The sequence below is a fragment of the Ooceraea biroi genome, chromosome 13 (assembly GCF_003672135.1).
Source record: "Ooceraea biroi isolate clonal line C1 chromosome 13, Obir_v5.4, whole genome shotgun sequence".
Lineage (NCBI taxonomy): Eukaryota > Metazoa > Arthropoda > Insecta > Hymenoptera > Formicidae > Ooceraea > Ooceraea biroi.
The window spans coordinates 4,984,353-5,049,293 of NC_039518.1; the positions used below are offsets into that span (position 1 = coordinate 4,984,353).

The 64,941-nt window shown below is 41.8% G+C and overlaps 1 protein-coding gene across 2 annotated transcripts; it reads left to right on the top strand.

The window, feature by feature from the left end:
• Window positions 1–16,066: 16,066 nt before the first annotated feature.
• Window positions 16,067–51,562, top strand: LOC105280892 (transcriptional regulator ERG homolog). Of its 2 annotated transcripts, none has more exons than XM_026974486.1 (5): window positions 16,067–16,523; window positions 24,205–24,264; window positions 46,236–46,295; window positions 49,149–49,386; window positions 51,159–51,562. In XM_026974486.1, exons 1-5 carry the CDS (start codon window positions 16,439–16,441, stop codon window positions 51,493–51,495), a joined length of 780 nt encoding a protein of 259 aa, XP_026830287.1. In that variant the 5' UTR covers window positions 16,067–16,438; the 3' UTR covers window positions 51,496–51,562. The 2 variants fall into 2 exon arrangements, with proteins under 2 accessions (XP_026830287.1, XP_026830288.1); XM_026974487.1 differs by having other exon boundaries at window positions 16,378–16,523; window positions 46,236–46,306.
• Window positions 51,563–64,941: the final 13,379 nt, after the last annotated feature.

Below are 64,941 nucleotides of genomic sequence, written 5' to 3' on the forward strand. Positions count from 1 at the left end.
TTGTAATAAAGCATTTCTAAGCAAACTCGATAAAAGAATTTTTTCTTATTTCCACTAGTAGAATATGCTCCCGCAGTTTGTCGGTTAAAACCCGGGACACCCTGTATATCAAAATATAATACTAGGGGTGTGATTTAGTTTTGAGGGTTGTTTTTGCTCAAAAACGCATGTATTTAAATATGATAATGAATGAATACCTTAATCAAAATATTTTCCTTCGTTTTCTATAACTTTTTCCCATCTTTCTGGCAAGAGATGGATTCCACCACGATAAAATGACTCTTCTTTCGAATTAATCCATTCGTCGACGAATTTTCGCACTTCTTCGAAATTATGAAAGTGTGTATCCTCTAAAGCGTGTTGCATCTCAGTAACTGAATTAGTAATTCGTTGCTTTAAATCTTCAAGCGAGATTACTTCTGTACTGTGAACTTTATTTTTTAAAGTTCCCCATAAATAAAAATCAAGAGGCGTTAAATCGGGCGATCTTGGAGGCCAGAAAACCGGTCCTCCTCGACCAATCCACCTATGAGCGTAATGTTCATCTAACCAGCTTCTAACTTGTCTAGCATAGTGCGATGGACAACCGTCTAACTGTGTCCAGCTGTTTTGGCGAAGATTTAAGATTCTTTCCGAGCGTCGTCGGTGTCTTAGAGCTGAACGAACATCATCATATTCATTCATAGGTCGAAATGAACCCAAATTACGTAATTGCAAATGGGTATTACTAAACACAGAACTATCTGGTACTCTCCTGTTAGGAAATCTACGTTGACACTCTCGTACGGCAGCTCGTGCATTTCCGTCACAGAATCCGTACACGAAATGAATATCAGTGTATTCCTCATTTGAAAACACTTTTGGCATTCTGATAGTAATTGCTAGTTGACACGACGATTGAAATCTAACGGCTACTGTTGGGAAAGTAACAATCATACTGAATCGTTTCGACATAGTGAACATGAATACATGTGAACATCTTCGACCTTCCAAATTCTACACTATGTTCCGTTGTTACTTATCTCACATTTCTTTTCAATTTGGTTTATAACTTTGCAATAAAGCATTTCTAAGCAAACTCGATAAAAGAATTTTTTCTTATTTCCACTAGTAGAATATGCTCCCGCAGTTTGTCGGTTAAAACCCGGGACACCCTGTATATTTTCAACGCCAACATCATTCTGTTCAGAAAGTTAGGATTCACTTGTTCAACAATCAAACCAATAAGCCAACTTGACTACCTCGATATTGACAATATTCTCACCCCGAGCGAGTCGCAGCTTTCCGCTCGATTATCAGCCACGTAACGCTTCGTTCAGGAGGAAGGTACGCTCGAGGAGCAACGTCGGACACGATGGATAGAGGGTGGCCGATGCAGAAAAGTGAAGGGGCCCAACGCGGGGAGGGTGCGCTTTCACCCCCGGCGTGCCGCACGCTCGCGGGCACTCGAGAGTGATCGCGCGTTAAATGCGCCGCCGGGCGTACGAGGTCGCGTGTCGTGCGCGTGCCCTTTTATCGGGGGGAGGGGTACCTACCCTCGAAAGGACCTACGGGGTGGACACCTACGAAAGCGAGACGGAGCACGCGGCCCCACGTGCGTGTGTGTGCGTGCCGTGGAACGAACTTACACGTTACGACTGATTGCTGCACCTCCTCCGGGCCTCCTCCGCACTCCCGGCCGGGATATCGCCACAGCGTGAATCACGGTTATAAACCAGTAAATGACTCCTGTCGATGTGTGCCCGCACACTCACGCTGGCCACTTTCAGTCATCGACAATCGCCGGCCCTCTCTGCATCGACCATGTCTAGTGCTCCTCTCGTAGGCCGAACGATCTTCGGAACGTGTTACACGTTGACGACATCGTGTCGACGTGACCAGCGTCAGAATAGCTGACAGATTTCATTTAATATAGAGAACACCTACAGATTTGTTTAGTATAAGTTCGAAGTAGTAGTAGTTATTTTCGATTTATAAATAACGTACGTTTTCGATGACATTTTTTATGTGAATTATTTTAATTTTTATACGTAGAATGAAAGAGTATCGTTTTGACAAACTTTGTTTAAACGTGTGCAAATTAAACAAGATTAACGCCGGATGCAAGCAACAGAAAACAGAATGTTCTGCATGCAGTTGTAAAGTATGTGGCGCTGTAAAATTCCTTCGTCATTAGAGTAATAACAATGACAAATAGTTAATTAATTAAGAGACCTTCATATTTTCCCGAGGACGAAGCAGATTTTATGCAAATGCCATCCAATGCCGCCGCATCCCAGTGGCAAGAGGTATAATTATAACGAAATGCAAATCTCGTTAATAACGAGGTCGCCGTGTAATTCCGCAACTCGCAATGGCCGCCACGTAATTATTATAATTCGGCAATGAAAATCGTGCGCCACTGAATTGCTCCCATTGACAAGCAGCAGCTGCGGCCATCGATTAGTCGGAGGACATTGCGTACTAAAATATCATTCTCATACAAAATTAATAAACAGAATATTCCAGACACGATTCGCGAAAACGACCATTTGCATCCCCGAGATCGCGATCTTCGCTTATCTTCCATTTCTCTACCTTGCCGGGAAATGCAGATATTTAAAGCGAAATTATTCAAGCGGAAAGCCTTATCGGGGTAAGTCCGGAGTTTCCAAAAACTTGGAAGATACGGCAGGAAATCGATGGGTTCCTGAGCGGTCACCCGGAAAGCTGATGTCGGTTCTACTTTAAAGAAGATAACGTTAATCCGTGGAAGGCCGCGAATACGTTACGTCATATTATACTTTAAACAAATTTCGTTCACCAGCTTAAGGGGGGAGCCTGCTTTAGAACGTTGAAAATAAGGTATAATTTTACGAATTGTTTTGGAGAAACTATACAGCGGATCATTATAAAACTTTGATGCATTTATTAGTACATGTTTAAAGATAAAAAAATTATTTTTTATTTGAATATATCGCCTGTAGAGGTCGTCCTGGAGGCATCTTAGTTCAGCCGGCATTGTAAATTGGTGAGCATTCTCCTGCCTCCAAATTTCATCCAAACTGAAAAGTTGAAATATTTTCTCGTTATTTATGAACTCCCATCGTCGATGAACCTTTAATATTCATAAAAACATTAAGTTAAACAATTATTTTTGCATGAAAAAGTTCAACAACTTTGCCTAAAAATCGTATTTTTGTGTTCTAAGCTCCACCATTTTGGCACTTTTCAACTTTTTTCTTCTCTCTTTGGTTCATCGACGATGGGAATTCATAAATACGAGAACATATTTCAATTTTTCAGTTTAGTCGAAATTCGGAGGCAGGAGAATGCTCACCAATTTGCAATGCCGGCGACGCGGCTGCACTAAGATTTCTCCAGGACGACCTCTACAAGCGATATATTCAAATCGAAAAATAATTTTTTTTATCTTTAAACATGTACTAATAAATGCATTGTAAATTGATGAGCATTCTCCTGCCTCCAAATTTCATCCAAACTGAAAAGTTGAAATATTTTCTCGTTATTTATGAATTCCCATCGTCGATGAACCTTTAATATTCATAAAAACATTAAGTTAAACAATTATTTTTGCATGAAAAAGTTCAAACACTTTGCCTAAAAATCGTACTTTTGTGTTCTAAGCTCCAACATTTTGGCACTTTTCAACATTTTTCTTCTCTCTTTGGTTCATCGACGATGGGAATTCATAAATAACGAGAACACATTTCAATTTTTCAGTTTAGGCGAAATTCGGAGGCAGGAGAATGCTCACCAATTTGCAATGCCGGCGACGCGGCTGCACTAAGATTTCTCCAGGACGACCTCTACAAGCGATATATTCAAATCGAAAAATAATTTTTTTTATCTTTAAACATGTACTAATAAATGCATTGTAAATTGGTGAGCATTCTCCTGCCTCCAAATTTCATCCAAACTGAAAAGTTGAAATATTTTCTCGTTATTTATGAACTCCCATCGTCGATAAACCTTTAATATTCATAAAAACATTAAGTTAAACAATTATTTTTGCATGAAAAAGTTCAAACAGTGCCTAAAAATCGTACTTTTGTGTTCTAAGCTCCACCATTTTGGCACTTTTCAACTTTTTTCTTCTCTCTTTGGTTCATCGACGATGGGAATTCATAAATACGAGAACATATTTCAATTTTTCAGTTTAGTCGAAATTCGGAGGCAGGAGAATGCTCACCAATTTGCAATGCCGGCGACGCGGCTGCACTAAGATTTCTCCAGGACGACCTCTACAAGCGATATATTCAAATCGAAAAATAATTTTTTTTATCTTTAAACATGTACTAATAAATGCATTGTAAATTGGTGAGCATTCTCCTGCCTCCAAATTTCATCCAAACTGAAAAGTTGAAATATTTTCTCGTTATTTATGAATTCCCATCGTCGATGAACCTTTAATATTCATAAAAACATTAAGTTAAACAATTATTTTTGCATGAAAAAGTTCAAACACTTTGCCTAAAAATCGTACTTTTGTGTTCTAAGCTCCACCATTTTGGCACTTTTCAACTTTTTTCTTCTCTCTTTGGTTCATCGACGATGGGAATTCATAAATACGAGAACATATTTCAATTTTTCAGTTTAGTCGAAATTCGGAGGCAGGAGAATGCTCACCAATTTGCAATGCCGGCGACGCGGCTGCACTAAGATTTCTCCAGGACGACCTCTACAGGCGATATATTCAAATAAAAAATAATTTTTTTTCCTTAAACATGTACTAATAAATGCATTGTAAATTGGTGAGCATTCTCCTGCCTCCAAATTTCATCCAAACTGAAAAATTGAAATATTTTCTCGTTATTTATGAATTCCCATCGTCGATGAACCTTTAATATTCATAAAAACATTAAGTTAAACAATTATTTTTGCATGAAAAAGTTCAAACAGTGCCTAAAAATCGTACTTTTGTGTTCTAAGCTCCACCATTTTGGCACTTTTCAACTTTTTTCTTCTCTCTTTGGTTCATCGACGATGGGAATTCATAAATACGAGAACATATTTCAATTTTTCAGTTTAGTCGAAATTCGGAGGCAGGAGAATGCTCACCAATTTGCAATGCCGGCGATGCAGCTGCACTAAGATTTCTCCAGGACGACCTCTACAAGCGATATATTCAAATCGAAAAATAATTTTTTTTATCTTTAAACATGTACTAATAAATGCATTGTAAATTGGTGAGCATTCTCCTGCCTCCAAATTTCATCCAAACTGAAAAGTTGAAATATTTTCTCGTTATTTATGAACTCCCATCGTCGATGAACCTTTAATATTCATAAAAACATTAAGTTAAACAATTATTTTTGCATGAAAAAGTTCAAAAACTTTGCCTAAAAATCGTATTTTTGTGTTCTAAGCTCCACCATTTTAGCACTTTTCAACTTTTTTCTTCTCTCTTTGGTTCATCGACGATGGGAATTCATAAATACGAGAACATATTTCAATTTTTCAGTTTAGTCGAAATTCGGAGGCAGGAGAATGCTCACCAATTTGCAATGCCGGCGACGCGGCTGCACTAAGATTTCTCCAGGACGACCTCTACAAGCGATATATTCAAATCGAAAAATACTTTTTTTTATCTTTAAACATGTACTAATAAATGCATTGTAAATTGGTGAGCATTCTCCTGCCTCCAAATTTCATCCAAACTGAAAAATTGAAATATTTTCTCGTTATTTATGAATTCCCATCGTCGATGAACCTTTAATATTCATAAAAACATTAAGTTAAACAATTATTTTTGCTTGAAAAAGTTCAAACAGTGCCTAAAAATCGTACTTTTGTGTTCTAAGCTCCACCATTTTGGCACTTTTCAACTTTTTTCTTCTCTCTTTGGTTCATCGACCATGGGAATTCATAAATAACGAGAACGCATTTCAATTTTTCAGTTTAGACGAAATTCGGAGGCAGGAGAATGCTCACCAATTTGCAATGCCGGCGATGCGGCTGCACTAAGATTTCTCCAGGACGACCTCTACAAGCGATATATTCAAATCAAAAAATAATTTTTTTATCTTTAAACATGTACTAATAAATGCATCAAAGTTTTATAATGATCCGCTGTATAGTTTCTCCAAAAACAATTCGTAAAATATACCTTATTTTCAGCGTTCTAAAGCAGGCTCCCCTCTTAATCAATGGGACCACATAATCATAAATTATTTCCGAGAAGAAAAGAAACAGTTTAGTCGTCGACGGATTAATTCTTCGCGTCACCAAAGTGACAGAGCCCCGTTAAAAGCGGAGCAGATCGAACGGGCTGCGAATCCCGGGTGTCCCGATGCCGTCGTCGTCAGCCGGGACGGCTCTCGGCCGACGCGCCGAGAGGCGCGGTTGGTTCTCGCGAGGTGCGGGACGCGTTACCGCAGAGGGTTTGTCCCGGAAGGGGACCGGTGGCACGTCGTTACCGGGGCAAACTACGTCGTCGACAAGCGCCGGTCGGTAAGTGCAGGAGGTCCGGTGCACGTCGGCCGCGTGCCTCCCGTTCGCCCTTCGTCGTCGTCGCCACCACCGCCGGATGCCGCGATGCGGGGTACCGCGGCGGCTGGTGGCCGCTCCCGCCATGCTCGCGGCACGCAGGCGCGCTTCCGCCCTTTCGCACGCGGGGGTGTCGATCTCCCCCAGCAAGCCCGGCCCTCGCACCTCGGCGCGGAGCCAACCCTCGCGCGACCTCGGTGCCCTTCGGGGGCGGGGACCTCGCCCGATGGCCCTCGATCGCACCGAGCGACGTCCATCTACCCCCCCGGGCGACGTCGTCGTCGTCCGCATCGCGCGAGCCGGCAGTGTCGCTTGGAGCGGGTCGGCAAGATGATCGACACCCTCACCGGCGCGCATCCCACGTACAGTACGCTCGTGCAGACGACGGACATCGGCGCGAGACGTTAATAAGAGTACGCGTTAAGAGTACGTTCGCGGCGCGCCGTCCTCCGAGGCGTCGTCGCGTCGTTGCTGATATGACCACGTTTCCCGTCAACACGTTGTCATCGTCGTCGCGCCTCGTGCCGCAGCAACCAATCCGGAAGTCGGCGACGACGGTGCCACGATAAAAGCGGGCGGCCGGCCGCGTGAACGGACACCGTCGCAGCTGGAGGCAGCCAGAACGGGGGTTGCGGCGCGGACACCGCATCGCGCGATGCTGGACCTCAAGAGCAGCGGGACCACCGCGGCGGAGCTACCACGCACCACGGCGTTCACCAATCTATCCATGCTGTTCGCCGGTACGTTCGACGTCTCCGATGTTTCTTTGTGCCCGCCGTCGTTTTCCGGTTCGCCGCTTACCGATTTACCGCTCTCGGTTTCACCTTATCTGTGCGTGCAATTCTCTAACAAGGGAAGGCTTTTAGGTGTTACACTCGGATTTCAAAAATTTTTTGCATGCAGGTAGGGAGGTCCCCAAATAGAAAAAAAAAAGGAGCGGCCCAAATGCATATTTGCGCGCTACGTGCGCAATTTTCGATGTTAGGTTAATTACTCAAAAATGCTATTTCCAATCGAATTCTTTACATTTTTTATTTCACCTAATGCACATTTATATTGCTTTGAATAATTTTGTGTGTGTTTAGAAAATACGAGCGTCTAATGTAATCTCGTGCCGCGCGAGCGCAGTGCGTATAAAAGGCCCGTTGCTCAAAAATGGTATTTGCATCGTAACTTTTTTAATTTTTTACTGCGACTGCCAATGCACACAATTTGGAATAATTGTGCATTGCGCAAATCGTAGTTTGCGCTTTCTGCGTGATTTATTGTATGCGACTTTAAATAGATTTGATCAGAATCCATAACGAGGACATAAAAGATCTGGTCAAGGGAGGTTTTTAATTCTTTCAGTTTTAATTTCTTTTTCAAGCGTTGCGCATTAGGTGAAATAAAAAATGTAAAGAATTCGATTGGAAATGGCATTTTTGAGTAATTAACCTAACATCGAAATTGCGCACGTAGCGCGCAAATATGCATTTGGGCCGCTACTTTTCTAATTTTTCTTCTATTTGGGGACCTCCCTACCTGCATGAAAAAATTTTTGCAATCCGAGTGTAACACCTAAAAACCTTTCCTTGTAAGTCGTATCGTACATTCGGGAGTGCGGTGATAAATCACGGTTCCACGCTCTCTCGAGGCTATCCGCAGCCTCCGGTGATGCAGATCTGGTATCGTCTGCAAATTTCGTGCCCTGAACGTGCGTCCCGTCGCGAGCTATGTAGCAAACTTCTAGCATCTATCGATACACATGTTCTTCTGAAAATCTTTCTTTATTGAAATACAGGACGATTATGATCATGTATTTTTCTCACGTGATATAAATTGTAATAATTTGGAGTATACATATACCTTATTTATACAAATAAACTCTTTCAGAAGAAGCTGTGGATCTAAAGGAGAGACAAGCGAAGGATTAAAGACCTTTATAGCGTATAACATTCCTCACGTGTTTTGTGATCGCGATAAACGCAATCCTGCGTGCTGATTCTATGTAAAACGAAGTAATTTGAATTCTAATTTTATTTTAAACATAAATGTTTGCCATTCAAACCTTAATGAGAAATTGCATAGTTTAACTTTTCTGAATCTTTTACTTAACATATTGTTTAATATGTTAAGTAAAAAATATTACATCTTCAACTCTCTCTCTACTACTTATCAAGGTAAACAAATCTTTTTCTTCATTCTTCTAGATATAGTAGCCAATTATACAACTGCAGTTCAAGAGATTAAATCATTAAACGTAATATGCGAAAAGTGATATGCAATATAATGTCACGATAGCGCAATGTCGTAAAAGTGATCGTCAAGCGAACACGTGACTTGTAGGAGTGTTAGGGAAAAGCAAAGATTTATTAGTTATACCGAAAGATGTACGTAATTTGAAATTTTTATTTTTATGTCACATTTGCTTCCTTCAAATCTGCTCTATCTTCGAATTATGGATCACGACTCCGTGATAAATCGTAAACGAGAGGGAAACATTTGTTTGTACATAATATCATGACTGAATATCGCGCCAACATTATATTATGATATGATACTACATATCTCGATTATGCAGACGTGACATCATGTACGAGCACATGAAACATACAATGAGACGATTAAAAATTACTGACATTCATTTTGCGTTCGTTAATACGATCAATCTAGAACTGTCCCAGGAAGCACTTCGATGTAACTTCGATTTTGATGTAACAAAACGAGGATTACTAGTAGTGTGTTTCTTGTTTTTTCAAACTAGTATTTTCCAGATAGCATTTTCGGAGAGCACGAGAAGATCGGAAATAAGCGAGGCTTTCTTGATGCAGTACAAGTCTCTTGACTTTTCCGTTTCACGAAAAGCCCGAGAAAAATCGGGGCGCGTTACGGAGCGATCGGCGCACCCTTCGGCACTCGAGGAACGTGAAATCCGAGGCCCCATTAATGGACTCCGGGGTCTCCAGATCAATGAAGGGGGCAGTAAAGACGAAAGATCGAGCCGTGGTGAGCGCGGGTGTAGGTCGTTGTTTGCCCGGAAAGTCGGGAGTTTCTGCCGCGCAGTCTGACGTACCTACGTATGTACACACCAGGGCCAACCCTCGTGCCAATAACTGCCAAATGAAAATATATCTGTTCGCAACACGCCACCGACAGCGTGCGTACGTCCGCTCGCTCGCCGACGCCGGGAGTTCTTGAGAGAACTCTCGCGCGAAATATAACGTCACCAACGTCACTAACGTTGGTGCCGCGAGCGAAATTTTCACGTGCACGTGTTACAAATAATGTCTACCGAGACTGACCGAGTCTATCCTGCCAGGATATTATCCGCGGCGGACCAAGTCGATCAAACAAATTCAGAAACTAGGAGATTCCAAAGTTTTTATAATGATCCGCCTGTATAGTTTCTCCAAAACAATCGTAAAATATACTATATTTCAGCGTTCTAAAGCAGGCTCCCCTCTTAATCAATGGGACACATAATCATAAATTATTTCCGAGAAGAAAGAAAACAGTTTAGTCGTCGACGGATTAATTCTTCGCGTCACCAAAGTGACAGAGCCCGTTAAAAGCGGGAGCAGATCGAACGGGCTGGAATCCCGGTGTCCCGATGCCGTCGTCGTCAGCCGGGACGGCTCTCGGCCGACGCGCCGAGAGGCGCGGTTGGTTCTGCGAGGTGCGGGACGCGTTACGCAGAGGGTTTGTCCGGAAGGGACCGGTGGCACGTCGTTACCGGGGCAAACTACGTCGTCGACAAGCGCCGGTCGGTAAGTGCAGAGCCGCCGTGCACGTCGGCCGCGTGCCTCCCGTTCGCCCTTCGTCGTCGTCGCCACCACCGCCGGATGCCGCGATGCGGGTACCGCGGCGGCTGGTGGCCGCTCCCGCATGCTCGCGGCACGCAGGCGCGCTCCGCCCTTTCGCACGCGGGGGTGTCGATCTCCCCAGCAAGCCCGGCCCTCGCACCTCGGCGGGAGCCACCCTCGCGCGACTCGGTGCCCTTCGGGGCGGGACTCGCCCGATGGCCTCGATCGCACCGAGCGACGTCCATCTACCCCCCGGCGACGTGTCGTCGTCCGCATCGCGCGAGCCGGCAGTGTCGCTTGGAGCGGGTCGCAAGATGATCGACACCCTCACCGGCGCGCATCCCACGTACAGTACGCTCGTGCAGACGACGGACATCGGCGCGAGACGTTAATAAGAGTACGCGTTAAGAGTACGTTCGCGGCGCGCCGTCTCCGAGGCGTCGTCGCGTCGTTTGCTGATATGACCACGTTTCCCGTCAACACGTTGTCATCGTCGTCGCGCCTCGTGCCGCAGCAACCAATCCGGAAGTCGGCGACGACGTGCACGATAAAAGCGGGCGCCGGCCGCGTGAACGGACACGTCGCAGCTGGAGGCAGCCAGAACGGGGGTTGCGGCGCGGACACCGCATCGCGCGATGCTGGACCTCAAGAGCAGCGGGACCACCGCGGCGGAGCTACACGCACACGGCGTTCACCAATCTATCCATGCTGTTCGCCGGTACGTTCGACGTCTCCGATGTTTCTTTGTGCCCGCCGTCGTTTCCGTTCGCCCGCTTACCGCATTACCGCTCTCGCGTTTCACCTTATCTGTGCGGTGCAATTCTCTAACAAAAACATTAAGTTAAACAATTATTTTTGCATGAAAAAGTTCAACAACTTTGCCTAAAAATCGTATTTTGTGTTCTAAGCTCCACCATTTTGGCACTTTTCAACTTTTTTCTTCTCTCTTTGGTTCATCGACGATGGGAATTCATAAATACGAGAACATATTTCAATTTTCAGTTTAGTCGAAATTCGGAGGCAGGAGAATGCTCACCAATTTGCAATGCCGGCGACGCGGCTGCACTAAGATTTCTCCAGGACGACCTCTACAAGCGATATATTCAAATCAAAAAATATTTTTTTTATCTTTAAACATGTACTAATAAATGCATTGTAAATTGATGAGCATTCTCCTGCCTCCAAATTTCATCCAAACTGAAAAGTTGAAATATTTCTCGTTATTTATGAATTCCCATCGTCGATGAACCTTTAATATTCATAAAAACATTAAGTTAAACAATTATTTTTGCATGAAAAAGTTCAAACACTTTGCCTAAAAATCGTACTTTTGTGTTCTAAGCTCCAACATTTTGGCACTTTTCAACTTTTTTCTTCTCTCTTTGGTTCATCGACGATGGGAATTCATAAATAACGAGAACACATTTCAATTTTTCAGTTTAGGCGAAATTCGGAGGCAGGAGAATGCTCACCAATTTGCAATGCCGGCGACGCGGCTGCACTAAGATTTCTCCAGGACGACCTCTACAAGCGATATATTCAAATCGAAAAATAATTTTTTTATCTTTAAACATGTACTAATAAATGCATTGTAAATTGGTGAGCATTCTCCTGCCTCCAAATTTCATCCAAACTGAAAAGTTGAAATATTTTCTCGTTATTTATGAACTCCCATCGTCGATAAACCTTTAATATTCATAAAAACATTAAGTTAAACAATTATTTTTGCATGAAAAAGTTCAAACATGCCTAAAATCGTACTTTTGTTTCTAAGCTCCACCATTTTGGCACTTTTCAACTTTTTTCTTCTCTCTTTGGTTCATCGACGATGGGAATTCATAAATACGAGAACATATTTCAATTTTTCAGTTTAGTCGAAATTCGGAGGCAGGAGAATGCTCACCAATTTGCAATGCCGGCGACGCGGCTGCACTAAGATTTCTCCAGGACGACCTCTACAAGCGATATATTCAAATCGAAAAAATAATTTTTTTTATCTTTAAACATGTACTAATAAATGCATTGTAAATTGGTGAGCATTCTCCTGCCTCCAAATTTCATCCAAACTGAAAAGTTGAAATATTTTCTCGTTATTTATGAATTCCCATCGTCGATGAACCTTTAATATTCATAAAAACATTAAGTTAAACAATTATTTTTGCATGAAAAAGTTCAAACAGTGCCTAAAAATCGTACTTTTGTGTTCTAAGCTCCACCATTTTGGCACTTTTCAACTTTTTTCTTCTCTCTTTGGTTCATCGACGATGGGAATTCATAAATACGAGAACATATTTCAATTTTTCAGTTTAGTCGAAATTCGGAGGCAGGAGAATGCTCACCAATTTGCAATGCCGGCGACGCGGCTGCACTAAGATTTCTCCAGGACGACCTCTACAAGCGATATATTCAAATCGAAAATAATTTTTTTTATCTTTAAACATGTACTAATAAATGCATTGTAAATTGGTGAGCATTCTCCTGCCTCCAAATTTCATCCAAACTGAAAAGTTGAAATATTTTCTCGTTATTTATGAACTCCCATCGTCGATGAACCTTTAATATTCATAAAAACATTAAGTTAAACAATTATTTTTGCATGAAAAAGTTCAACAACTTTGCCTAAAAATCGTATTTTTGTGTTCTAAGCTCCACCATTTTGGCACTTTTCAACTTTTTTCTTCTCTCTTTGGTTCATCGACGATGGGAATTCATAAATACGAGAACATATTTCAATTTTTCAGTTTAGTCGAAATTCGGAGGCAGGAGAATGCTCACCAATTTGCAATGCCGGCGACGCGGCTGCACTAAGATTTCTCCAGGACGACCTCTACAAGCGATATATTCAAATCGAAAAATAATTTTTTTATCTTTAAACATGTACTAATAAATGCATTGTAAATTGATGAGCATTCTCCTGCCTCCAAATTTCATCCAAACTGAAAAGTTGAAATATTTTCTCGTTATTTATGAATTCCCATCGTCGATGAACCTTTAATATTCATAAAAACATTAAGTTAAACAATTATTTTTGCATGAAAAAGTTCAAACACTTTGCCTAAAAATCGTACTTTTGTGTTCTAAGCTCCAACATTTTGGCACTTTTCAACTTTTTTCTTCTCTCTTTGGTTCATCGACGATGGGAATTCATAAATAACGAGAACACATTTCAATTTTTCAGTTTAGGCGAAATTCGGAGGCAGGAGAATGCTCACCAATTTGCAATGCCGGCGACGCGGCTGCACTAAGATTTCTCCAGGACGACCTCTACAAGCGATATATTCAAATCGAAAAATAATTTTTTTATCTTTAAACATGTACTAATAAATGCATTGTAAATTGGTGAGCATTCTCCTGCCTCCAAATTTCATCCAAACTGAAAAGTTGAAATATTTTCTCGTTATTTATGAACTCCCATCGTCGATAAACCTTTAATATTCATAAAAACATTAAGTTAAACAATTATTTTTGCATGAAAAAGTTCAAACAGTGCCTAAAAATCGTACTTTTGTGTTCTAAGCTCCACCATTTTGGCACTTTTCAACTTTTTTCTTCTCTCTTTGGTTCATCGACGATGGGAATTCATAAATACGAGAACATATTTCAATTTTTCAGTTTAGTCGAAATTCGGAGGCAGGAGAATGCTCACCAATTTGCAATGCCGGCGACGCGGCTGCACTAAGATTTCTCCAGGACGACCTCTACAAGCGATATATTCAAATCGAAAAATAATTTTTTTTATCTTTAAACATGTACTAATAAATGCATTGTAAATTGGTGAGCATTCTCCTGCCTCCAAATTTCATCCAAACTGAAAAGTTGAAATATTTTCTCGTTATTTATGAACTCCCATCGTCGATGAACCTTTAATATTCATAAAAACATTAAGTTAAACAATTATTTTTGCATGAAAAAGTTCAAACAGTGCCTAAAAATCGTACTTTTGTGTTCTAAGCTCCACCATTTTGGCACTTTTCAACTTTTTTCTTCTCTCTTTGGTTCATCGACGATGGGAATTCATAAATAACGAGAACGCATTTCAATTTTTCAGTTTAGACGAAATTCGGAGGCAGGAGAATGCTCACCAATTTGCAATGCCGGCGACGCGGCTGCACTAAGATTTCTCCAGGACGACCTCTACAAGCGATATATTCAAATCGAAAAATAATTTTTTTTATCTTTAAACATGTACTAATAAATGCATTGTAAATTGGTGAGCATTCTCCTGCCTCCAAATTTCATCCAAACTGAAAAGTTGAAATATTTTCTCGTTATTTATGAACTCCCATCGTCGATGAACCTTTAATATTCATAAAAACATTAAGTTAAACAATTATTTTTGCATGAAAAAGTTCAAAAACTTTGCCTAAAAATCGTATTTTTGTGTTCTAAGCTCCACCATTTTAGCACTTTTCAACTTTTTTCTTCTCTCTTTGGTTCATCGACGATGGGAATTCATAAATACGAGAACATATTTCAATTTTTCAGTTTAGTCGAAATTCGGAGGCAGGAGAATGCTCACCAATTTGCAATGCCGGCGATGCAGCTGCACTAAGATTTCTCCAGGACGACCTCTACAAGCGATATATTCAAATCGAAAAATAATTTTTTTTATCTTTAAACATGTACTAATAAATGCATTGTAAATTGATGAGCATTCTCCTGCCTCCAAATTTCATTCAAACTGAAAAGTTGAAATATTTTCTCGTTATTTATGAATTCCCATCGTCGATGAACCTTTAATATTCATAAAAACATTAAGTTAAACAATTATTTTTGCATGAAAAAGTTCAAACAGTGCCTAAAAATCGTACTTTTGTGTTCTAAGCTCCACCATTTTGGCACTTTTCAACTTTTTTCTTCTCTCTTTGGTTCATCGACGATGGGAATTCATAAATAACGAGAACGCATTTCAATTTTTCAGTTTAGACGAAATTCGGAGGCAGGAGAATGCTCACCAATTTGCAATGCCGGCGATGCGGCTGCACTAAGATTTCTCCAGGACGACCTCTACAAGCGATATATTCAAATCAAAAAATAATTTTTTTATCTTTAAACATGTACTAATAAATGCATCAAAGTTTTATAATGATCCGCTGTATAGTTTCTCCAAAAACAATTCGTAAAATATACCTTATTTTCAGCGTTCTAAAGCAGGCTCCCCTCTTAATCAATGGGACCACATAATCATAAATTATTTCCGAGAAGAAAAGAAACAGTTTAGTCGTCGACGGATTAATTCTTCGCGTCACCAAAGTGACAGAGCCCCGTTAAAAGCGGAGCAGATCGAACGGGCTGCGAATCCCGGGTGTCCCGATGCCGTCGTCGTCAGCCGGGACGGCTCTCGGCCGACGCGCCGAGAGGCGCGGTTGGTTCTCGCGAGGTGCGGGACGCGTTACCGCAGAGGGTTTGTCCCGGAAGGGGACCGGTGGCACGTCGTTACCGGGGCAAACTACGTCGTCGACAAGCGCCGGTCGGTAAGTGCAGGAGGTCCGGTGCACGTCGGCCGCGTGCCTCCCGTTCGCCCTTCGTCGTCGTCGCCACCACCGCCGGATGCCGCGATGCGGGGTACCGCGGCGGCTGGTGGCCGCTCCCGCCATGCTCGCGGCACGCAGGCGCGCTTCCGCCCTTTCGCACGCGGGGGTGTCGATCTCCCCCAGCAAGCCCGGCCCTCGCACCTCGGCGCGGAGCCAACCCTCGCGCGACCTCGGTGCCCTTCGGGGGCGGGACCTCGCCCGATGGCCCTCGATCGCACCGAGCGACGTCCATCTACCCCCCCGGGCGACGTCGTCGTCGTCCGCATCGCGCGAGCCGGCAGTGTCGCTTGGAGCGGGTCGGCAAGATGATCGACACCCTCACCGGCGCGCATCCCACGTACAGTACGCTCGTGCAGACGACGGACATCGGCGCGAGACGTTAATAAGAGTACGCGTTAAGAGTACGTTCGCGGCGCGCCGTCCTCCGAGGCGTCGTCGCGTCGTTGCTGATATGACCACGTTTCCCGTCAACACGTTGTCATCGTCGTCGCGCCTCGTGCCGCAGCAACCAATCCGGAAGTCGGCGACGACGGTGCCACGATAAAAGCGGGCGGCCGGCCGCGTGAACGGACACCGTCGCAGCTGGAGGCAGCCAGAACGGGGGTTGCGGCGCGGACACCGCATCGCGCGATGCTGGACCTCAAGAGCAGCGGGACCACCGCGGCGGAGCTACCACGCACCACGGCGTTCACCAATCTATCCATGCTGTTCGCCGGTACGTTCGACGTCTCCGATGTTTCTTTGTGCCCGCCGTCGTTTCCGGTTCGCCGCTTACCGATTTACCGCTCTCGGTTTCACCTTATCTGTGCGTGCAATTCTCTAACAAGGGAAGGCTTTTAGGTGTTACACTCGGATTTCAAAAATTTTTTGCATGCAGGTAGGGAGGTCCCCAAATAGAAAAAAAAAAGGAGCGGCCCAAATGCATATTTGCGCGCTACGTGCGCAATTTTCGATGTTAGGTTAATTACTCAAAAATGCTATTTCCAATCGAATTCTTTACATTTTTTATTTCACCTAATGCACATTTATATTGCTTTGAATAATTTTGTGTGTGTTTAGAAAATACGAGCGTCTAATGTAATCTCGTGCCGCGCGAGCGCAGTGCGTATAAAAGGCCCGTTGCTCAAAAATGGTATTTGCATCGTAACTTTTTTAATTTTTTACTGCGACTGCCAATGCACACAATTTGGAATAATTGTGCATTGCGCAAATCGTAGTTTGCGCTTTCTGCGTGATTTATTGTATGCGACTTTAAATAGATTTGATCAGAATCCATAACGAGGACATAAAAGATCTGGTCAAGGGAGGTTTTTAATTCTTTCAGTTTTAATTTCTTTTTCAAGCGTTGCGCATTAGGTGAAATAAAAAATGTAAAGAATTCGATTGGAAATGGCATTTTTGAGTAATTAACCTAACATCGAAAATTGCGCACGTAGCGCGCAAATATGCATTTGGGCCGCTACTTTTCTAATTTTTCTTCTATTTGGGGACCTCCCTACCTGCATGAAAAAATTTTTGCAATCCGAGTGTAACACCTAAAAACCTTTCCTTGTAAGTCGTATCGTACATTCGGGAGTGCGGTGATAAATCACGGTTCCACGCTCTCTCGACGGCTATCCGCAGCCTCCGGTGATGCAGATCTGGTATCGTCTGCAAATTTCGTGCCCTGAACGTGCGTCCGTCGCGAGCTATGTAGCAAACTTCTAGCATCTATCGATACACATGTTCTTCTGAAAATCTTTCTTTATTGAAATACAGGACGATTATGATCATGTATTTTTCTCACGTGATATAAATTGTAATAATTTGGAGTATACATATACCTTATTTATACAAATAAACTCTTTCAGAAGAAGCTGTGGATCTAAAGGAGAGACAAGCGAAGGATTAAAGACCTTTATAGCGTATAACATTCCTCACGTGTTTTGTGATCGCGATAAACGCAATCCTGCGTGCTGATTCTATGTAAAACGAAGTAATTTGAATTCTAATTTTATTTTAAACATAAATGTTTGCCATTCAAACCTTAATGAGAAATTGCATAGTTTAACTTTTCTGAATCTTTTACTTAACATATTGTTTAATATGTTAAGTAAAAAATATTACATCTTCAACTCTCTCTCTACTACTTATCAAGGTAAACAAATCTTTTTCTTCATTCTTCTAGATATAGTAGCCAATTATACAACTGCAGTTCAAGAGATTAAATCATTAAACGTAATATGCGAAAAGTGATATGCAATATAAATGTCACGATAGCGCAATGTCGTAAAAGTGATCGTCAAGCGAACACGTGACTTGTAGGAGTGTTAGGGAAAAGCAAAAGATTTATTAGTTATACCGAAAGATGTACGTAATTTGAAATTTTTATTTTTATGTCACATTTGCTTCCTTCAAATCTGCTCTATCTTCGAATTATGGATCACGACTCCGTGATAAATCGTAAACGAGAGGGAAACATTTGTTTGTACATAATATCATGACTGAATATCGCGCCAACATTATATTATGATATGATACTACATATCTCGATTATGCAGACGTGACATCATGTACGAGCACATGAAACATACAATGAGACGATTAAAAATTACTGACATTCATTTTGCGTTCGTTAATACGATCAATCTAGAACTGTCCCAGGAAGCACTTCGATGTAACTTCGATTTTGATGTAACAAAACGAGGGATTACTAGTAGTGTGTTTCTTGTTTTTCAAACTAGTATTTTCCAGATAGCATTTTTCGGAGAGCACGAGAAGATCGGAAATAAGCGAGGCTTTCTTGATGCAGTACAAGTCTCTTGACTTTTCCGTTTCACGAAAAGCCCGAGAAAAATCGGGGCGCGTTACGGAGCGATCGGCGCACCCTTCGGCACTCGAGGAACGTGAAATCCGAGGCCCCATTAATGGACTCCGGGGTCTCCAGATCAAATGAAGGGGGCAGTAAAGACGAAAGATCGAGCCGTGGTGAGCGCGGGTGTAGGTCGTTGTTTGCCCGGAAAGTCGGGAGTTTCTGCCGCGCAGTCTGACGTACCTACGTATGTACACACCAGGGCCAACCCTCGTGCCAATAACTGCCAAATGAAAATATATCTGTTCGCAAACACGCCACCGACAGCGTGCGTACGTCCGCTCGCTCGCCCGACGCCGGGAGTTCTTGAGAGAACTCTCGCGCGAAATATAACGTCACCAACGTCACTAACGTTGGTGCCGCGAGCGAAATTTTCACGTGCACGTGTTACAAATAATGTCTACCGAGACTGACCGAGTCTATCCTGCCAGGATATTATCCGCGGCGGACCAAGTCGATCAAACAAATTCAGAAACTAGGAGATTCTGACAGAAATTTTATCAGGACCAAGGAAAAAATCGAGGCAATATTATATTGGGTTGGCCAAAAAGTAATTGCGTTTTTTTAATATAAATAAAAGGCGAATTTTTCATGGGAAACAAAAACTTTATTAAACAATGTATTGTCCATTTTGTTTGATTATCTTTTGCCATTTTTCAGGCAACTTCATGATTCCGCGCTCAAAAAAGTTCTCATCTTTTTCAGCAAAAAACGATTCCAAGAACGATTTGATATCCTCATCAGCAGTCAAGGTTTTACCATTCAAGGCGTTTTGCAAAGAACGAAACGAATGGTAATCTGATGGTGCCAGGTCTGGCGAATATGGTGGATGTGGTAACACCTCCCATCCAAGCTGCAACAATTTTTCACGAGTGACCAAACTTGTACGTGGTCTAGCGTTATCATGGTGAAACACAACACCTTTGCGATTCACCAATTCTCGACGTTTCTGTTTGATGGCATCGTTTAATTTATCCAGTTGACGACAGTATACGTCTGAATTAATGGTTTGATTCCTTGCAAGCAGCTCAAAATACACAGTCCCACCAGACTGACAGCATAATCTTTCTTTGGTGAATATCTGCTTTTCAAGTGCTTTCAGCAGGTTCATCACGCTTGCTCCACGATCTTTTTCGTCTGACGTTGTTGTAGACGATCCATTTTTCGTCGCCTGATATCATACGTTTCAAAAATCGATCATTTTCCTCACGTTTCAAAAGAGAATCGCAGATGTCAATACGCTCAGTGAGATGAATTTCTTTGAGCTCATGTGGTACCCAAATATCGAGCTTACTAATGTATCCAAGTCGTTTTAAATGGTTTTCAACACTCGATTTCGATACGTTAAGATTCTCAGCAATCTCTCGTGTCGTTAAACGCCGATTGGAATTGATCAGTGCCTTTATTTTGCCATCATCAATTTCGATTGGCCTTCCTGAGCGTGATGCATCTTTCACATTAAAATCTCGAGATCGAAATTTAGTAAACCAATTTTGACACTGTCGCAGTTTTAAAGCATCTTCGCCATATATTGGGTTGGCCAAAAAGTAATTGCGTTTTTTTTTTATATAAATAAAAGGCGAATGTTTCATGGGAAACAAAAACTTTATGAAACAATATATTGTCCATTTTGTTTGATTATCTTTTGCCATTTTTCAGGCAACTTCATGATTTCGCGCTCGAAAAAGTTCTTATCTTTTTCAGCAAAAAACGATTCCAAGAACGATTTGATATCCTCATCAGCAGTAAAGGTTTTACCATTCAAGGCGTTTTGCAAAGAACGAAACAAATGGTAATCTGATGGTGCCAGGTCTGGCGAATATGGTGGATGTGGTAACACATCCCATCCAAGCTGCAACAATTTTTCACGAGTGACCAAACTTGTACGTGGTCTAGCGTTATCATGGCGAAACACAACGCCTTTGTGATTCACCAATTCTCGACGTTTCTGTTTGATGGCATCTTTTAATTTATCCAGTTGACGACAGTATACGTCTGAATTAATGGTTTGATTCCTTGCAAGCAGCTCAAAATACACAATACTTTTAAAGTCCCACCAGACTGACAGCATAATCTTTCTTTGGTGAATATCTGCTTTTTAAGTGCTTTCAGCAGGTTCATCACGCTTGCTCCACGATCTTTTTCGTCTGACGTTGTTGTAAATGATCCATTTTTCGTCGCCTGTTATCATACGTTTCAAAAATCGATCATTTTCCTCACGTTTCAAAAGAGAATCGCAGACGTCAATACTCTTAGTGAGATGAATTTCTTTGAGCTCATGTGGTACCCAAATATCGACCTTACTAATGTATCCAAGTCGTTTTAAATGATTTTCAGCACTCGATTTCGATATGTTAAGATTCCCAGCAATCTCTCGTGTCGTTAAACGCCGATTGGAATCGATCAGTGCCTTTGTTTTGTCATCATCAATTTCGATTGGCCTTCCTGAGCGTGGTGCATCTTTCACATTAAAATCTGCAGATCGAAATTTAGTAAACCAATTTTGACACTGCCGCAGTTTTAAAGCATCTTCGCCATATATTGGGTTGGCTAAAAAGTAATTGCGTTTTTTTTATATAAATAAAAGGCGAATGTTTCATGGGAAACAAAAACTTTATTAAACAATATATTGTCCATTTTGTTTGATTATCTTTTGCCATTTTTCAGGCAACTTCATGATTCCGCGCTCGAAAAAGTTCTTATCTTTTTCAGCAAAAAACAATTCCAACAACGATTTGATATCCTCATCAGCAGTAAAGGTTTTACCATTCAAGGCGTTTTGCAAAGAACGAAACGAATGGTAATCTGATGGTGCCAGGTCTGGCGAATATGGTGGATGTGGTAACACGTCCCTTCCAAGCTGCAACAATTTTTCACGAGTGACCAAACTTGTACGTGGTCTAGCGTTATCATGGTGAAACACAACACCTTTGCGATTCACCAATTCTCGACGTTTCTGTTTGATGGCATCGTTTAATTTATCCAGTTGACGACAGTGTACGTCTGAATTAATGGTTTGATTCCTTGCAAGCAGCTCAAAATACACAGTCCCACCAGACTGACAGCATAATCTTTCTTTGGTGAATATCTGCTTTTCAAGTGCTTTCAGCAGGTTCATCACGATCTTTTTCGTTTGACGTTGTTGTAGACGATCCATTTTTCGTCGCCTGTTATCATACGTTTCAAAAATCGATCATTTTCCTCACGATTCAAAAGAGAATCGCAGATGTCAATACGCTCAGTGAGATGAATTTCTTTGACCTCATGTGGTACCCAAATATCGAGCTTACTAATGTGTCCAAGTCGTTTTAAATGGTTTTCAATACTCGATTTCGATATGTTAAGATTCTCAGCAATCTCTCGTGTCGTTAAACGCCGATTGGAATCGATCAGTGCCTTTATTTTGCCATCATCAATTTCGATTGGCCTTCCTGAGCGTGGTGCATCTTTCACATTAAAATCTCCAGATCGAAATTTAGTAAACCAATTTTGACACTGCCGCAGTTTTAAAGCATCTTCGCCATATATTGGGTTGGCCAAAAAGTAATTGCGTTTTTTTTATATAAATAAAAGGCGAATGTTTCATGGGAAACAAAAACTTTATTAAACAATATATTGTCCATTTTGTTTGATTATCTTTTGCCATTTTTCAGGCAACTTCATGATTCCGCGCTCGAAAAAGTTCTTATCTTTTTCAGCAAAAAACGATTCCAAGAACGATTTGATATCCTCATCAGCAGTAAAGGTTTTACCATTCAAGGCGTTTTGCAAAGAACGAAACAAATGGTAATCTGATGGTGCCAGGTCTGGCGAATATGGTGGATGTGGTAACACCTCCCATCCAAGCTGCAACAATTTTTCACGAGTGACCAAACTTGTACGTGGTCTAGCGTTATCATGGTGAAACACAACACCTTTGCGATTCACCAATTCTCGACGTTTCTGTTTGATGGCATCGTTTAATTTATCCAGTTGACGACAGTATACGTCTGAATTAATGGTTTGATTCCTTGCAAGCAGCTCAAAATACACAGTCCCACCAGACTGACAGCATAATCTTTCTTTGGTGAATATCTGCTTTTCAAGTGCTTTCAGCAGGTTCATCACGCTTGCTCCACGATCTTTTTCGTCTGACGTTGTTGTAGACGATCCATTTTTCGTCGCCTGTTATTATACGTTTCAAAAATCGATCATTTTCCTCACGTTTCAAAAGAGAATCGCAGATGTCAACACGCTTAGTGAGATAAATTTCTTTGAGCTCATGTGGTACCCAAATATCGAGCTTACTAATGTATCCAAGTCGTTTTAAATGGTTTTCAACACTCGATTTCGATATGTTAAGATTCTCAGCAATCTCTCGTGTCGTTAAACGCCGATTGGAATCGATCAGTGCCTTTATTTTGCCATCATCAATTTCGATTAGCCTTCCTGAGCGTGGTGCATCTTTCACATTAAAATCTGCAGATCGAAATTTAGTAAACCAATTTTGACACTGTCGCAGTTTTAAAGCATCTTCGCCATATACATCAGATAACTTTTTATGAGCTTGCACAGCGTTTTTCCCTTTTCGGAAGTAATAAAACAAAATATGAGGAAAATGTTCTTTTTGATTGTCCATTTTGAAATCGACGGCAAACAAACAATTGTTAACGAAATCGTGTACTTTCTTTTTGTAAAACAAGCTTGAACTGTGAGTTGTTAACCTACATAATGAATTTGCGGTTTAGAATGAAGTTAGTTACGTTTCAAGACATGTATGTCCATCTATTGGAAAAAAACGCAATTACTTTTTGGCCAACCCAATAGAATAAAATGTAAAAGAAAAGGTTTAATTTATATATATTTTTAACATGACAAAAAAAGGTTTCTGCGAAAACGGGGAAACTAAACACAAATTTTCCTCACCAGAAAATTCAGTTCTATCAATAATGCTGCAACGATATTACATCGAGTCACGTAAAAAATATGAAATTTATTTCTACTTTACGTCCTTCTTCCCTCGGTCTTTTAAAATCTGAAAGCGTGTCAGAGCAGTTCAAAAGCAGGCTCGCAATCTCGGAGAGCGCAGATACTGAGTACACATGTGCAAGGATGCAGATTTCGTAGACGATAAAACGCATTCCGAACCTGTGTATGAGCTCCCTCGGGTGCGTTTTACATCACGCTCATGCAAGAACGGTATCCGGGCAGCCGTTAAAGCGTCGTAAAGATTTCGCGGAGCAGAAGAACCGCGAGCGTTTTTCACCCGCCGAGGTCGGCCACGATGGCTTTCGGCGGCCGTTTTCGTCCGTTCGATCAGATATACTTTACGGCTTCTCGCGATTCCTCGAACCGATTAACCGATAATTGCGGACGATACGCCCGCGCCACCGACGTGACCTCAAAAAGCGTAATCGCGATCGGTCCGACCGGACCGCGGAGCACCGGTCGCGCGGATCGATAAGCGGTAGATTTCCAATGTCCGCGCGTGTTGCGGCGAACATCGGGAATCCGCGCCGCCGCGCCGCTGGGAAACGATTGCAAAGTGATTCTTTCCTTCTTCCAGATGCTGGCAGCTCTTACAAGGGAGGCTGGAGCCACGCCACATCGCCGGCACCTGGTCAGGGTGAGTTTTGTAGCCTAATTACGGTTATTCTAGCGATACCAAGAGAAATGGAGAAACGGAGCACTTCGCGCGTTCGCCCGTATAAAGATTATAATTACCTGATCATAAAGATCGTTAAGGGGATCCTGAAGTGGCCAGTGAACTCCGTCGCGGCGTCTGAATTACCGGCGGAATCGATGATTTTCCTGCATTTTCTTTTTATTGAATTCACAGAATGAAAAATCCTTTTCCACGATGAAAGTACACACAATAATGTAATGTGAAAAGCAGGACTTAACTTTCCAAACGGAAAAAAATCACAATTTTTGATTCAGCCACGATTTCACAGGCATACGTAGGCACGAAATGATCGCGAATCTTTCTGCACTAATTACTTTTACACTAGGCTTCTAAACTCATTTCTAAAAGCTTCCCCGTATTCTTTCATTTTGTTCCGTCCTTGCGATTATCGAGTTTTGGCCACACAAACTGCAAAACATTTATATTAAGAACATTAATGTACGAGGTGACGTCACAATAAGCCGATAATAAAACTGTAAATTTTTTTGTCGTTTTTAACATAAAGCCGAGTTTCGCTCGGTATATTTCTTTGTATACTTTAATCGTGGAGAAGGATTTTTCATTCTATACAATCATTAAAGAGTAATTAGTACAGTAAGATCGACCAATTCCGCCGGTAATACAGACGACTCCAGGATCCCCTTAAGAGACCAAAGACAAAATACAATTCGAGCAAGGGATAATTCAGGGAATATTTAATTGGCCAAATAACAATCAACGATCGTACCATCCCTTCGGTACCTTTTTCGAGTAATTTCTCGTTGAACCAATGTCGAGCACCAGTTGCGCAACGGAAATTTCTAAAATCCCAGGATCGCTTCGCGCGCTCTCTCGCGTGTCTCCCATTTCTGCAAAATTCTCCTCCACCAAGCCGGGGGGGGGGGGGTGGTTTCTTTCTCCACACGTTCTCTTGGTTCGCTAGACGCCACATGTACCCAAAGGGTGGGTCGAAACGCCGTTGGGTGCAAGTTCACGCGTCGCGACGCTCCGGCTCGCGAACAAGCGGCTTTGTGCGTGCGAGCGCGTACAGGATGTGAGCGTGGGTGTAGGTGTGGGTTGGCGTCCCGGCGCTTTGTGGCGCGTTGAACCGCGGCCCCTTTGTCGTCGGCGGAGAGAGCGAGCGAGAAAGGGTGGCAGAGTGAGAGCGAGCCCCGGGGGCTGTGTAGAGACGCCTGCCCTCGCGGTGGTAACGCCGAAGAGCAGGCCCCACCCTGTGCGTGGACGCCAACACCAACGTTGGCACAATCATCTCGCGGAGATCACAGAGCCCTGCCCGCGGGCATCTTTGTGATAAACGGCTTCTGGCCGCGCCAACCAGGTTACGCTGCTGCTGGAGGGATCACCTCTCCGCGGGTGACGGGGGGAGACGCAAGTCTCGCCTTTGAACGCGTTCGCGCCCTCGCAATGTCTATCTCGCCCTGTATTCAGGGCATCGCATTCAGAACTCGCGCGGCCTGCCGCGTCGCACCTTAGCGCCGAGCTTTAGGCGTAATTTAACGCTACGTGAGATGTACATTGCAGCTGCGAGGCGAATATGCGGCAAGTCGCGTGTAAACTAATCGGTTATCTTCGTTGAATTTGGAGTCATGCATTTCCAGGTTGTTACAAGTTACGTGAAAAGACTAAAGCTGGTAACGAGGTTCCCAGAGTTGCGTCAATTAATGACATCTCGTGGATTAGGTTCCTTTCTGAGGAAGGACGGTTTTGCAAAGTGAGAAATCTTTCTTTCTCGCTTGCTCGGTGCGACTCTCCTAGAGGTTTCATTTTCAGGTATTTCTCGCACGACAACGTGCGAACAGGTCGCTTTAGCACAGTGTAGGCTCCAGGCCATTTTCGAATAGCGTGTTCCAACACCGTCCTCTGATCTTGACAGGCGCGAGGGCCGCCTTTGACTCGATTCACGCTTTGCGCCGCGACGCGAAAGGGAAGCGACGTCGTCGTTACCACTGAGATTCATGAAATTACGTGACGTGACGCGTGTTGACCCGAGGGCACTTTGCGGTCTGCCAGACCACGTGAAATTGAAATCACAAGCTTGTCTCCAAGCGGTGCCGCTTCAAGCATCTGGACTAACGTGTGTGTGCCATCGACTCGCTAGGTCGCAAAGGATAACCCCGGAACAATTAAGCGAATTTGAGATATTCGAATGCGCAAGTGGCACACTTGCACTAAATTTATAAGATATTTGCTGCGCTATAAAATAGATGTGATGTAAAATAGACCATGAACAACCCACGTAGAAATTTCAAAACGGTCCAATACTGGGACTGTACCGTTTGCCATCGTGGCAGTATTGTGCCAGTACAGATCCGACACTGGCAATAATATATGGACCAGTATTCGGTAAATAACTGCACCAGCATTGGGCATAGAAGTGGACCAATTAATGTATTAACGTATAAATGTATCTTTTATATATCTATAATATGTATTTTGTACTATTTGTATTTGTGACTTAAATATTATAAACAAAGACTAATGCAAACAACATTAGTAAAATCATTTTGTAAATGTCGCGTGAATTAATATCGCGTTTAAAAGAAAAAGATGTTAAATCGGTTTTCCGGATGGTTATTTATACGTGATAACGCAAATGTTTCTAGCGAGAACGTCACGCCTGATCTGGCCATCTATCGGTCGCTGGTGAATCAATATATTGTTATAATCCTACTCTAAAAAAGGCGTGTTAACTTCGTGAAGTTCTTTTTTATCGAATATTGAGGCCTCTTTTCCGCGACGAATTTCGTGTGACTTGAACTTCGTGTTGCGAATGTCAGAATGTCATAGTGGCTGTCGGTGCGGTTATATTGACAATTGTATTTATTATATTATTTTTATTTTATTTCTTATTTTATTTATAGCGCGCGTAGCGCGCGCCTGTGTTGCTAGTTATATATTATCGGCAATGTATGTAGTCCAATGACTGTTATGTTAAGTTATTCTAAATCAGTTTTTTGTTACGAATTTTGTTATTACCGAGTCCTCAGATAATCAGCCCTGGGCTATGCTCCTCGAAAAGAATCCTCCAACATCATCTTTAAAAAAATGCACACTTCGCCATTCAGTGAATATTGAAAAATAAAATAGCGCGCGTAGCGCGCGCCTGTGTTGCTAGTTATATATTATCGGCAATGTATGTAGTCGAATGCTGGGTCTGTGTCGGTTGCCGAAGCATGGCCTGTCTCGCAACCAGTACTGGTCCATGTCTGTATTTTATAATGGCCCGTTTAATAAGTACTGGGACAAGACTGTCTGCCAACTCTTTGCAGTACTGGCCGCCAGTATTGTGCCAGTACTGATCCGACACTGGCAATAATATATGGACCAGTATTAGGTAAATAACTGCACCGGCATTGGGCATAGAAGTGGACCAATTAATGTATTAACGTATAAATGTATCTTTTATATATCTATAATATGTATTTTGTACTATTTGTATTTGTGACTTAAATATTATAAACAAAAACTAATGCAAACAACATTAGTAAAATCATTTTGTAAATGTCGCGTGAATTAATATCGCGTTTAAAAGAAAAAGATGTTAAATCGGTTTTCCGGATGGTTATTTATACGTGATAACGCAAATGTTTCTAGCGAGAACGTCACGCCTGATCTGGCCATCTATTGGTCGCTGGTGAATCAATATATTGTTATAATCCTACTCTAAAAAAGGCGTGTTAACTTCGTGAAGTTCTTTTTTATCGAATATTGAGGCCTCTTTTCCGCGACGAATTTCGTGTGACTTGAACTTGGTGTTGCGAATGTCAGAATGTCATAGTGGCTGTCGGTGCGGTTATATTGACAATTGTATTTATTATATTATTTTTATTTTATTTCTTATTTTATTTATAGCGCGCGTAGCGCGCGCCTGTGTTGCTAGTTATATATTATCGGCAATGTATGTAGTCCAATGACTGTTATGTTAAGTTATTCTAAATCAATTTTTTGTTACGAATTTTGTTATTACCGAGTCCTCAGATAATCAGCCCTGGGCTATGCTCCTCGAAAAGAATCCTCCAACATCATCTTTAAAAAAATGCACACTTCGCCATTCAGTGAATATTGAAAAATAAAATAGCGCGCGTAGCGCGCGCCTGTGTTGCTAGTTATATATTATCGGCAATGTATGTAGTCGAATGCTGGGTCTGTGTCGGTTGCCGAAGCATGGCCTGTCTCGCAACCAGTACTGGTCCATGTCTGTATTTTATAATGGCCCGTTTAATAAGTACTGGGACAAGACTGTCTGCCAACTCTTTGCAGTACTGGCCGCCAGTATTGTGCCAGTACTGATCCGACACTGGCAATAATATATGGACCAGTATTCGGTAAATAACTGCACCAGCATTGGGCATAGAAGTGGACCAATTAATGTATTAACGTATAAATGTATCTTTTATATATCTATAATATGTATTTTGTACTATTTGTATTTGTGACTTAAATATTATAAACAAAGACTAATGCAAACAACATTAGTAAAATCATTTTGTAAATGTCGCGTGAATTAATATCGCGTTTAAAAGAAAAAGATGTTAAATCGGTTTTCCGGATGGTTATTTATACGTGATAACGCAAATGTTTCTAGCGAGAACGTCACGCCTGATCTGGCCATCTATCGGTCGCTGGTGAATCAATATATTGTTATAATCCTACTCTAAAAAAGGCGTGTTAACTTCGTGAAGTTCTTTTTTATCGAATATTGAGGCCTCTTTTCCCCGACGAATTTCGTGTGACTTGAACTTCGTGTTGCGAATGTCAGAATGTCATAGTGGCTGTCGGTGCGGTTATATTGACAATTGTATTTATTATATTATTTTTATTTTATTTCTTATTTTATTTATAGCGCGCGTAGCGCGCGCCTGTGTTGCTAGTTATATATTATCGGCAATGTATGTAGTCCAATGACTGTTATGTTAAGTTATTCTAAATCAATTTTTTGTTACGAATTTTGTTATTACCGAGTCCTCAGATAATCAGCCCTGGGCTATGCTCCTCGAAAAGAATCCTCCAACATCATCTTTAAAAAAATGCACACTTCGCCATTCAGTGAATATTGAAAAATAAAATAGCGCGCGTAGCGCGCGCCTGTGTTGCTAGTTATATATTATCGGCAATGTATGTAGTCGAATGCTGGGTCTGTGTCGGTTGCCGAAGCATGGCCTGTCTCGCAACCAGTACTGGTCCATGTCTGTATTTTATAATGGCCCGTTTAATAAGTACTGGGACAAGACTGTCTGCCAACTCTTTGCAGTACTGGCCGCCAGTATTGTGCCAGTACTGATCCGACACTGGCAATAATATATGGACCAGTATTAGGTAAATAACTGCACCGGCATTGGGCATAGAAGTGGACCAATTAATGTATTAACGTATAAATGTATCTTTTATATATCTATAATATGTATTTTGTACTATTTGTTTTTGTGACTTAAATATTATAAACAAAGACTAATGCAAACAACATTAGTAAAATCATTTTGTAAATGTCGCGTGAATTAATATCGCGTTTAAAAGAAAAAGATGTTAAATCGGTTTTCCGGATGGTTATTTATACGTGATAACGCAAATGTTTCTAGCGAGAACGTCACGCCTGATCTGGCCATCTATCGGTCGCTGGTGAATCAATATATTGTTATAATCCTACTCTAAAAAAGGCGTGTTAACTTCGTGAAGTTCTTTTTTATCGAATATTGAGGCCTCTTTTCCGCGACGAATTTCGTGTGACTTGAACTTCGTGTTGCGAATGTCAGAATGTCATAGTGGCTGTCGGTGCGGTTATATTGACAATTGTATTTATTATATTATTTTTATTTTATTTCTTATTTTATTTATAGCGCGCGTAGCGCGCGCCTGTGTTGCTAGTTATATATTATCGGCAATGTATGTATCCAATGACTGTTATGTTAAGTTATTCTAAATCAATTTTTTGTTACGAATTTTGTTATTACCGAGTCCTCAGATAATCAGCCCTGGGCTATGCTCCTCGAAAAGAATCCTCCAACATCATCTTTAAAAAAATGCACACTTCGCCATTCAGTGAATATTGAAAAATAAAATAGCGCGCGTAGCGCGCGCCTGTGTTGCTAGTTATATATTATCGGCAATGTATGTAGTCGAATGCTGGGTCTGTGTCGGTTGCCGAAGCATGGCCTGTCTCGCAACCAGTACTGGTCCATGTCTGTATTTTATAATGGCCCGTTTAATAAGTACTGGGACAAGACTGTCTGCCAACTCTTTGCAGTACTGGCCGCCAGTATTGTGCCAATACAGATCCGACACTGGAGTGTAACGCCGCTGCCGTACTCTGGGCTACCAATACTAGGCCAATGTTGGGCCAGTTAAACAACCTCGGCAATTTCTACGTGGGAACTTTAGTCAAGTACTTGCGATTTCAATACGACGTTATTTAATAAATTTATTCCTGCGCTAATCATATCTTAATTATAAACGTGTTCGAGTACTTTGATAAAAATAATTTAATTTGACAGAGCCGAAAGTTCAATTTGAAACGCGAAGGTAGTTTTACTTTGCGCTACAAGAAAATTGAAGGTCTCCCTAAACCGCGTGCTCTAATGTAAATTATTCCCTCGTTTACTTGCGATGTTCCAACGCCCATAACGTCATGCAAGGACAATGATGTACTGACACCTGAGAATTAACACATTAGAGATATATTTGCGGAACGGCAATTCGAGTGTACCCATTAATGTCGCTCGCGTGCTAGCTAGCCCAAACTTGTTCCAAGCAGGTCATGCTCATATAATCAACCCGTGCCGAAATGCGCACTGAAGCGTTATACCGCTCCACGCGATCCAATCTAAAGTTCAAATGATAAAAGGAAGGCCTTCTCGCGCGGATCGCCCGATGGGCGCAGTCATCAGTGGCGCTGTCATGAACGTATCAGTCCACCATTTCGCAGCGTATGCTCTCGATATCAAAAAGTCTGCAAATGACCATTGATCGCAGTGGAGAACGCAGGGTTTGCTCCGGGAGTTCGCTCACGCGTGTTCCCCTTTACAATATATATTGCAAATGAAGAAACGTTACTCCCAAGAACGCTTAAGGGCTAATTTGGTCGAGTGCAGTCTTGATGACGCACGATGGTTTACACCTCTGCATCGTGAAAATAACATAAACCTCGGCGGGTCGATTCGAGAACCCTCGAGATCGCGCGTCGCCGCGGCGCGCTCGCGCGTCCATCCGAGGGACGTCACGTCGCGTTATCGACCACGAACCGGGGGTTTCAGCGGGTCTGCCCACTGGCCAGGAAAAGCGACTTTAAGACGACTCGTAGAACAATAAAAGCACTCTCTCTTTCTCCTACCTCCTCCGCCACCGCCGTCGTTGCCCTTCCGTTCTCCCCAGTGTGCCTCGCGTGACTTCCTGACCCAAGTCGACCGACCCTCGACCCCCCTATTCCCCGTGTATGTGTGTGTCTGAGAGAGGGCAACCTCCCCCTATGATAATTACGTACTCCGGTGCGGCGCGTGCCTCGGCAATCCGCTCACGCGCCCGATCGCGTATGGCGTGACTATCCTCGACACCGTAGGTAACCATCGCACTACCCTCCTCCCTCTTTTCCCTCTTCTGTCCTATTTCACCCTAACTTGCCTTCTTTAAAATATGTACAAAGTGATTGACGCTGCAATCAGGACACCCCAATAACGTTTTATAAGTTCCGAAGTCGATCTGATTTCTTTCGAACGTCCCTCGAACATCCTCAGAATATCCTTCGGATATCCCTTGGTCTTTCATCATGTCCAGAGGATTTATATCTAAAATTTTCATGTTTTAAATATTGAGAGCTATTGCAATTAATCAATGAAATCGTCATTGAGAATTAACGTCTCAGAGTGGGGTACAAGTCCGTGAGAATTTCCTAAAAGTCCAAACTGTGGATTCTAACGATTCCATTCGACGAGGGGGCGACCGGAACCCCAGCCAGGAACAGCAGGCGACCGGATCTTGCTGGCACGAGTTCCGCTCGTCCACGAATCCTGCGGGATCGCGAGGGGTGAAACCCCGGGGGACACGGATAGTGGGCAACAAGTCACTGGGAAACGGCGCGTGACCAGCGCATTCGCGCCGCCAGATTTACGACAATAAAAATGAGGAAGAGTAAGCAGGATTCCCCTCCTTCCTCCCTCGTTCTCTTTCTCTCTCGGGAACGCACAAGGATGCCGGTCGAGGATGCGGTGGACGTTACAGTGCTGCTTCGACAGAATTTATTGAACATTCACACGTTTAAGAATGGTCTAAAAAATTGTAAGAGGCGAAAAATAACTAGGAGACTGCCTTAGATTTGAACTCGAACTCTCCGGGGTCCCTGGTTCACACGCCTAGGTCTTAGGCTGTACGGCCAATACTCCTACTGTTGTCATCAACTTGTTTTCATTCCGATCCTCTATACGACCTGTCAGTCTCGAATATCTTTCCAGATCTTACAGCTCGGCCAGCCTGACATTACATTCGTCCCCGAATGTCTCCAAATCGTCGGTTCACTCCACTTGAGTCCCTCCCAACCTCCATTTTTGGTTCACTCTTCTGAGTCCCTCCCAACATCCATTTTTGGTTCACTCTTCCGAGTCCCTCCCAGCCTCCATGTTGGTTCACTCCTCCGAGTCCTTCCCAATCTCCATGTTGGTTCACTCCTCTGAGTCCGTCCCGACCTCCATGTTCAGGCTTCACTACCGGCCAGCTGCTTCTCAACTCCCTCCTCTCCGAGGGGTAGCGGATGAATCTCAACTGTCTTCGAGGGGTAGCGGATTTTATCCCACTTCTGAATTGTAAGAGGCGAAAAATAACTAGGAGACTGCCTTAGATTTGAACTCGAACTCTCCGGGGTCCCTGGTTCACACGCCTAGGTCTTAGGCTGTACGGCCAATACTCCTACTGTTGTGATCAACTTGTTTTCATTCCGATCCTCTATACGACCTGTCAGTCTCGACTATCTTTCCAGATCTTACAGCTCGGCCAGCCTGACATTACATTCGTCCCCGAATGTCTCCAAATCGTCGGTTCACTCCACTTGAGTCCCTCCCAACCTCCATTTTTGGTTCACTCTTCTGAGTCCCTCCCAACATCCATTTTTGGTTCACTCTTCTGAGTCCCTCCCAACCTCCATGTTGGTTCACTCCTCCGAGTCCTTCCCAATCTCCATGTTGGTTCACTCCTCTGAGTCCGTCCCGACCTCCATGTTCAGGCTTCACTACCGGCCAGCTGCTTCTCAACTCCCTCTTCTCCGAGGGGTAGCGGATGAATCTCAACTGTCTTCGAGGGGTAGCGGATTTTATCCCACTTCTGAATTGTAAGAGGCGAAAAATAACTAGGAGATGGCCTTAGATTTGAACTCGAACTCTCTGAGATCCCTGGTTCGCACGCCTAGGTCTTAGGCTGTACGGCCAATACTCCTACTGTTGTGATCAACTTGTTTTCAGTCCGATCCTCTATACAACCTGTCAGTCTCGACTATCTTTCCAGATCTTACAGCTCGGCCAGCCTGACATTACATTCGTCCCCGAATGTCTCCAAATCGTCGGTTCACTCCACTTGAGTCCCTCCCAACCTCCATGTTGGTTCACTCCTCCGAGTCCTTCCCAATTTCCATGTTGGTTCACTCCTCTGAGTCCGTCCTGACCTCCATGTTCAGGCTTCACTACCGGCCAGCTGCTTCTCAAGTCCCTCCTCTCCGAGGGGTAGCGGATGAATCTCAACTGTCTTCGAGGGGTAGCGGATTTTATCCCACTTCTGAATTGTAAGAGGCGAAAAATAACTAGGAGACTGCCTTAGATTTTACCTCGAACTCTCCGGGATCCCTGGTTCACACGCCTAGGTCTTAGGCTGTACGGTCAATACTCCTACTGTTGTGATCAACTTGTTTTCATTCCGATCCTCTATACGACCTGTCAGTCTCGACTATCTTTCCAGATCTTACAGCTCGGCCAGCCTGACATTACATTCGTCCCCGAATGTCTCCAAATCGTCGGTTCACTCCACTTGAGTCCCTCCTAACCTCCATGTTGGTTCACTCTTCCGAGTCCCTCCCAACATCCATTTTTGGTTCACTCTTCTGAGTCCCTCCCAACCTCCATTTTTGGTTCACTCCTCCGAGTCCTTCCCAATCTCCATGTTGGTTCACTCCTCTGAGTCCTTCCCAATCTCCATGTTGGTTCACTCCTCTGAGTCCGTCCCGACCTCCATGTTCAGGCTTCACTACCGGCCAGCTGCTTCTCAACTCCCTCCTCTCCGAGGGGTAGCGGATGAATCTCAACTGTTTTCGAAGGGTAGCGGATTTTATCCCACTTCTGAATTGTAAGAGGCGAAAAATAACTAGGAGACTGCCTTAGATTTGAACTCGAACTCTCCGGGATCCCTGGTTCACACGTCTAGGTCTTAGGCTGTACGGCCAATACTCCTACTGTTGTGATCAACTTGTTTTCATTCCGATCCTCTATACGACCTGTCAGTCTCGACTATCTTTCCAGATCTTACAAAATGTCGTTCAAATTTTGCAAAAAATTAATGAGCGACTTCAGATTTTGACAAAAAAATTTCGAAACATTCGAATCTGGCTTGACAAGGCTTGAAATTAGCTGATTGCATGCTGATCTTTTCGCGTTGCAGAAAAACGCGTGCGAGTGGCGAGACACGCTGTCTTGGTCGGACTGTTATTCTTTTCTTGGCGATACAAGGCCAGGGTAAATTGGAATCGCGCGGAGGAAACGTCCCTAGCATATTGCAGGGGTTGCGGGACACGTCGTCGAAGTCGCTGTCACAGTTCGCATTATGTCTTTCGGTAGTACATACATGGGCACGTGCCTATGCGTGACACGTTCACGCATGGCTGCCTGCGTACGGACTCTCCCCCCATATCGGCTCGCATTCATCTCTGATTCCTTGTTGGGGTGCAGGGATTGCGTTTCCACTTTAACCGTGCGCAGTCGAACGTCTACCGAATCGGCTACACGCGCCTACACACGCAAAAAGTAGCCGATTCCATCGCGAAGTCGTGACTCTGGACAATCTTCCTGTTACCGTCGAACAAAATTTTAGTTAAACCTCCGTTGAGATTAATTAAGAAGGAAGCGACTGAAATTGACAGATAAATTTTTAATGTTTTTTTCTAGGAATAGAAATAACGTACAAAAATTTAAAAAAACGACAGAAATATCAGTTTCTTATCGAGGCACCGTTTGTCTATGAACTTCTTGGCAAGTTTAAAAATGTTATAAAAATAATATTCATAATAATGTGTAATATTTATGCATCATAGCTCATAAATGAGTACATTTTTCTTTTTGAAAAGATGAGATAAGATAAGAGCGAAAAATTTCTGCTGAGTGTTTGAGAGATTGTGTTGGCAGCTCGCGTGGATACGTGAAAAATGATTGCGCTCTGAACAATACTTATAAGTCAAGTGTATCGTGCGACGAGACTCAGGTCAAAGACAAGAATCTCTTTTCCTGTCGACCCGCCGTCATATTCACGCTATGCGATAATTAGGAAACGATTAATTCTCTTTCGCGTTACGCACAGCTCGCTCTTACAAATAACTTTTGCTACGCCTGCCCTTATCTGATGAACAAAAACACGTTACCGTCATTACGGGGCACGAATTATGCACACGTCCACCTTCTTGAAAGAGCCCGAGTTAGCATCTACGACTTTCATTTTTCAAAAGGCAATTTAGTCGATAATTAGTCGGGCAGTTAATCGACACACCGAATACTTCAGCAATTTGAGTATCTTTACAAAAGTTTCAATAAGAAATAATATTAAATAAGTATTTCGGACATCGTGACTGTCACAAACGTGTAATCTTAAAAATGCTATTTCGCAGCATTTTTTGACTTTGCGTAGCGGAACAGTATCGGCAACGACGCGAGAAACAACGCCCGCCCAATTTTTATTATAATCCTGCAGACAAGCGTGGTCTCCCGACTCGGTGTACAGCCATACGAACTGCTCGTTTCGCTCGCTACGCTCAAGGGGTGCATGCTGCATTCGTTGTTACACACCACGCGACTCCGTTTTTACAGTAGCCAGACGTATGATTGAAATGACCGAGATGGCTGTATGCGAAAATCAGTATCTGCTTTTTTCACATCTTTACGTATCAGATTGTATCATTTAAAACCGTAAGTCTGGATTATAGCCTGAAATTGACTTATTGTCGAGTGAGCAAAAGCGACGGGTGGCGAGTCGGAATTTTTCAAGCTACAAGTCACAACTATCATCGGTGTTACTTCCCTTTCTCAATTTCGATAATAAAGAGTGGCATCGATAGCTCCGCTCTCGAAAGCATCGAAATATACAGGGTGGGGCAATAACTATTACCACCTTAAATATCTTCGAATTTATAAGGTCCAGAGGAAAATTTATGTAATCAAAATTATACGGTACGAAGGGGGCTAACATATGGCGATAATAATTTTTGTCCTGGTGGAGGCGCTTCGAAGATATCAAGGTCACCTTCATTTTTTTTAATAGGTTCGGTATGTTTTTTTTCCATAATTTCATAGAGGAGCTTAAAACAAGTACGGAACTCATGACACAAAATTATTGAACAAGATTAAATGTAAATGAAAACGATAAAAAATACATTTTTATATTAAATGAAATTTACGTTTAAAAGATGTACGAAATGACGCTTTATTAGTATGTTTTGTCGGAATGTTTTGATTTTGACATTCCTCATAAATGAGGATCAACTTGTTCTTCAAACGGATACATCGATGAAAATAAATAGGATTTTAAATGTTCGACGCGAAGGCTGAGTGCGATTAGGATATCGTTCAGCGTATAAATTTTGCACTCTCACTGAAGTTTTTTGACATTCTCCATAAATGAGATCATTCTCCATCATGTCGACTTGTTCTTCAAATGAATGCATCTTGCACGATTGACTTATCTATCGATACTACTTTTCATGTTTATCTTATCCTGTGAACTTATTAAGATGGCCTTCAAAGGGTCTTTGTTTTCATTGAAATAAGTTTACGTCACTATTTATTTTCATCGATGTATCCGTTTGAAGAACAAGTTGATCCTCATTTATGAGGAATGTCAAAATCAAAACATTCCGACAAAACATACTAATAAAGCGTCATTTCGTACATCTTTTAAACGTAAATTTCATTTAATATAAAAATTGATGAAATGTATTTTTTATCGTTTTCATTTACATTTAATCTTGTTCAATAATTTTGTGTCATGAGTTCCGTACTTGTTTTAAGCTCCTCTATGAAATTATGGAAAAAAAACATACCGAACCTATTAAAAAAATGAAGGTGACCTTGATATCTTCGAAGCGCCTCCACCAGGACAAAAATTATTATCGCCATATGCTAGCCCCCTTCGTACCGTATAATTTTGATTACATAAATTTTCCTCTGGACCTTATAAATTCGAAGATATTTAAGGTGGTATCAGTTATTGCCCCACCCTGTATATCGAAATATGGATACTCGCGTGGTTTTAAAGCGATTTTCTTTAAACCTCGTTTCTCGAGAAGGCGGTTTCTCCGCTATATCTCTTGTCTTCGTAGAAGGCAGTTTTGATAATTTTCAAACGCGATTTGGACGCGATTCCGCAGTCTTCTCGGTCATCGACATCTCAGGATCAGCGTGGCGGAACGGCGTCTCGATACCCAGGAACCCCGGGAACGCCCGAAACAAACGGGAGAACCTCGTCCCACGAGTGTTTGTTGGAACTCGCCCAAAGTTTCGCCAAGTTCGCGGAACGCCAAGGGTTTTCTCCCCTTCCTTTCGGCGTCGCGACGCCGCGCGGCATTGTGCGCGTCCGCCGCTACCAAAGAGTGCAGCAGCACGGAATGACGACGGGTTCTTTGATCGTCCCTTCGAGGAGGCTGCATGCCGCCCTAACGGGATTACCCCGCCCCCGAGTAATTGCTCGTGAATGCGCAGATATACTCGCGACAATGGACGCACGTTCGCCGATCCGAGGTGACGCGAAACGAATCCCGATACAGTACGCAAGATCGACTTGTAAAAATAATGCTCAGGGGAATTTTTGCACGGATCACTGTTTCCTCGATCAACGATGATGCACTTAAGCCGACGAGCCATTTAAGCGGTCCCTTTTAGGGTCCTGAGCACCGAATATCGTTTGCAAATCATTTCGCGAATTCTCGATTATTGCTTTTCTAAAAATCGCGTTAAAAATGTGTATTTGTGTACGTTATATCTATGTATAAATTATTTTCTTAATTTCATATCATTTTATTGTGCTTTTTATCGTTACCGAGATGTTACGTTTGTTTATGCGAATGCAGTGCGATGATGTAGAATTTTCCTAAAACGAACATTGTAACACTGCGGTTATTTCGGTACATAGCTTGGAAATGACAGCGACTGACAGATTCGGGTCAATTTGACGCCCGATAGTTCACACGGTCTATGATCCATGTCGAACATTCGATCGTCATATCCTGTACGAGCTGCCGATGGGATCTCGATCGCGGTGTCGGAGTTTGCGTTAGAGAAGCGACGAGTGCGCGAAGCCCCGCGGCTACACTGATTGCGGCGGACCCCACGACCCATGGAGACCCGGGAACCCTCGTCCAAGGTTGTAGTACCCGCTTCCCAATCAGAGGCGAAATCAGATTGTTTAACACAGCGGACACCAACTGCTATTTAAAGGTAGCATCTGCCCCATGGGGCTCGCTACATTCCGACGCGACGACGCTCTATCATCAGAAACGAAAATGTCGTCACCCCCGGGGAGCTCATTCACATCGATCGTACATCGACACAGAGATAATAGACATTGTATATCGATATATATCGGCGAAGATATAAATCTGAGAATCTGCAGTCTAATGTTCGTGCGCTGAAAAAAAATCTGGTTGCATTAATTAGAAATCTGGTAGGTTCAACCAGTTTGTCTGTTGGAAAATGGACGAATCAGAATTCCTTTAGGAATTACCAGATGAGCGTGATTAATTCCTTCCTGTTAAATTTACCAGATTTTCTTGATAATAATACTAAATGTATTTAGTTAAATTAACATGACTGTTTAGTGAAAAGAAACGTTTTTCTGTTTCATTACCGTGAGTTTTCTTGGATTGCTGTAAATGAAACATCATGTTGATATTTATACAGGATGTCCCGTAATAATCGCCTAACCTCTCGCATGCCAATAGAGCAGATCGAGATGAACAGAAAAGTCCCATATCATTTTGCGATATTCGCAATAATAATCGAAATATTGCATATTAAAGTCGAGCGAATCCAGAGCGCGCGGAGGCAAGTGCCGAGCCGCTCGAGGTAGAGGATTATCATTGCGAATATCGCAAAATGGTATGGGACTTTTCTGTTCATCTCGATCTGCTCTATTGGCATACGAGAGGTTAGGCGATCATTACGGGACACCCTGTATAAAAAAATATAAGAAGAGAACACGTTTTTTCATCCGCCATCACTTCACCAGCCATTCCACTAACCAATTTCATTTCACTACAGGAGGAAAACGTGCCGTCCGTGCCGATCAACACGCACGACACGAAACAATAGAATGCCGCTGGAGTGCCCTGCGATTAGCCAGAATTCTGATTGCATCTTCGTTTGTTCTTATGTCTAGTGTAATATAACTAGAAGTTTTCTAGATCCAACTGGAAAATACTAACCAAATTCTTATAGTACAGTCTATCGAACGTTCTAGTTATAAAATATCCAGTCCTATCGTGATAACTAGAAATTCTTGGTTAGTTTAACCAAAATGCATTCTATCAGATACGTCTTGTTGATACAATCAAATCATTTATCTCACAAGTAACACTACCCAAGTGTCACACGCCGATTTTGATAAGCTTCGAATATGTTGTTGTCTAGGTCAAAATATGAGATACATATTTTTTTATATCGGCCCGTTTTGCCATTAAGGGGGTGAAACACCCTCTTGAAAAAAATCGGGTTTTATATTTCTTAGCGAATACCGTCGAAACAATAAAACATATAAGAAAAAGTTTCAAGTAAAAGTTTTATGGATTCTAATGTACTTTATAACAGTGCAATCAGATTTTTTGAAAATGTCATATTTTTCGAAATTCCTTTCCCCCTCCACAATTTTTGAAAATTTTAAAATTTATCTTTCAGCAAAACTTCAAGCATATTTAACGACAATTCAACCATATATGATAAGGTCATATTCTGAAAACGCATTTTTCAAAAATAAGCTAAAAGTACCTCTATATCGCTACATACACGCCCCGTCCGTATTCTCGTATTTAATACGCTAGTTACTCCTGGCAACAGTTTTTTCGCACAGAGATAACAATGAAGTCGGGGGATTACTTTTAATTAACAAAATAAGTCAGGTTCTCGCCCTCTGCCGGACCCAGAAATGGTCAACGTAGAGCTGACAAGAAAATTTTACTTTTTTTATTTTTTTCAATATTTCTAAATTTGTTTGTTTTTGCTCTATAATTGCATATATACTAACATTTCTTATAAATCTGATTGCACTGTTATAAAGTACATTAGAATCCATAAAACTTTTACTTGAAACTTTTTCTTATATGTTTTATTGTTTCGACGGTATTCGCTAAGAAATATAAAACCCGATTTTTTTCAAGAGGGTGTTTCACCCCCTTAATGGCAAAACGGGCCGATATAAAAAAATATGTATCTCATATTTTGACCTAGACAACAACATATTCGAAGCTTATCAAAATCGGCGTGTGACACTTGGGTAGTGTTACTTGTCAGTGTGCTAACACAAAAATTCACCGACCGAGAAATGATGAAAAAGCAAAAGTTGTAACACCATAAATGGAACAAATGGAAGAAATGCGTTGATGGGGTGACGCATGAGATGATACGATGCCGAGCAACCAGCTAATTTGGAAACGATATTGCGATCCCATCGATTCCTGGGTAACGAGGAACCAATCGAGTGACCTTCGCAAGGCGGCTATCGCCTGCGAGCGTATAACGAGCCGAAATTAAGGGGCATTGTGCCCTTAAACAGATTGCACACGTCCGTGCGTGGACGTGACCGTCGGGCCTCGGACGACGAGCGTTCGCACGAAGAGGGAATTCGTGCGACAAGGCGAGAAGGAGGCCTACACCACGGGGACGACGGCGACGAAGCGAACGGGGAGAGAAACGTACACGTAGCACTCAACCCCCGTGTTTGCCTACACGGAAATCCTCTCTAACGGATTCTAACGCTCGACCGAGCTTGCGCTTTTTCATCTTCGGCATTCGGACCGATGACTTTCCCGCACTGCCTTCCTTTCGATCATGGGATCGAAATTTTCTCGATCCACCAGTATCGACATATACACTGTACTCGGAAGTCACTTGGCATCATCCTCGACAGACTATTACGCGTGTTGCTGGAAAATGAGGTTCAAATACAGGGTGTACCGGGTTTTAACCGACAAACTGCGGGAAAATATTCTACTCGTGGAAATAAGAAAAAATTCTTATATCGAGTTTGCTTAGAAATGCTTTATTGCAAAGTTATAAACCAATATTGGAAAGAAATATGAGATAAGTAACAACGGATTTTTTCACAAAAATAAAAATTATCTACGCAATGATTTAGTGACGCGTTTCAAAATGTTGTCCTTGCACATCGATACAAGCTAGACATCGACGTAGTACAGAATTTGTTACGGTACGACATTCCTGAAAATTTTGTTGCATCTCAGTAACTGAATTAGTAATTCGTTGCTTTAAATCTTCAAGCGAGATTACTTCTGTACTGTAAACTTTATTTTTTAAAGTTCCCCATAAATAAAAATCAAGAGGCGTTAAATCGGGCGATCTTGGAGGCCAGAAAACCGGTCCTCCTCGACCAATCCACCTATGAGCGTAATGTTCATCTAACCAGCTTCTAACTTGTCTAGCATAGTGCGATGGACAACCGTCTAACTGTGTCCAGCTGTTTTGGCGACGATTTAAGATTCTTTCCGAGCGTCGTCGGTGTCTTAGAGCTGAACGAACATCATCATATTCATTCATAGGTCGAAATGAACCCAAATTACGTAATTGCAAATGGGTATTACTAAACACAGAACTATCTGGTACTCTCCTGTTAGGAAATCTACGTTGATACTCTCGTACGGCAGCTCGTGCATTTCCGTCACAGAATCCGTACACGAAATGAATATCAGTGTATTCCTCATTTGAAAACACTTTTGGCATTCTGATAGTAATTGCTAGTTCACACGACGATTGAAATCTAACGGCTACTGTTGTGAAAGTAACAATCATACTGAATCGTTTCGACATAGTGAACATGAATACATGTGAACATCTTCGACCTTCCAAATTCTACACTATGTTCCGTTGTCACTTATCTCATATTTCTTTTCAATATTGGTTTATAACTTTGCAATAAAGCATTTCTAAGCAAACTCGATATAAGAATTTTTTCTTATTTCCACTAGTAGAATATGCTCCCGCAGTTTGTCGGTTAAAACCCGGGACACCCTGTATATCAAAATATAATACTAGGGGTGTGATTTAGTTTTGAGGGTTGTTTTTGCTCAAAAACGCATGTATTTAAATATGATAATGAATGAATACCTTAATCAAAATATTTTCCTTCGTTTTCTATAACTTTTTCCCATCTTTCTGGCAAGAGATGGATTCCACCACGATAAAATGACTCTTCTTTCGAATTAATCCATTCGTCGACGAATTTTCGCACTTCTTCGAAATTATCAAAGTGTGTATCCTCTAAAGCGTGTTGCATCTCAGTAACTGAATTAGTAATTCGTTGCTTCAAATCTTCAAGCGAGATTACTTCTGTACTGTAAACTTTATTTTTTAAAGTTCCCCATAAATAAAAATCAAGAGGCGTTAAATCGGGCGATCTTGGAGGCCAGAAAACCGGTCCTCCTCGACCAATCCACCTATGAGCGTAATGTTCATCTAACCAGCTTCTAACTTGTCTAGCATAGTGCGATGGACAACCGTCTAACTGTATCCAGCTGTTTTGGCGAAGATTTAAGATTCTTTCCGAGCGTCGTCGGTGTCTTAGAGCTGAACGAACATCATCATATTCATTCATAGGTCGAAATGAACCCAAATTACGTAATTGCAAATGGGTATTACTAAACACAGAACTATCTGGTACTCTCCTGTTAGGAAATCTACGTTGATACTCTCGTACGGCAGCTCGTGCATTTCCGTCACAGAATCCGTACACGAAATGAATATCAGTGTATTCCTCATTTGAAAACACTTTTGGCATTCTGATAGTAATTGCTAGTTCACACGACGATTGAAATCTAACAGCTACTGTTGTGAAAGTAACAATCATACTGAATCGTTTCAACATAGTGAACATGAATACATGTGAACATCTTCGACCTTCCAAATTCTACACTATGTTCCGTTGTTACTTATCTCATATTTCTTTTCAATATTGGTTTATAACTTTGCAATAAAGCATTTCTAAGCAAACTCGATATAAGAGTTTTTTCTTATTTCCACTAGTAGAATATGCTCCCGCAGTTTGTCGGTTAAAACCCGGGACACCCTGTATATCAAAATATAATACTAGGGGTGTGATTTAGTTTTGAGGGTTGTTTTTGCTCAAAAACGCATGTATTTAAATATGATAATGAATGAATACCTTAATCAAAATATTTTCCTTCGTTTTCTATAACTTTTTCCCATCTTTCTGGCAAGAGATGGATTCCACCACGATAAAATGACTCTTCTTTCGAATTAATCCATTCGTCGACGAATTTTCGCACTTCTTCGAAATTATCAAAGTGTGTATCCTCTAAAGCGTGTTGCATCTCAGTAACTGAATTAGTAATTCGTTGCTTTAAATCTTCAAGCGAGATTACTTCTGTACTGTAAACTTTATTTTTTAAAGTTCCCCATAAATAAAAATCAAGAGGCGTTAAATCGGGCGAACTTGGAGGCCAGAAAACCGGTCCTCCTCGACCAATCCACCTATGAGCATAATATTCATCTAACCAGCTTCTAACTTGTCTAGCATAGTGCGATGGACAACCGTCTAACTGTGTCCAGCTGTTTTGGCGAAGATTTAAGATTCTTTCCGAGCGTCGTCGGTGTCTTAGAGCTGAACGAACATCATCATATTCATTCATAGGTCGAAATGAACCCAAATTACGTAATTGCAAATGGGTATTACTAAACACAGAACTATCTGGTACTCTCCTGTTAGGAAATCTACGTTGATACTCTCGTACGGCAGCTCGTGCATTTCCGTCACAGAATCCGTACACGAAATCAATATCAGTGTATTCCTCATTTGAAAACACTCTTGGCATTCTGATAGTAATTGCTAGTTCACACGACGATTGAAATCTAACGGCTACTGTTGCGAAAGTAACAATCATACTGAATCGTTTCAACATAGTGAACATGAATACATGTGAACATCTTCGACCTTCCAAATTCTACACTATGTTCCGTTGTTACTTATCTCATATTTCTTTTCAATATTGGTTTATAACTTTGCAATAAAGCATTTCTAAGCAAACTCGATATAAGAGTTTTTTCTTATTTCCACTAGTAGAATATGCTCCCGCAGTTTGTCGGTTAAAACCCGGGACACCCTGTATATCAAAATATAATACTAGGGGTGTGATTTAGTTTTGAGGGTTGTTTTTGCTCAAAAACGCATGTATTTAAATATGATAATGAATGAATACCTTAATCAAAATATTTTCCTTCGTTTTCTATAACTTTTTCCCATCTTTCTGGCAAGAGATGGATTCCACCACGATAAAATGACTCTTCTTTCGAATTAATCCATTCGTCAACGAATTTTCGCACTTCTTCGAAATTATGAAAGTGTGTATCCTCTAAAGCGTGTTGCATCTCAGTAACTGAATTAGTAATTCGTTGCTTTAAATCTTCAAGCGAGATTACTTCTGTACTGTAAACTTTATTTTTTAAAGTTCCCCATAAATAAAAATCAAGAGGCGTTAAATCGGGCGAACTTGGAGGCCAGAAAACCGGTCCTCCTCGACCAATCCACCTATGAGGATAATATTCATCTAACCAGCTTCTAACTTGTCTAGCATAGTGCGATGGACAACCGTCTAACTGTATCCAGCTGTTTTGGCGAAGATTTAAGATTCTTTCCGAGCGTCGTCGGTGTCTTAGAGCTGAACGAACATCATCATATTCATTCATAGGTCGAAATGAACCCAAATTACGTAATTGCAAATGGGTATTACTAAACACAGAACTATCTGGTACTCTCCTGTTAGGAAATCTACGTTGACACTCTCGTACGGCAGCTCGTGCATTTCCGTCACAGAATCCGTACACGAAATGAATATCAGTGTATTCCTCATTTGAAAACACTTTTGGCATTCTGATAGTAATTGCTAGTTCACACGACGATTGAAATCTAACAGCTACTGTTGTGAAAGTAACAATCATACTGAATCGTTTCGACATAGTGAACATGAATACATGTGAATACACGTAACATAAACATCTTCGACCTTCCAAATTCTACACTATGTTCCGTTGTTACTTATCTCATATTTCTTTTCAATATTGGTTTATAACTTTGCAATAAAGCATTTCTAAGCAAACTCGATATAAGAATTTTTTCTTATTTCCACTAGTAGAATATGCTCCCGCAGTTTGTCGGTTAAAACCCGGGACACCCTGTATAGATTAAAATGAGTTTCATCTGAACAATCTTAGAATTAGAAAATCATTTGACTGGTTTCTTGTGTTGTTCAGGAATCGCATGGATCGCTATATCGTTTCCGAGTTAGCTAGTGTCGCGACACCATCTCGTGCGTCATATCAACGTGCGGTCCATTTCGCCTGAATAATCTGTTTTTTCATCAGAAAGATCATTAATTCAATTGTTCAAATATACATAGTTTTTTTTATAAAATTTTGATGGATAATGTACGAAATATCATGTTTCAGGCTATGGAAGCGGCTTATCGAAATCAGCATTGGACACGCACAGCCATCTCAGGCAGCCTGGTATGTAGTAGGTAGATATTTTTGAGAAGTTAAAGCGCTATTCTCTCACCAAGCCCAAGCGAAAATAAATTCTGCGTGTGACCAAAGGTATCACTCCGTGAATTAATTCATTATAAACACCAGTTTGCGGATGTGGCGTCGCGAAATTCCGACTTTCGTTCAGAACTTCGTCGCAGACTGCAAATTGCCTAAAATGACCTGAAATAAGGTGAAAAGGGGGTTCACCTACAGTAGTCGAACAAGGTCACTGTTACTTCGCGCATCATCGATTCCTCGGAGTCTCGAGTCGCGACGGGAAAAGAGCCTCGAATCCTTGGGCGTAGTCACATCCCAGTATTTCTCCCGTCGGTTCCCTCGTTCCCGGCAGATAAATGGGTGTACCGCGCCCCTTCCCATTATTAACTTGTAAGTGAATTACCGTTCGATCGAAAGGCGATCACTCCGGCACGCATTCAGCGGATTCATCGGGCGAAACGACCTTTGAGGTCCGGCAATTCCGAATCCGTCCCCATCATCCGCGTCCGTCCCCCTCTCATAATCGCTCGGCTTGTATTTTTATGGGGTTCGTCTCGGAATTCTCGGGACTCCTTCTCCTTCTTTCAGTCCGTGAAAGTCATTAAATTGGAACGTTTAGCAACTTCGTTAGAAAATCTGTTACATTTGTCCTCGAAGAAAAGTGAGGTAGCTCTGCGCGCACATAAATTAGGTCCATATTGTAAATTCAGAATTTTCATCAAGTTTAAGCTTCAGCTTGTCACTCAAAAGCTCGTCAAAGTGACTCACAAGGAAAGGTTTTTAGGTGTTACACTCGGATTGCAAAAATTGTTTGCATGTAGGTAGGGAGGTCCCCAAATAGAAGAAAAATTAGAAAAGTAGCGGCCCAAATGCATATTTGCGCGCTACGTGCGCAATTTTCGATGTTAGGTTAATTACTCAAAAATGCCATTTCCAATCGAATTCTTTACATTTTTTATTTCACCTAATGCACAACGCTTGAAAAAGAAATTAAAACTGAAAGAATTAAAAACCTCCCTTGACCAGATCTTTTATGTCCTCGTTATGGATTCTGATCAAATCTATTTAAAGTCGCATACAATAAATCACGCAGAAAGCGCAAACTACGATTTGCGCAATGCACAATTATTCCAAATTGTGTGCATTGGTAGTCGCAGTAAAAAATTAAAAAAGTTACGATGCAAATACCATTTTTGAGCAACGGGCCTTTTATACGTACTGCGCTCGCGCGGCACGAGATTACATTAGACGCTCGTATTTTCTAAACACACACAAGTACAGACACGCACACAGAAGCACATACGCGCGCACACACACACACACACAAAATTATTCAAAGCAATAAAAATGTGCATTAGGTGAAATAAAAAATGTAAAGAATTCGATTGGAAATAGCATTTTTGAGTAATTAACCTAACATCGAAAATTGCGCACGTAGCGCGCAAATATGCATTTGGGCCGCTACTTTTTTTTTTCTATTTGGGGACCTCCCTACCTGCATGCAAAAAGTTTTTGAAACCGAGTGTAACACCTAAAAACCTTCCCTCGTCAGACAATTCGCTTTTGCCGCAGTTTAGTTCCACAATGAAATAAAATATACGCGAATATATAATTTTGATGATAAATACATAATTCTTTTTCGGATTGATATACAGGGTGGCCCATTTTAATTTATACAGTCGATTTTTTAAAAAACTAAAAGAGATACGAAAAAATGTTTCAGACAGACATGTCACGATTTCGAGGGGGACATAAGATGATACCATTGGTTTGACCTTGAATAGTCGTTTGAAGGTCACGCGAAGATCACCTTCAATTTCTTAAATTGAAACCCCAACTTTTTATTGCAGATTCTTATTCTCCATCGAAAAGTAAGTAACTTTTGTCTGAAACATTTTTCCGAAAAATGTCATCTTATGTCCTTAAAATGTCCTCTTATGTCCTTAAAATGTCCTCAAAACTCATCTTGAAGATCATTTTAAGGTCATAAGATGACATTTTTCGGAAAAATGTTTCAGACAAAAGTTGCATGTTTTCTCGCGTAGAATCCGAATCCGTAATAAAAAAATACCATGTCTCATTAACAAAAAATTTCAGAATTCTAACTTCCGGTCTGAAATTTTTTTTTAATGAGACATGGTATTTTTTATTACGGATTCGGATTCTACGCGAGAAAACATGCAACTTTTGCTATTCTCTGTCTTATGCATTACAACGATTTCTATTGCAACGATAAAAATCGATACATCGAGCTGCGCGATTCAGAAGGCTTAGAAGACACTCGTGTCACCCTTTGAGCCACTCGGTAGTTTCTCAAATTGAAGTTATTATGATCCAAATGAATTCTATTCTATTGTGGGGCTGCGATTATGCCCTTTTGTACGGCTGTAGGGCCCTCCACGTCTGAGCGGCGGCGAGCGCCGGTGATGACGCATTGTAAAGCTTTTAAAGGGCGAACTGGGACCCTTGGAAAACAACCGTGTAATGGATAGGTATATCCTACGCGAAACTGCGAAGAATTTCGCTCGCTCTCTTTCGCGGTGCAAAAAGAAAATTTATACTCATGGTTTATGCATTACGCGCATGTTGCTCTTACGTAGTTAACAAAGCTACCTGAGACTGGAGAAATCAACCCCACTAAACAAACAATGATCAACTCAGGCCTTACTATACCTCCGTAATTTGTAGAAAAACTACGTTCTTTTATCTGCTCTTCTCCCATCACAAGAGCGGAAGTGAAGCGACTGGTTGAAATCCCGTACATGGTCGCTAATTAAGCAACGTAATAATCGAAACGCGAGATTTGTGGCGAGGCGGCTGAGTTTGTCGTGCCCGCAGATCCCTACCAAATGTTCGGGGCGACGAGCAGCCGGCTCGCGAGCTCCGGTTCCGGTCAGATACAGCTCTGGCAGTTTCTACTCGAGCTTCTGTCGGACTCGAGTAACGCCGCGTGCATCACGTGGGAAGGAACCAACGGCGAATTCAAGTTGACCGACCCCGACGAAGTGGCGAGACGATGGGGCGAGAGGAAGTCCAAGCCTAATATGAATTACGACAAACTGTCGAGGGCACTGAGGTGAGTTTTAGCAGCCGGTCGGCCGCGGACATTACCCCGCCGGGGTGACGCGAGCGCTCGCGTTCGCGACAGCGGCGCGTTTTTCGCGAATGTCGAATGGAAAACCCATTAACGGGCCATCATTTATGTTTTGACGAGGTTTCGGGGAGAAAGTAAATTCGTTCGGCACACGTATGGTCAAATGGCTGCGCGCGCGCGCTTGTGCATGTGTCGGTGTCGTCGGGATTCAGAGGGTGGCAACCGGGGGAGAGAAATTTCAATCACCAACAGTCAGACCGACGGTAGACGCGGCTATTATTTTTCCATCAGATCCACTGATTATATTACTGCGATTGCTCTTTTTGACGTCCCTTCGCTCGCCGTGCAAGAACTTGCCGACAGATAAGAGAACTCGTCTCCAACGTCGGAGTTGTTAAAGACGCTCTTAGCTTTGCGCATCCTATTCGTGCATACAATATAAAAGATGAGTGTACAATTCTTCCTATACAGGGTGGGGCAATAACTATTACCACCTTAAATATCTTCGAATTTATAAGGTCCAGAGGAAAATTTATGTAATCAAAATTATACGGTACGAAGGGGGCTAGCATATGGCGATAATAATTTTTGTCCTGGTGGAGGCGCTTCGAAGATATCAAGGTCACCTTCATTTTTTTAATAGGTTCGGTATGTTTTTTTTCCATAATTTCATAGAGGAGCTTAAAACAAGTACGGAACTCATGACACAAAATTATTGAACAAGATTAAATGTAAATGAAAACGATAAAAAATACATTTCATCAATTTTTATATTAAATGAAATTTACGTTTAAAAGATGTACGAAATGACGCTTTATTAGTATGTTTTGTCGGAATGTTTTGATTTTGACATTCCTCATAAATGAGGATCAACTTGTTCTTCAAACGGATACATCGATGAAAATAAATAGGATTTTAAATGTTCGACGCGAAGGCTGAGTGCGATTAGGATATCGTTCAGCGTATAAATTTTGCACTCTCACTGAAGTTTTTTGACATTCTCCATAAATGAGATCATTCTCCATCATGTCGACTTGTTCTTCAAATGAATGCATCTTGCACGATTGACTTATCTATTGATACTACTTTTCATGTTTATCTTATCCTGTGAACTTATTAAGATGGCCTTCAAAGGGTCTTTGTTTTCATTGAAATAAGTTTACGTCACTATTTACTTTCATCGATGTATCCGTTTGAAGAACAAGTTGATCCTCATTTATGAGGAATGTCAAAATCAAAACATTCCGACAAAACATACTAATAAAGCGTCATTTCGTACATCTTTTAAACGTAAATTTCATTTAATATAAAAATTGATGAAATGTATTTTTTATCGTTTTCATTTACATTTAATCTTGTTCAATAATTTTGTGTCATGAGTTCCGTACTTGTTTTAAGCTCCTCTATGAAATTATGGAAAAAAAACATACCGAACCTATTAAAAAAAATGAAGGTGACCTTGATATCTTCGAAGCGCCTCCACCAGGACAAAAATTATTATCGCCATATGTTAGCCCCCTTCGTACCGTATAATTTTGATTACATAAATTTTCCTCTGGACCTTATAAATTCGAAGATATTTAAGGTGGTAATAGTTATTGCCCCACCCTGTATATCTATATTTTTTACTATTAATTCACATTGCCGAGATTAGATCTTTTTATGATCAACCCAATGGGATTTTTTGATCAACCCCATTTAATTTCTTTTAAATCAATAGCTCAATTTTGTAAAGTGCGTCGGTCTGCTTGCAGGTACTACTACGACAAGAACATCATGACGAAGGTGCACGGCAAGAGGTACGCATACAAGTTCGACTTCCAGGGGCTGGCGGCCGCGACGCAGCCGGCGGCGGCCGACCCGGCAGCGTACAAGTACCAGAGCGAGCTGTTCATGTCCGGCTACGGGCATGCCAAGCTGAACCTCATGCCGCCACCGGCAGCGTCGGTTTCGGTTTCTGTTCCCGGTGGCCTGTTTCAATCGGCGTCGAGCTACTGGTCGACGAGCCCGGGCGCCAACTTGTATGCCGGCCATCACACGGCCTCCGGACACGTGCCACCACATCTCGGCACCTATCCGCATTACGCATGACCCGCCGCCGAGCACTGGGGTGCTGCCCTGGGCACGCCGCGTTGAAGGGTTTTTACCGGAAAGAAAATGAGAATAACCGCGAGCCGTCGCCGTCGGCGTGCGTGTAATCGTGAACGATAAACGCACCGTACGGCCCCTTATCCGCCTCCGCAGGCTCGGACCACACTTCGCTCCCAGGTACTTGCATCAATCTGTCCATTCGCGTGCTCGGATCGCGGTGTTACCCTCTCGCGTAGGACTGTCGAGCGACCGCCATGCCGTAACGATCAGACGAACGCGAGCAGTATGGGTGGCGCAGTTCAGTATGTGTGGTCTCTTGGATTCATTAATCGAATCTATATGTCGTTCTGATGTGTGTCTAACTGTAAACGTACACTGAGAGAAGCAAGTGGTTGCATTTAATTTTATGATTTATTATATAATTTCCAGTAGTATCGAGGCGACAAATGTCCTTATTGTAGTATTAACTGCAGATATTATATTACTCAGCATACGCTGCATTGTGGTCGCTGCAATTCTAATACGCGTTTTGGATATTTTTTTTAATTATTACTAGAGGAAAGTCCCCGATTATGAGATACCATATCGATTTTGCCGAATGTAAGGAAATCTATAGGCAGAATTTTTAAATGTAATACGTTCTCTTGAAGAGAATTTAATAAGCTTTAGGTTGGTGAAATGAAAAATCTAATTTACATATTATTTTTTCTGAAAATTAAACAAATTTGAAAAAAGAGCTTTACGCAGGATCGAGAAAGTGTGCTCCTAATATAAGATACCTTGAGAAATCGGTGTTAAAAGTGCAAAATGCATCAGTATTGCAAGTAAAAAACTTTATTAGATAGTTTTATAAAAATACTGCTGCCACAGCCTTCGCCAAATCTTCACGACTCCACTGTCGACGCTTCCTCGTTTCTCTAACCTCCATAGTCAGATTCTATAAAAATTAAATACACAAAAATTCGTATTAACTTTTCTTTACCCTTAACGTAGTATTTTCTTTCTTTTTATTACACTACATAATCTTCATATTCGAGCAATAATTATCTCATATTAAGAGTACCCTGAATATCTCATTATACGAGCCACGCGCCTAGCGGTTCCGCGATCATGAAATCTAACCTCTACAATTAAGCAATTCAACAAATTGCGTATTTTCCTGTTACTACGATTCTACTCTATCATTGCATACTGAATTTATTGCCAACCATTTCTTTATTATATAATAAACAAGGTTTAAAGACTAACCTCAAGTTCCTTTGACATGTTCACAATTTCACAAACCTTTTCTTGCAAAGGCTAAACGCAATAACGAACAATGAATTTTTCACTAAATACATTTTACACCAAGAGTAATAAGTTCATGGTGGAACTAACAGATGGTACTCAATAGTTTAGCAGAAACCCCATTACCTCATATTAGGAGCATATCTCATAATAGGGGATTCTCCTCTATAATAATTATAGTAAAGTCGTTGTAAAATTACAATTCAATGTACATCATTGTGATTATGATAGTAAAAGAGATCAATTAATTTGTTTATCATTCTTTTATCTCTATTTTTATTATACAGGGTGTCCCGGGTTTTAACCGACAAACTGCGGGAGCATATTCTACTAGTGGAAATAAGAAAAAATTCTTATATCGAGTTTGCTTAGAAATGCTTTATTACAAAGTTATAAACCAATATTGGAAAGAAATATGAGATAAGTAACAACGGATTTTTTCACAAAAATAAAAATTATCTACGCAATGATTTAGTGACGCGTTTCAAAATGTTGTCCTTGCACATCGATACAAGCTAGACATCGACGTAGTACAGAATTTGTTACAGTACGACATTCCTGAAAATTTTGTTGCATCTCAGTAACTGAATTAGTAATTCGTTGCTTTAATCTTCAAGCGAGATTACTTCTGTACTGTAAACTTTATTTTTTAAGGTTCCCCATAAATAAAAATCAAGAGGCGTTAAATCGGGCGATCTTGGAGGCCAGAAAACCGGTCCTCCTCGACCAATCCACCTATGAGCGTAATGTTCATCTAACCAGCTTCTAACTTGTCTAGCATATTGCGATGGACAACCGTCTAACTGTGTCCAGCTGTTTTGGCGAAACTGCAGTGGCACATTTTCCATCAAAATTGGTAAATCGTTTGATAGGAATCTTCGAAAAGATTCTCCGTTCAATCGGTCAGGTAAAAAGAACGGACCAATAAGCCGGTCATGAAGCATACCCATCCAAACATTACATCGAAATTCGTGTTGAAAGTTTCTTTGTCTGGTAGTATGTGGATTATTATGAGCCCATACATGGCTATTATGAGAATTGAATATGCCTCGTCTTGTAAAGGTCACTTCATCTGTCCATAATATCATTGATGAGAAAAGATTGTCCCTTTCTACTGCATTCACATACCAGTTACAAAATTCGACTCGTTTCTGATAATCGATTGGAAGTAATTCTTCTACAGGTGTGTAATGATATGCGAATCTGTCATCAGCACGCAATGTTCTCCAAATAGTGTTTCGTGATATCTACAGTTGAGCTGAAGCACGTCGAACACTTTGTGTAGGAGTATTATCAAAAAGATTTAAGATTCTTTCCGAGCGTCGTCGGTGTCTTAGAGCTGAACGAACATCATCATATTCATTCATAGGTCGAAATGAACCCAAATTACGTAATTGCAAATGGGTATTACTAAACACAGAACTATCTGGTACTCTCCTGTTAGGAAATCTACGTTGACACTCTCGTACGGCAGCTCGTGCATTTCCGTCACAGAATCCGTACACGAAATGAATATCAGTGTATTCCTCATTCGAAAACACTTTTGGCATTCTGATAGTAATTGCTAGTTGACACGACGATTGAAATCTAACGGCTACTGTTGTGAAAGTAACAATCATACTGAATCGTTTCGACATAGTGAACATGAATACATGTGACTACACGTAACATAAACATCTTCGACCTTCCAAATTCTACACTATGTTCCGTTGTTACGTATCTCATATTTCTTTTCAATATTGGTTTATAACTTTGCAATAAAGCATTTCTAAGCAAACTCGATATAAGAATTTTTTCTTATTTCCACTAGTAGAATATGCTCCCGCAGTTTGTCGGTTAAAACCCGGGACACCCTGTATATCAAAATATAATACTAGGGGTGTGATTTAGTTTTGAGGGTTGTTTTTGCTCAAAAACGCATGTATTTAAATATGATAATGAATGAATACCTTAATCAAAATATTTTCCTTCGTTTTCTATAACTTTTTCCCATCTTTCTGGCAAGAGATGACGATAAAATGACTCTTCTTTTCAGTTGATCCATTCGTCGACGAATTTTCGCACTTCTTCGAAATTATGAAAGTGTGTATCCTCTAAAGCGTGTTGCATCTCAGTAACTGAATTAGTAATTCGTTGCTTCAAATCTTCAAGCGAGATTACTTCTGTACTGTAAACTTTATTTTTTAAAGTTCCCCATAAATAAAAATCAAGAGGCGTTAAATCGGGCGATCTTGGAGGCCAGAAAACCGGTCCTCCTCGACCAATCCACCTATGAGCGTAATGTTCATCTAACCAGCTTCTAACTTGTCTAGCATAGTGCGATGGACAACCGTCTAACTGTGTCCAGCTGTTTTGGCGAAGATTTAAGATTCTTTCCGAGCGTCGTCGGTGTCTTAGAGCTGAACGAACATCATCATATTCATTCATAGGTCGAAATGAACCCAAATTACGTAATTGCAAATGGGTATTACTAAACACAGAACTATCTGGTACTCTCCTGTTAGGAAATCTACGTTGACACTCTCGTACGGCAGCTCGTGCATTTCCGTCACAGAATCCGTACACGAAATGAATATCAGTGTATTCCTCATTCGAAAACACTTTTGGCATTCTGATAGTAATTGCTAGTTGACACGACGATTGAAATCTAACGGCTACTGTTGTGAAAGTAACAATCATACTGAATCGTTTCAACATAGTGAACATGAATACATGTGAACATCTTCGACCTTCCAAATTCTACACTATGTTCCGTTGTTACGTATCTCATATTTCTTTTCAATATTGGTTTATAACTTTGCAATAAAGCATTTCTAAGCAAACTCGATATAAGAATTTTTTTTTATTTCCACTAGTAGAATATGCTCCCGCAGTTTGTTTGTTAAAACCCGGGACACCCTGTATAAATATTGTGAACATAATGCAAACACTTTCCTCTCAGTGTAATTGTAAAAATTTGAGCTCGAAAGCGCGAATCCCTACATTTACACTGGAATTAGAAGCGACTCTTATGTCGATCAACATTAAATACTCGTGTACAACTATATATCACCGGATCGCGAGTGAATACGTAGCTAATTCCACGTAAATGTGGTAAACGGTCGACAATCACGAGGTAGCAGCGGGCACAGGCAGATAACGGACGTACCCACTTGCATCCACAAAAAAATCTAAACGGCAGCTTTATTATTATATTTTTGATGTATAGTGTCTGCATAGTGCAGCAGCTTCTTTGCATTTATTTATTAGCCAAGAAATATGAAGAGGTAGATAATAGGTACTGTATTTATGCCGGTGGCCAAGACGCGTTTGGACAGATTTGAACGTCCAAATCACGCGGTCGTGCAATACACTGTCGCGAATCGTTCGATGCAATACCTGAGCAAAGCGTCGTGAAACCTTGGTGATCATTTATACGCTGCTTACGTGCGTAAGAGGCGATCCTACGTGATTGAGTACTCTGTGGACTCAGATTTACACGGCCGGCGGTGCGCCCGAAAGAAAATTATTGTAAGAACGTTGTACATACAGTATAATTGCATTACGTTAGTACAGGGTGTGCGTCCGTGAGATAACTCGCATGAATCTCTTTACCGTTATCGCAGCCGCGTCCCCGCGAAAGACACGCGCATCCCTGACGAATCCTTAGCAAGCACGAGCTCGCGTTTAAATCTGACAATTCGACGTGAATTGTAAATCCCAACAAAATATCAATGCGAAAGAAACAGCTTCCTGATGATTTGCGTCTTTGTAACATTCCAACAAGTTTTTGTTGCACGAGTTGCAACTAATTGTTTATCACCCGTTGTTCTTTCTTTGTCTCCCTTGTTCGATTTGCTTTCGAAGAAGAAATAATGCGTGACGGTAAATTGAACATGTGCAATCGTTTGGTCCAAGGAAACGTGAACTCGTACGGGATTAGGCAGCCGGCGGAGTCGGCGTTTTGCGATTGGATTAAATCGGGCATGCGTACGTTAATTGCAAGACAGGAAAAACGAGTCATCCCTCGCGCGCGCGTCTAACGCGTGAAGCTTCAAGCGAGATTTCGCGAGATCGTTCGTCCGTGCAGTATAATGTACTCATGTTCGATTAGACCAAAGATAATACGTGTATCATAAACTCTCCTAACTTATTTGTTACGTAAGAAATGGGTAGAGAGGCCGCATAGAAGTGTGAGTCGCACGACGGGAGTGCAGGAGAGGCGATCGTCAAACGCATGGTAAACTCATGCAGCCACGTATTCGTCGGCACCTCGACGCTTGAGCGGGAATCCCCTGGTTCCTTTGACGTAATTTTACAACGAAACCGCGTTACTACCGCAACGTTACCGCTCTCGTCGTCCGTCATCGGAGGAACGCAGACGATGATAAAAGTACAACGTTTAAGGGGATCCTGGAGTGGCCAGTGAACTCCGTCGTGGCGTCTGCATTACCGGCGGAATCGGTGATTCTGCATTTTTTTTATTGAATTCACAGAATGAAAAATCCTTTTCCACGATGAAAGTACACACAATAGTGTAACGTGAAAAGCAGGACTTAACTTTCCAAACGGAAAAAATCACAATTTTTTATTCAGCCACGATTTCACAGGCAGACGTAGGCACGAAATGATCACGAACCTTTCTGCACTAATTACTTTTGCACTGGGCTTCTAAACTCATTTCTAAAAGCTTCCCCGTATTCTTTCATTTTGTTCCGTCCTTGCGATTATCGAATTTTGGCCACACAAACTGCAAAACGTTTATATTAAGAACATTAATGTACGAGGTGACGTCACGATAAGCCGATAATAAAACTGTAAATTTTTTTGTCGTTTTTAACATAAAGTCGAGTTTCGCTCGGTATATTTCTTTGTATACTTTAATCGTGGAGAAGGATTTTTCATTCTATACAATCATTAAAGAGTAATTAGTACAATAAGATCGACCAATTCCGCCGGTAATACAGACGACGCCAGGATCCCCTTAAGTCATATCAGTTGACACGGCACACGCAATCAGAATCGCACGTTCGCGCCACCCTTCCAGAATCACGTGAGATATGTGGCCGCTCTACCCACGTCGGGACAAAGGGTGGATTGCCGAGACCGAATTTGACTCTGATTAGACGAGGCGCAAACTTGTAGTCCGGAGCAAGAGCAAGAGTCGACGCATCAGTCTACGGATCGGTCACAAATTACAGGACAACGCGCAAACTTTTCACCGCGGTCGACGTTGGTCGCTTGCCACTGATTTCTCTAGTAACACAGACACCATAGCACCGATGCTTAGAAAAATCCTCACAACCGTGACGAGACCGTATCGCCATGACGGGCAATCAGGACAGAAAAGGGAAACGATTTTTCCTTGGCGAAGATGGTCACGCAGTATCCCTATCGATTTAACGCGTGTCGGCAGTCCGTCCTCGCGAAAAGGCGTACCTCGTGTCGAAGGGAAGAGCGTAACACCTTAAGACGTATATTGTATCATACTACTCGTAAGTAACCCTAAGCATTCCTAGAGTAACTTTAACGATTAGCGCGGCCCTCGGGGCGGCCCGGTGGGACCGATCGTGCATTCGGCACCGCGACGGGGAACAGGGATGACCATCTTCTGGTGGAGGGTTCCCGGATCGGTCCGACGGGTCGCGAGCGCGACGGGCGCTTATGTAGATAGGGTGTTTTCATGTGTAGCGTAGGCGTGTAGAGAGAATTTAGTCTTAGCGCGAGAGTGCGAGAAACGGGGAAAGGCTGTCGGAAAACGAGAGTGAGTGTGATGCATGCATGTATGTGTGCGTGCGTGATCTCGAGAATGGTGGTGAATAATAATAACTGCTGATGATTACGATGACGACGATGACAATGATGGATGAGTAGGTGAACGAGGGATGTCTGACACTAGTGTAGAACGCGTTAGGGTTACGTAGATAAGCGATCCCCCTCTCCCCACGCAAAGGAGGTTGAAGAAGGCGAAGATTTCTCAACGCCGTGATGGCAAGGTTAAAGGAGGCACGACGGACACTCGGACCCGAACGATATCGCGGGAGGCGCATCGGGAAGCGGGGGGAGCGCTGTTGTTGTTCTTGTTGTCGTGCGCTTGTATTAAAGTCGCCATGTTCTAATTAAACGTGCCGACGGGGTTGTATCAGTCGTCGGCGAAATCAATGCGGCTACCATTTCTCTCTGTGCGTTTCGCGTTCCTCGTTTTCTTCATCGCACGCGAGAGACACCCGACCAAAGAGAGCGAGAGCAAGAAATAAATAGGCAGAAACCAACCGAGGGCTCGAGGAGAACGAGCGGCTTTTGCGGCTCTCCTCTCTTCAGTTCTTCACCCCCGCCCTCTCCCCGCGTGTTACGTATACGTGTAGACGCGCGTACGCGCAAATGAGAAACGCGACAAAGGGGACACGGAGACACAAAGAATGGTTGCAGCGCGACGGTGGAGGAGACGATGGAGGAGAACGAGGAGCAGGCAGACGTAGACGAGGAGGTGCGTGGAGGAGAGACGGAAAGAGGAAGGCAGATAGGAGAAAAATAAGCCGAGGAGAGAACGCACGGTAGGTCAGTCTTGGTTGCTGGCGGTTGGCGAATTGGTCGGGTTGCCATGGAGAAGAGGGCCGGGGGTATTCCCCGGGTATTCGGCGGGGTCCGCCCCGACGGGAAACCCCCATTCGGGAAATTCGCGGCGTCGCCACGCCGAACCATGTCGCGGTGCCGGAGGTTTAGCTCGGCTCGGCTAATCGATTCTGCTACCAATCAGCGCCCGCGCCGTTCCTCCAACGTCCTCCGCCGTCCTCCTCCAGCCACCGTTTTCAACCCCCCGCTCGCGCTCCTTCCTCTTTCACCCTCTCGCCCGTTCTCTCTCTCCCTCTTCCTCCCCTGTCCTCCCTACCTCCGTGATGTCCCGTGCACCATCACCGCCATCGCCACTACTCGCCACCCACGCGGTAGCTTCGGTTCTACCTAACGTCACCCCCATACCCGTTCCTCCGTCGTTGACTCTACCTTCGCGCGTACACTACTTCGGCCCTCCGTCAGCGCTATCAACACCGCCTCCACGCTTGTATACACGCTGCTGCACCCGTAGCAACCCGTAGCTCTCCTCCCCGTATCTTATCCCGCGCGTATATTATGGCTGGCAATTCCCACCCCCGATATAACGCAAGCGGATGCGTCGTAAAGGCACGTATCGAAGTCGCGTTTCTTATTAAAGATTCGAAGCTTGCATTCAAGGTGCACATGAGTTATTCGCTTCTCATGAGTTAATCGAATATAAACGACGGTGCACCTCGCGAACTTTAGCAGAGATGAACATCCGTGTCTTGCGCTTATTTATATAATAATTTATTTGTTTGAAAGAAAGCGACAAGAAAGACTCATCGATATTCTTGCAATCACATTTATGATATTAGAATAAATTCCTGATTTGTATTCACATAAATAATAAGAAAAATTAAGGAGTACTATACTATAATAAATATTTCAATCAAAAGCTAATATGAATAATTTTTCTGTTAAGATGAAAATTATACTTTTGATGAGACATGCTTCTAGATTTTTCATGAGCTTAAGAAAATTAATTTTTCTTAAAAAAAAGAATATAAAAAACGATTTTTAATTTACAAATAATTATTTAAACATCTCATGCGTTTTTCGATATATTCAGTCGGTAATTGTGAAGGAGAGCTCCTTCCCCTCCGATTTCTTTCAAACTTGGTAGAAATGTATATTTTGGTCCTAAAACACGATTGCGAGAAGGAAAATCGTCGCTCTCAAGTAGAACCAAAGTTACAGCTTACTCAAATGACAGTTTCGGGGTTAGGAAATCTGTCATACCGGCAGTCTACCGGCGTAGCGCACACTGACCAAGCATGCGCGGTGTTTTTTCACACGCTTTTTATGCTTATTTTGTTTATAGTATACTTTATAGCAGCGAACTGTAAGATTACTTGTGTTAAGGCGATCCTGGAGTCGTCTGTATTACCGGCGGAATCGGTGATTTTCCTGCATTAATTTCCAAATTGCTATTACACTTCGGACACTGTATTTCTTTGTTTATTAAATGATGCTCATTGGCAAATAAAAAGATAATTTGGTAATTATAGTTAAATACACGGTATTCTCTGCTTTAACTAAAATCAAACAGTTAAATAGAAATTATTCTCTACTTTAATCGAAGGTAAAAACTGCGAAAGACCTAACCCAACCCAACCGCGTTTTTTATTTAAAATCGGGAAGGTCGTCTGTAGTATACTTAATTACCAAATTATCTTTTTATTTGCCAATGAGCATCATTTAATAAACAAAGAAATACAGTGTCCGAAGTGTAATAGCAATTTGGAAATTAACACAAGTAATCTTACATTTCGCTGCTATAAAGTATACTATGAACAAAATAAGCATAAAAAGCGTGTGAAAAAACACCGCGCATGCTTGGTCAGTGTGCGCTACGCCCGTAGATTGCCGGTGTGACAGATTTCCTAACCTCGAAACTGTCACTTTTCAGCACATAATAACTTTTTTTCTACTTGAGAGCGACGATTTTCCTTGCAATCGTGGTTTAGGACCAAAATATACATTTCTACCAAGTTTGAAGGAAATCGGAGAGGAAGGAGCTCTCCTTCACAATTACCATTCAGTCTTATATTATTAGCAATTCATTAATTATGAAGCGCCAAAAGATACTCGAGATGCCATCTAACCTCGAAACTATTGCACTACTGTCGGTAATAAATATCAAAATGAGCGATAGAGTATGTTAAGGGGATCCTGGAGTCGTCTGTATTACCGGCGGAATTGGTCGATCTTACTGTACTAATTACTCTTTAATGATTGTATAGAATGAAAAATCCTTCTCCACGATTAAAGTATACAAAGAAATATACCGAGCGAAACTCGGCTTTATGTTAAAAACGACAAAAAAATTTACAGTTTTATTATCGGCTTATTGTGACGTCACCTCGTACATTAATGTTCTTAATATAAATGTTTTGCAGTTTGTGTGGCCAAAATTCGATAATCGCAAGGACGGAACAAAATAAAAGAATATGGGGAAGCTTTTAGAAATGAGTTTAGAAGCCTAGTGTAAAAGTAATTAGTGCAGAAAGATTCGTGATCATTTCGTGCCTACGTATGTCTGTGAAATCGTGGCTGAATAAAAAATTGTGATTTTTTTCCGTTTGGAAAGTTAAGTCCTGCTTTTCACATTACACTATTGTGTGTACTTTCATCGTGGAAAAGGATTTTTCATTTTGTGAATTCAATAAAAAGAAAATACAGGAAAATCATCGATTCCGCCGGTAATTCAGACGCCGCGACAGAGTTCACTGGCCACTCCAGGATCCCCTTCACCTGCAGTATCAGCCTGATACTATCAGGGTTATCAAGGGAGTTCGTGAGTGACTACATAGTTCCCGGTACGCAGTATAGGGTGAGCGCGTGACGCGGTTTAAAATTCAAATTTCTGCTTAACCTTACAGGGATCGAAATCTGTCGGAATCTCAATACGAGAATTCCGGAGCAATATCGATGCAATAGAATAATGATATCTCAACAGAACAATAATATAATAATATATTGGGTTGGCCAAAAAGTAATTGCGTTTTTTTAATATAAATAAAAGGCGAATTTTTCATGGGAAACAAAAACTTTATTAAACAATATATTGTCCATTTTGTTTGATTATCTTTTGCCATTTTTCAGGCAACTTCATGATTCCGCGCTCAAAACAGTTCTCATCTTTTTCAGCAAAAAACGATTCCAAGAACGATTTGATATCCTCATCAGCAGTAAAGGTTTTACCATTCAAGGCGTTTTGCAAAGAACCAAACAAATGGTAATCTGATGGTGCCAGGTCTGGCGAATATGGTGGATGTGGTAACACCTCCCATCCAAGCTGCAACAATTTTTCACGAGTGACCAAACTTGTACGTGGTCTAGCGTTATCATGGTGAAACACAACACCTTTGCGATTCACCAATTCTCGACGTTTCTGTTTGATGGCATCGTTTAATTTATCCAGTTGACGACAGTATACGTCTGAATTAATGGTTTGATTCCTTGCAAGCAACTCAAAATACACAATACCTTTAAATTACCACCAGACTGACAGCATAATCTTTCTTTGGTGAATATCTGCTTTTCAAGTGCTTTCAGCAGGTCATCACGCTTGCTCCACGATCTTTTTCGTTTGACGTTGTTGTAGACGATCCATTTTTCGTCGCCTGTTATCATACGTTTCAAGAATGGATCATTTTCCTCACGTTTCAAAAGAGAATCGCAGATGTCAATACGCTCAGTGAGATGAATTCCTTTGAGCTCATGTGGTACCCAAATATCGAGCTTACTAATGTATCCAAGTCGTTTTGAATGGTTTTCAACACTCGATTTCGATATGTTAAGATTCTCAGCAATCTCTCGTGTCGTTAAACGCCGATTGGAATCGATCAGTGCCTTTATTTTGCCATCATCAATTTCGATTGGCCTTCCTGAGCGTGGTGCATCTTTCACATAAAAATCTGCAGATCGAAATTTAGTAAACCAATTTTGACACTGCCGCAGTTTTAAAGCATCTTCGCCATATATTGGGTTGGCCAAAAAGTAATTGCGTTTTTTTTATATTAATAAAAGGCGAATTTTTCATGGGAAGCAAAAACTTTATTAAACAATATATTGTCCATTTTGTTTGATTATCTTTTGCCATTTTTCAGGCAACTTCATGATTCCGCGCTCAAAAAGTTCTTATCTTTTTCAGCAAAAAACAATTCCAAGAACGATTTGATATCCTCATCAGCAGTAAAGGTTTTACCATTCAAGGCGTTTTGCAAAGAACGAAACAAATGGTAATCTGATGGTGCCAGGTCTGGCGAATATGGTGGATGTGGTAACACTCCCATCCAAGCTGCAACAATTTTTCACGAGTGACCAAACTTGTACGTGGTCTAGCGTTATCATGGTGAAACACAACACCTTTGCGATTCACCAATTCTCGACGTTTCTGTTTGATGGCATCGTTTAATTTATCCAGTTGACGACAGTATACGTCTGAATTAATGGTTTGATTCCTTGCAAGCAGCTCAAAATACACAATACCTTTAAATTACCACCAGACTGACAGCATAATCTTTCTTTGGTGAATATCTGCTTTTCAAGTGCTTTCAGCAGGTCATCACGCTTGCTCCACGATCTTTTTCGTTTGACGTTGTTGTAGACGATCCATTTTTCGTCGCCTGTTATCATACGTTTCAAGAATGGATCATTTTCCTCACGTTTCAAAAGAGAATCGCAGATGTCAATACGCTCAGTGAGATGAATTCCTTGAGCTCATGTGGTACCCAAATATCGAGCTTACTAATGTATCCAAGTCGTTTTAATGGTTTTCAACACTCGATTTCGATATGTTAAGATTCTCAGCAATCTCTCGTGTCGTTAAACGCCGATTGGAATCGATCAGTGCCTTTATTTTGTCATCATCAATTTCGATTGGCCTTCCTGAGCGTGGTGCATCTTTCACATAAAATCTGCAGATCGAAATTTAGTAAACCAATTTTGACACTGCGCAGTTTTAAAGCATCTTCGCCATAAACATCACATAACTTTTGATGAGCTTGCACAGCGTTTTTCCCTTTCGGAAGTAATAAAACAAAATATGAGGAAAATGTTCTTTTTGATTTTCCATTTTGAAATCGACGGCAAACAAACAATTGTTAACGAAATCGTGTACTTTCTTTTTGTAAAACAAGCTTGAACTGTGAGTTGTTAACCTACATAATGAATTTGCGGTTTAGAATGAAGTTAGTTACATTTGAAGACATGTATGTCCATCTATTGGAAAAAAACGCAATTACTTTTTGGCCAACCCAATAGAATAATAATAATAATAATATACTTTACGATGCAACACGTACCCGATGACCGTGCGTCAGTTGTTTCTGCTCCTTAGCTGCACTCTGATAGAATTCCATCGACGAGAGGGGGAGGTAGCAGTCACTAAAATTATAATATCCCACTTTACGAACTCTCACTGCATAACAGCACTCGCGATAACTAATTGCGGACGCGGCGCTCGTTTCGCACGATACAACTGCGGAAAACGCGGAGCGAACACACGGGCGAATCTTCTCGCTCGACATGGCGCCGGTCCGTGGCTGAAGCTACGTTTGAATCGTGCGATATATCGCAGCG

Excerpts from the sequence above, each read along its gene's own strand:
- LOC105280892 (XM_026974486.1), top strand. The coding sequence starts at position 16,439 with ATGCTGGACCTCAAGAGCAGCGGGACCACCGCGGCGGAGCTACCACGC. Across the intron at positions 46,296-49,148 it reads CAGCCATCTCAGGCAGCCTG|ATCCCTACCAAATGTTCGGG; the intron begins GTATGTAGTAGG and ends TCGTGCCCGCAG. Across the intron at positions 49,387-51,158 it reads AAACTGTCGAGGGCACTGAG|GTACTACTACGACAAGAACA; the intron begins GTGAGTTTTAGC and ends GTCTGCTTGCAG.